Here is a 61,270-nt window from a genome sequence, read left to right on the forward strand (position 1 = left end):
AAAGGATGCTCCTGGTAAACAGCCCCTGAATTGACACTTTTTATAATGGAAAACTAATATTGGCTGTATCAAGATATCAAATATACATACACTACACAAATAGTATGCGTACGTATACAAACACAATTTAACTATTCATATCAGTATTCTTGGCTGATACGTAAGACTAGGTACTTTACTTGTATCGATCTTCAAAAATTGGTATAGGTGCATCTCTCAGTTTTACCCTACAGCTAGCTGTCAACTGAGAGAGGAAGTTCAGGTTTCCATGGCTGGCAGTCAAATCTACTGGCAAGTCACATGTTTGTATAAAATCAAAAAGAGAACTAAATTAATGACTATGGTACTCTTCATTTCAGAATTTTGAAGCCTTTGTACTTTGTCTAAAAAGTCAAATGATTTTTATCTTGTTAATGAACTGCCTAAATTTTCATAATTATCTCCTTTGACCATTGTTAAAGCATATACAAAAGCAGTGTGTTGCCAAGAGGAGGGGAGTGACAATCAATTATGGGTACTTATTTTGCTTGCTTTATCTTATCTGACCATGCTTTAAAAACCACTCAGAACAGAATGAAGTTGTATTATCAAATTATACAAATTATTATATAAATGCAATAAAATATATTTAACCACACTACATACATTTCACCTATTTCAAACATTATAACTCATTATCTTTAGCAGCTCTTACTTATGTATTTGCATTTTTACATTTATTGACACAGTACTTATCAGTGAAACAGTGACACAAAATAAAGATTAAAACATACATTTAATAAAAACAGGTTGATGCATACATTCACTGTGTCTCTCCTCCTTCACACATGGAACATATCAGTGACTGAAGCATGTAGTTGTTTAATTCAAAGAGCGCTGCTGGTGCTGACACCCTTTGTCTCCTTCCACTTTTTGACATTTGCGTTTCAAGCTGATCTGTGTTTAAATGTCTGTTCAGACCTCCGTGTGAGGAAACGGTGAAATGCGATGGACTGGAGTATATACCAGCCTATTAATAACATCGATGAAGAGTTTAAAGCCATTTGTGGTAAGGAAATATCCATTTTAGAAGTTAAAACATCATGGTTACTTGTGTAACCTCCGTTCCCTGACGGAGGGAACGAGACATTGTGTCGATGTAGTGACACTAGGGGTCACTCTTGGGAGCCCAAGACACCTCTGGTCTTTGATAAAAGGCCAATGAAAATTGGCAAGTGGTATTTGCATGCCACTCCCCCGGACATACGGGTATAAAAGGAGCTGGTATGCAACCACTCACTCAGGTTTTATGCTGAGGAGCCGATATAAGGTCCGGCCATTTCAGTAGGTAGTTCAGCGTTGTGGCAGGAGGGACACAAATTCTCGTTCCCTCCATCAGGGAACGGAGGTTACACAAGTAACCATGACGTTCCCTATCTGTCACTCACTCAACGTTGTGTCGATGTAGTGACATTAGGGGTCCCTATATGAAACTATATGATTATCCGACTGGGCCGCCAGGTCTAGTTGGGGGGTGTCCCTCCCAAGGGGAAGACACAGCGGAGACCACACCTCGCCCAAAGAGAGGGGGGGACATTTAAGTGGAAAAATACGTCACATGGTCTTTCCAACCATGTGGAAAGTCTTCAAGGTAGATCCTGCCCAATGGGGGAGGAGTTACTACAAACATGGAGACTGGGGCAGAGGGGCTCTGCCCAAGGAAGACGCAGTTTGCCAACAGCCGTCAAGGAGACTGAGTCCAACTCCAATCTGAGAAAAGAGATGCTCTGAACCGGGAGGAGATTGCTCTTTTCCCAGTTGACCCGAAGCCCTAGTCGGCTGAGGTGTGAGAGCACCAGGTCCCTGTGTGCACACAACATGTCTCGAGAGTGAGCTAGGATTAGCCAGTCATCGAGATAGTTGAGAATGCGAATGCCCACCTCCCTTAAAGGGGGAAGGGCAGCCTCTGCAATCTTCATAAAGACGCGAGGAGACAGCGACAGGCCGAAAGGGAGGACTTTGTACTGATACGCCTGACCATCGAACGCGAACTGCAGGAAGGGTCTGTGTCGAGGAAGGATCGAGATGTGGAAGTACGCATCCTTCAGGTCTACTGCCATGAACCAATCTTGACGCCGGACACTCGGAAGAATGCGTTTTTGCATCAGCATCTTGAACGGGAGTCTGTGTAAAGCCCGGTTCAGTACTCGCAGGTCCAAGACTGGCCGCAACCCACCACCTTTTTTCGGTACGATGAAGTAGGGGCTGTAAAACCCTTTCTTCATCTCGGCTGGAGGGACAGGTTCTATCACGCGCAGAGTGGCAGCATTTTCGCCCTTGACCAAGGTGAAGTGAATACCGCTGAACCTGGGCGGGCGCCTGTGAACTGAATCGTGTAGCCAAGTCGGATGGTCCGGATCAGCTATCACGATGGATTGGAAAGCGCAAGCCACACGTCCAAGTTCCGCGTGAGGGGGATCAAGGGGACAGCATCGTCGGACGTACCGGCAGGTGGGGCCTCGTGGCGGGGCGGAGCGCGAGGTGCCACACCACGTTGTGGCCATGCTGAGTCTAGGGACATTGAAGCACTTACCTGGCTCCTTGTGACCACCCCGGCACAGCCTGGGAAGGGGGAGGAAGAGGCCTGTCCTCGTAACCCGTGGAGACTGCCACACCGGGGGCGGCTGTGTGCCACAGCTGGGCACTCAGGGGTGGAAAGGCCACCACTGGAGTGCCAATCCTGCAAGAAAAAGCCCGTGGACGGTAGTCGTGGTGACGACCGTACACACCGGGTATGTGACCCATGGAGGAAGGAAGCCGCTCTTTTGCTGAACTGTTGGGTACCACAGCCACTTGGGCATGCGGCGAAATCAAACAAAAAGGCAACAAAAGATTTTCCACACGGCCCTCCACCGGGGGGATGGAGTGGTCTTCTTACCAGCTCCACGTTAGTGGGTTCCCTCGTCCCTGGTTCGCCCGTCTCAGTGGTGCTTTGAGGACCTCTGTGGGTTCTTCGGCGCCGGCTGTGAAACGGGTGGCGGCGGCTTCCTGCGGTGGGCTCCACGCCGGGGCCGGGCCGAAGGTGCTGGCTGCGGCGGAGCCGGTGCAGTTACCAGAGGGGGACGCCCTTGGCGACGAGCAGATGGGGTGCGGGATCTTGAGCCGTGCCGGGGTAGGATGTGCCGGATTGCCTCAGTCTGCTGCTTCACCGCCAAGAACTGCTGGGCAAAGTCCTCGACAGTGTCACCGAATAGGCCCGCCTGGGAAATGGGGGCAGCACTTGTCGGCCTCGCCCATCTCGACCAGGTTGAGCCAAAGGTGGTGCTCCTGGTGTGGCCATCATCTGCCCGAGAGACCGCACCGTGACCTTCATCGCTTGGAGAGCGAGGTCGGTTGCCGAGCGCAGTTCCTGCATCAAATCTGGGGCGGAACTACCCTTGCGCAGTTCTTTCAGCGCCTTGGCTTGGTGGACCTGCAGGAGAGCCATGGCGTGCAGGGCAGAGGCGGCTTGTCCAGCAGCACTATAGGCTTTAGCCGTCAGGGACAACGTGAGCCTACAGGGCTTGGACAGGAGCTTAGGGCGTCCACGCCAGGTGGCAGCGCTCTGCGGGCGTAGGTGCACCGCGAGCGCCTTATCCACCGGGGGAATCGCCGTATAGCCCCTGGCCGCCCCGCCATCAAGGGTAGTGAGAGCAGGGGAACTGCAGAATCAGGGCCGGGCAGTAAAAGGTTCCTCCCACGACTTCGTCAGCTCCTCATGCACTTCCGGGAAGAATGGCACTGGAGTGGGGCGTGGCTGCTTTGAGCGGCGCCGCGAGCCCAGAAACCAATCATCAAGCCGCGAGGGTTCAGGGCAGAGCGGAGTGTTCCATTCTAACCCGATGCTTGCGGCCGCCCGGGAAAGCATGTCCGTCATTTCGGCATCAGCCTGTGACTGGGCAATCGTCCCCGAAGGGGGAAGCCCAGCTGAGGCTTCTGCATCTAACTGGACAAGCCCGCTCTCCGATGCTGCACTCGAGAGCTCATCATCTTCGCGGGCTCTGAACAAGAAGCCAGACTTGCCATGAGACGAGCCGGCGAACTCATCCGGAAGCCCGACTGGGGCAGATGAGCGTGCTGGGGAAGGGGAGGTCCGCGGGGGGATACTCGGCGGAGACAATCCCTCATACCCGTAGGTAGAAGGACCAAGGCGGGGAGCCGCTGGGGTGGCTTTCTTTCTTCCGAAAGCAAGCCGCGACCGCAACGTTGCCATGGTCATGTTCTCGCAGTGATAACATGAACCATTCACAAACGCTGCCTCCATGTGGGTCGCGCCCAGACACGAAAGACAGTGATCATGACCATCCGAAGTTGAGAGATAACGACCACAACCAGGAATAACACACAATCTGAAAGGCATCTTTAAAAAGACGCGTCTTTAAAAAGACGTCCTGTGTGTGTGCTCTTTTAGAGAAATATATACTCTTTTAGAGGGGAAAAAGCTCTTTCAGAAAATATACTCTCTAGTTTTCTGCCGAAGCGCCCAGGGGTGTTCTCTGCAGTGCACCAGTGCAGAGGAGGGAGAAGCCGCTGAAATGCGCCGTCAGATCCAGCAGAGGTGAATGAACAGTAGTATTCAGCTCAATGAGCATGACTGTTCGGCTCCAAAGAGAAAATCTGAATGAGTGGTTGCATACCAGCTCCTTTTATACCCGTATGTCCAGGGGAGTGGCATGCAAATACCACTCGCCAATTTTCATTGGCCTTTTATCAAAGACCAGAGGTGTCTCGGGCTCCCAAGAGTGACCCTTAGTGTCACTACATCGATACAACGTCGATTGAGTGACAGATAGGGAACAGCCATTAAAAAACTAAAATTAGGAAGTCGCGTGGCGCCATGTGAGGTTTGGATGTGTGAATGACGAGCTCTGCGCTCTTTGCTAGTTTGAATAATTTTTGTGTCATAAACCAGTGAGACTCGATACACCCTGATTCTTAACTGTTCTAGGAAGACAATATGTCAAAGAATTCAAAATCCTTTGGCTCTGGAGACATTAAAAAACACTTACGTGCTCAAGCTAAAGGCCCCAAGCAGCAGGCCGAAAGCCCGGGACTCAATTTGGCCAGTGAGGTGAAAGAAATTCGGTGACAATTGATGAACATGTCAGCAGTGCTGACGGAGGTCATTGCGGACTTGGAAGAGCTTTCTGTAATACGTCCATCGATCACTGCCATGGAGACAAAATTCACTGAGATGGTTACAAGAATGGCAGATGTTGAGAAACGGATCGATTATCTGGAGTCATCGGAGAGGGAATTAGCTGCTAAACCGCTAGCAACCAAGGCGGACTTGGAACACATTTAGGAAAAGCTGGAAGACCTTGAGAATCGTAACCAGCGAAACAACATCTGAATTGTTGGAATTCCTGAGCAAGCAAAGGGGCAGGATATGGTGGAATTTCTGGACGGGCTCTTTCTGAGTCTGCTCGAAAATAACAGGCCATAAGCTGGAAATCGAGCGAGCTCACAGAGTTCCAGATTGGAAATCCACGGAGGGAGACAGGCACCGATCAATTCTGGCCAAACTTCGTGTTACACGAGGCGAGGAGTAAAGGAAGGCTTTCTTGGAACAACATTTTCTTGTTCCCAGACATTGCGAATTCAACAAGGCAGAAACGTGATCTATTCAAGGAATGCAAGAATCTCTTACATCAATGGAAGGTCGCTTTTACAATGATGTTCCCGGCCAAATTGAGAATAGATGCTAAGGATGGCCGCAAAATATTTACATGCCCACAGCAAGCATTGTCCTTCATAAAGTCAATGGAGTAAGTCATCATGATACTCATTTTGCAGCCGAGTGGACCTGACTCACTGAACATGCACTTGACCGTCCAAGGAAATTGGGCACCTTTTTTGTTTCTTTATGTGCTGGTTCCGCCTAGCGGCTGGAGTTTGTTTTGTGGAATAACACTCCTTCGGGACGGTGTTGTGAATGAATCTGCAAGTTCTTTGTGCTTATGCCTCCTATCGGTTGGAGTTTATTTCTACAGGACATTGGAATGATTAGGTCATTTGACTGCCTTAGGAAACTGAACGTTTTTGTTTTGTATTGTTTTTTTGTACTGGTTCCGCTAGCAGCTGGAGCTTGTTTTGTGAAGGAACACAGCTTCGGGACAGTTATGTGGATGAATCTACACGTTCTTTGTGTTTATCCCACCTATTGGCTGGAGTTTGTTTTATAGACTTTCTCTTATGTAATTCTGTCACACAAAATGTGTATAGAAACACCGGACTTGAGCAATCTGACAGCAAAGTTGTCGCGGGGGCTCTCGTAGGCGTATATGGACTGTTTGAGTTTAGAGGGATGGATGCCGGTTGGTGATGTCGTGCGCGGGGTTAATGCATACATTTTTCTTTTTTGGGGTGGGTTTGGGGGAAATTCGGGGTTTGATTGTTGCACTAATGTGGAATGTGGTCTTTATAATTTTATTTTTGACACACAATCTATTTTTTCTATTATGTCAAAATGTCAAATGTTAATATGAGTGGATTTTTTCTGTCCACATGGAATGTGAATGGGTTGGGGCACCCCATAAAAAGAAGGAAGGTTATTTATTTTCTTAAACGTAAGAAATATGATATAGTGCTTCTTCAAGAAACACATCTTTCCACCGCAGGAAGTGGAAAAATTTGGGAAGATATGGGGTGGACATGTTTTCTTTAGTGCTGGCTCAAGTAAGAGCAGGGGAGTCATTACACTGATGAGTAAACATATACAATTCAAATGTCTCAAACAGATTAAAGATAAATTAGGAAGAGTCATTATTGTTTTAGCAGAAATTCACGGGCAAAGGTTGATTTTGGCTAATATTTACGCACCTAACACTGATGATCAGGGCTTTTTTATAGATCTTCAAGGGATGTTACAAACCGCTGGCACCCCTAATAATATAATATTGGGAGGAGACTTTAATCTATTGATGGACACAGTCCTTGATCATAGTGAAGCAAAAGTGTGTAAGCCCTCTAGAGCAACACTGACAATTCACACGATGTGTAAAAATCTTGGTCTTACAGATATTTGGAGACTTTTGAACCCATCTGGTAGGGACTATACATTCTTTTCATCAGTCCATAAGATTTATTCTAGAACTGATTTTTTTTTTTATATCTAAGTCCCTCATTTCATCTGTTGTGGATTGCTCAATTGGAAACATCTTAGTCTCAGATCAGATCATGCCCTGGTGAGTTTAGAGGTGTTGCCACATACAGAGAAAAATAAATCATGTAGTTGGCACTTTAATGTATCCCTTTTACAAAATCCTGAATTCCAACAAATGTTAAAGGCTGAAATCAATGTTTATATGGAGATCAACTGGTCCTCAGTATCCTCTGTGGGCGTGGCTTGGGAGGCACTTAAAGCGGTCCTTAGGGGTCGGATCATACAGTATGCCTCATTCATAAAAAAATCCAAAGCACGAGAACTTGTGGAGTTGGAAGGGAATATTAAAAGTGCTGAGGCAGAGCTGAAGCGCCGAATGTCGTCTGATGGCCTCAGAGAATTGATCCGATTGAAATACAGATATAACTCTATTTTGTCACGGAAGGTGGAGTTTTGGCTATTCAAGGCAAGACAGTCATACTGTGAGTCGGGGGACAAAGCAGGAAAACGTCTGGCTAGATATATAAAGCAGAGAGAGTCTTTTTCTACCATTCCCTCAGTGAAATCTGCTAGTGGTGAAATATTTACCTCAGCCATTGATATTAATAATGCTTTTAAGGAGTTATATCTTGATCTCTATAGCTCCACATCTTCATCTACTGATGAAGATATTAGACATTTTGTGGAACCATTAGAACTCCCTAAACTGATGGCTGAGCAAAAAAATTCTCTTGATTCTGAGATAACCTTGAAGGAGCTTGGCGAGGTAATTAAGGCCTTGCCTACAGGCAAGGCTCCGGGGCCAGACGGCTTTGCCGCTGAATTTTTAAGATCTTATGCTACAGAACTGGCTCCACTTTTGTTAGAAGTTTATACGGAATCATTAAAGAATGGAAAGCTTCCGCCAACCATGACACAAGCCCGGATCAGTCTGATTCTTAAAAAGGACAAAGATCCAAGCGAGTGTAAGAGGTACCGTCCAATTTCCCTGATCCAACTAGACATAAAAATATTGTCAAAAATTCTGGCTAACTGATTAAGTAAAGTTATGACATCTCTTATACATAAAGATCAGGTGGGATTTATTCGGGCCATAGCTCTTCTGATAACATTAGGCGTTTCATCAATAACGTGGTCAGTGGCGAATGATCAGATTCCAGTCGCAGCCATCTCACTTGATGCCAAAAATGGCATTTGTTATGGTAGAATGGGATTATCTTTTTAAGATTTTGGAAATATATGGGTTTGGGAATACTTTTATTGGATTTTTTTTCTTTGTCAACTATTTGAATCAATAAAAAAAAAATTATAGAAAAAAAAAAGCAATGCACTAACACTGTTTTTATTAACATATTCTTTGAAAGAAAGAAAGATCTAGAAAGAATTGAAGTAAATAGTCCAGTTACAGTATATGTTGTGTATTTCCCTATAACTGGTTAATTACCTCTCTCAGACGCATTCTATAAATGTGACATTAATCAGCTATATCCACAACATAAACATAATATTACAACATACATCTGCAAAGAAAATGAAGAGAATGAACAGTTGAACTTGAACTAAGTTACACACTAGTCAGAGTAGCTAATTCCTTTTCTACATATTTGATGTTTGTTTTTGTAATAGAAATGATTTCCTTTATCTAAACGGTACAAGGCCTTGTGACTTTTTCTACTCTTGCCATCTCAACACACACAAAAAAATGCTAATTAGATTCACTGAGACTTTATTATAAGACTTTATTACAAACAAGACTTTATTGTTCTTTTTCTTAACATTTTTGATGAATAATTTATTTATTGCTGTTCATTATCTTGCTGTTCATTATCTTGCCATTTTTATACTTTATTTACTTCACTGACTGAATTAGAATTGAACTATTATGTTTGCAAAATAAATTTTTTTTTTAAATAACTAAAATTAAACAAGTCTCCTTGCTGAATTTAAAAAAATATATTTCTAGAAGATCTGGCTGAATTCCTTTTAATGGTCTTTAAAGAGTCCATTGATCAGGGTGTTTTGTCACCCTCAATGACACAAGGCCTAAAAACTTTCATTCCAAAACTAGACAAAGATCCATTATTATTAGATAATTGGCAGCCTATCACTTTAATTAACAATGACGGTAAAATTATTTCATCCATATTTGCAGAAAGGCTGAAAACAGGATTAGATTCTGTTATTGATGAGTTACAGTCAGGGTTTATAAAAGGAAAACACATTTGCAATAACATTCGGCTTATATTAGACCTTATAGATTATAGTGAAGTTATTAATGAAAATTATTTTATCTTGTTTGTCGATTTTTACAAGGCCTTCAACACTATTGAACATTACTTCATTTTTAAGACCCTTGAGTTTTTCGGATTTGGGGACTATTTTCAAAAAGTAATTAAAACCCTGTATAATAAAATTAACAGCTCTGTAAAACTGGCTTATGGAACTTCTCATAGATTCGATATTAAAAGAGGAATTCGATAGGGTTGTCCAATTAGTCCATTACTATTTTTGCTGGTGTCACAAGTAATGACCATTTACATTAAAAAAGATGTGTTTCATGGTATTCTGATACAGGATAAAGAAATTAAGTGTACACAGTTAGCTGATGACACAACCCTGCTTTTAAGAGACCATTCAGAATTTAAGAAAGCAATGAATTGTTTGAAATCTTTTTAATCTGTATCTGGTCTCACTTTGAATATTAACAAATGCGAACTAATGGCTTTAGGATCTTGTAATGTCACAGCTATGTATAATATTCCTGTGAAAGAAGTTGTTAAATACAGTTGTGCTCAAATGTTTGCATACCCTTGGAGAATTGGTAACATATGTACCATTTTTAAAGAAAACATGAGTGAGCAGGCAAAACACATTTCTTTTATTGTCAGAGTTTTTGCTCTAATGTTATATTTTGGCCACTAGAGGCCTCATTGTGTTTCATTTCAGTTTCCCGCCATTGTATCATGTGTTATTGTTTTCACATGTGCTTGTTCTGGGCTGTGTATTTAAGTTGATCACTTCCTTTTGTTTCTTTGCTTGGTTATTGATGTTCCTAGCCAGTTGCTGCCATAAGTCTGCTCTAGTTCTAAGTACTAAACTTTGAAAGCCTTTTGGATTGTTTTTTCCCTGTGTTTATTTTTGCTGTTTTTTGGTGTCTGTTTCCTGAGTTCTTTGGAGATTATTTTTTCCTCCTTTTGGATCCTTTTTTGGACTAAAGATTTTTCTGTTTGGTGGTTGTCAGTAAGAAATTGCTTTTTGTACCCTTTTTGCTATTTTTGTTAATAAACTCTTCTGAGTTCATTCAAGAACGCGTCTGACTCTTGGGTTCAACTCCCTTCTGTGGCTCAGTGGTGGAAATTAAGACTTTCGCGCCAGAGACCCAAGTTTGAATCCTGGCTCTGACATTTATTTCTTATGGGATTCATATTCAACTGTAGGTTATAACAGAATGGCACAATCATAAAACAAAACATGGCCCTAGATCTGTCTCAAGTCCCTGCTCAGTACCACCACCTCAAAGCAGTGTTCAGCAAAAGGAAGGCCACCTCCTTACCTCCTCATCGCCCCTATGATTGCACCATTGAGCTGCTCCCAGGAACCTGTCCGCCCAGAGGTCGTATATTCTCTTTGTCTCCCCCCGAACGAACTGCTATGGACAAATACATTAACGAATCCCTTGCGGCAGGTATCATCCAACCATCCACTTCCCCTGCTGGAGCTGGATTTGTTTTCGTTGGGAAGAAGGATGGCGGACTCTGGCCATGTATTGATTACAGGGGCCTTAATAAGATCACCATTCGAAACCGCTATCCCTTGCCGCTAATGGCCACTGCTTTTGAAATTCTGCAAGAAGCCTCCATCTTCACTAAGCTTGACTTGCGCAATGCCTACCATCTTGTGCGCATCAGACAAGGAGATGAATGGAAGACCGCCTTCAACACGCCCACTGGGCACTATGACTATTTAGTTATGCCCTTCGGTCTCACTAATGCTCCTGCAGTATTTCAAGCTCTCATCAATGATGTTCTCAGAGACATGCTCAACCAATTTGTGTTTGTCTACTTAGACGATATCCTCATCTTCTCGAGTTCCCTCCAAGAGCATGTAAAACACGTCAGTAAGGTTCTCAGACGTCTTCTTGATAACCATCTTTATGTTAAACCTGAGAAATGTGAGTTCCATGTGACCAAAGTTCAGTTCCTGGGGTTCATTGTCAAGCCCGGCCAGATACAAATGGACCCTCAAAAAGTTCAAGCAGTTGTGGATTGGCCCTCCCCCTCGTCGGTAAAGGAAGTACAGCGTTTCCTTGGCTTCGCCAATTTTTATCGCAAGTTCATCCGGAACTTCAGTACTGTGGCTGCTCCTTTATCTGCCCTCACCAAGGGGAACACAACCAGCTTTAATTGGGGACATGAAGCAGAGTTGGCCTTCAGCAAACTCAAAAGCCATTTTACCTCTGCACCTATACTCATTCTCCCTAACCCAGATAAACCCTTCATCGTGGAGGTCGATGCTTCGGATGTAGGGGTTGGAGCTGTGCTGTCCCAAAGGGGGGAGGACAACAAGTTGCATCCATGTGCATTCCTTTCCCACTGCCTTACACCGACTGAGATGAACTATCATGTAGGGGATCGAGAGTTACTGGCAGTTAAGCTAGCGCTTGAAGAGTGGAGGCATTGGCTTGAGGGGGCCAAACACCCATTCCAAGTATTCACGGACCACAAAAATCTGGAATACATTCAGCAGGCAAAGCGACTCAACCCCCGCCAGGCACGTTGGTCCTTATTCTTCAACCAATTCAAGTTCATCTTATCCTACCACCCCGGCTCTAAGAACCTAAAACCTGATGCTTTGTCCCGAGTATATGTAAACACTCCTCAGGAAGATTCTTTTGCATCGATTATCCCCAGTTCCAAGATAATAGCTCCTATCAGGTAGGATCTGGAAAATACTGTAAAACAAGCCCAAGCCCGAGAACCTGACCCAGGAGGTGGGCCAACCCACTGCCTGTATGTCCCTAAAGCTGTCCGCTCCCAGATCCTCCAGTGGGGACATTCCTCTCGTCTCACTTGTCATCCTGGTACCTCTCGCACTCTTGAGTTCCTCCAAAGACGATTTTGGTGGCCAACTATCAAGGAGGATGTGACAACATTTGTAAATGCATGTCCCACGTGCAACCAAAGTAAGGTCCCTCACCGTTCTCCTCAGGGGCTATTGCGTCCTCTCTCCATACCTCATAGACCTTGGTCTCATCTTTCCATGGATTTTATCACTGGACTTCTGCTATCACAAGGCAACACCACTATCATGGTCATAGTTGATAGATTCTCCAAGGCCGCCCAATTTATTCCTCTGCCCAAACTACCCACCGCTAAAGAAACTGCTGAATTGGTTATAAACCATGTCTTCCGAGTCTTTGGTATCCCACAAGACATCATCTCTGATCGAGGACCCCAATTTTCCTCCCGATTCTGGCGGGCATTTTGTCAATCTCTGGGGGCTACAATGAGTCTATCTTCTGGGTTCCACCTGGAGTCCAATGGGCAAACGGAGAGGCTTAACCAAGATCTTGAGACTACACTGAGGTGTATGGCAGCTAACAACCCATCCTCTTGGTCTTCCTTCATCATGTGGGCAGAATACGCTCACAATACCCTTCGCTCCTCTGCTACAGGCATGTCCCCTTTCGAGTGCCAGTTGGGATACACCCCTCCACTATTCCCTGAGCAAGAAGTGGAGGTTGCAGTTCCCTCTGCTCAACAGTTCGTTAAACGTTGCCGCCAGACATGGGATAAAAACCCCACTCAAGCTCATGAAGGTCTCTCAGCAGAATCAGCACCAGGCCAATTGCAGACGCAGACCTGCCCCCACTCTGCGCCCCGGCCAAAGAGTCTGGCTCTCCACTAAGAACATTCCCTTGCGGGTGGAATCCCGTAAACTTTCCCAGAGGTTCATTGGCCCCTTCAAGATTGCCTGGAAAGTAAACCCAGTTACTTATCATTTATACTTGCCTAAGTCTTTGAAGATAAATCCCACTTTTCATGTCTCACTGTTAAAACCTGTTTTGTCTTCTCCTTTTCTTGCAACAGGTAAACCTCCCCCTCCTCGTATCATTGGTGGCCAGCCAGCTTACACAGTCCACAGAATACTGGATGCCCGTCGAGTACGTGGGTCCCGGCAGTATCTTGTGGACTGGGAAGGCTATGGCCCTGAGGAGCGCTCCTGGGTTCCTGCCAAGGACATCTTGGACCCCAAACTAATTCAAGAATTTCATGCTCGCAAGTCCAGTCGTCCGGGAGGGAACGTCAGGAGCCGTTCCTAGAGGGAGGGGTCCTGTCAGATTTTTTGCTCTAATGTTATATTTTGGCCACTAGAGGCCCTCATTGTGTTTCATTTCAGTTTCCTGCCATTGTATCATGTGTTATTGTTTTCACATGTGCCTCATTCTGGGCTGTGTATTTAAGTTGATCATTTCCTTTTGTTTCTTTGCTTGGTTATTGATGTTCCTAGCCAGTTGCTGCCATAAGTCTGCTCTAGTTCTAAGTACTAAACTTTGAAAGCCTTTTGGATTGTTTTTTCCCTGTGTTTATTTTTGCTGTTTTTTGGTGTCTTTTTCCTGAGTTCTTTGGAGATTATTTTTTCCTCCTTTTGGATCCTTTTTTGGACTAAAGATTTTTCTGTTTGGTGGTTGTCAGTAAGAAATTGCTTTTTGTACCCTTTTTGCTATTTTTGTTAATAAACTCTTCTGAGTTCATTCAAGAACGCGTCTGACTCTTGGGTTCAACTCCCTTCTGTGGCTCAGTGGTGGAAATTAAGACTTTCGCGCCAGAGACCCAAGTTTGAATCCTGGCTCTGACATTTATTTCTTATGGGATTCATATTCAACTGTAGGTTATAACAGAATGGCACAATCATAAAACAAAACATGGCAACAATGAAAAAAATGAAATGACCCCTGTTCAAAAGTCTGCATACCCTTAGTTCTTAATACTGTGTATTGCCCCCTTTAGCATCAATGACAGCGTGCAGTCTTTTGTAATAGTTGTCTGTGAGGCCCCAAATTCTTGCAGATGGTATAGCTGCCAATTTGTATTGGCAAAATGCCTCCAGGTCATGCAAAGTCTTTGGTCGTCTTGCATGAACCACACGTTTGAAATATCCCCAGAGTGGCTCGATGATATTAAGGTCAGGAGACTGTGATGGCCACTCCAGAACCTTCACCTTTTTCTGCTGTAACCACTGGAGGGTCAATTTGGCCTTGTGCTTAGGGTCACTGTCGTGCTGGAAAGTCCAAGGGCGTCCCATGCGCAGCTTTCGTGCAGAAGAATGCAAATTGTCTGCCAGTATTTTCTGATAACATACTGCATTCATCTTGCCATCGATTTTCACAAGATTACCCATGCCTTTAGAGCTCACACACCCCCAAAACATCAGTGAGCCACCACCATGCTTCACAGTGGGGATGGTATTCTTTTCACTATAGGCCTTGTTGACCCCTCTCCCAACATAGCACTTATGGTCGTGACCATAAAGCTATTTTGGTCTCGTCACTCCAAATTACAGTGTGCCAGAAGCTGTGAGGCATGTCAAGGTGTTGTCGGGCATATTGTAACTGGGCTTTTTTGTGGCACTGGTGCAGTAAAGGCTTCTTTCTGGCAACTCGACCATGCAGCTCATTTTTGTTCAAGTATCGTCATATTGTTCTCCTTGAAACAACCACGCCGTCCTTTTCCAGAGCAGCCTGTATTTCTCCTGAGGATACCTGTGGGTTTTTCTTGTATCCCGAACAATTCTTCTGGCAGTTGTGGCTGAAATCTTTCTTGGTTTACCTTGGCTTGGTATCAAGAGATCCCCGAATTTTCCACTTCTTAATAAGTGATTGAACAGTACTGACTGGCATTTTCAAGGCTTTGGATATATTTTTATATCCTTTTCCATCTTTATAAAGTTCCATTACCTTGTTACACAAGTCTTTTGACAGTTCTTTTCTGCGCCCCATGGCTCAGTATCTAGCCTGCTCAGTGCATCCATGTGAGAGCTAACAAAATCATTGACTATTTATACACAGACACTAATTGCAATTTAAAAAGCCACAGGTGTGGGAAATTAACCTTTAATTGCCATTTAAACCTGTGTGTGTCACCTTGTGTGTCTGTAACAAGGCCAAACATTCAAGGGTATGTAAACTTTTGATCAGGGCCATTTGGGTGATTTCTGTTATCATTATGATTTAAAAAGGAGCCAGACAACTATGTGATAATGAATGACTTCATATAATTACTATCCTTAAATAAAAGTCATATTTTCTAAATCAATGCCAAAATTTCACAATTTCTGCCAACTTTTGAGCACAACTGTATCTTGGTATCAAGATATCTAAAAACAAGGAAATTAGAAGCTGAACTTTTCTCCTGTCATTCAATCCTTTGAAAAAAATTTAATTCTTGGCTGTTGCGAGACATTTCCCTAAATGGTCGTGTGTTGTTAGTTAAAGGTGAGGGCTTATCTAGATTGGTTTATACTGCACAAGTGCTGGATGTTCCACCTACACTCATTAAGCTGATAGACTCCAAGCTTTTTAAATTTATCTGGAAGAACACACCACATATTAAAAAAGAGATAATATGTAGGTTAAAAAGTGAAGGAGGATTGAATGTTTTAGATTTTAAGACTTAAAGTAAAATGGTTGCAAAATTATCTAAAAAATAAACAAAGTATATGGTATATTGTACCAAATCTTATATTTCAAAAAGTAGGTGGTATAGAGTTTTTATTGACATGTGATTTTGATATTAATAAGATTCCCATAAAACTTTTTTACTTTTTTGGACGCTAATGTACATCATAATTTCTCGCCCCATAAATGCACAATTTGGAATAATAGATATATAAGGGTTGAAACAAAACACATTTTATGATAACTGGTTAAAAGGGGAATTATTTGGGTTAAGCAATTGATTAAAAATGAGTAACTTATATAGTTATACTGAATTTATCAATATGTATAACTTTCCAGTTGAACCTAGCCAGTACTTAAGGGTATTGTATGCAATTCCCAGGGAAATGTTTAGACTTTTAGGGTATGACAATAATCGTGTATTAGAATCAGTTGAAGAGTTTAAGTTATGGGTGTAATAATTTTGTTTTACGTTCCTTTTTTCAAACAAAAGATATCCTTGCAGTTACAGCTAAATGGAAATTTCTGTTTAAAAAACTGTTTGATTGGAGTACAATATGGTTGACTCATCACAAATATTGTATTACAAAGTAAAGGAGATTTCATATAAGATTGTACATTGAGTATACCCAATCAAGACACTTGTGGTACAACGCTTTAAAGTTAGAGTGGAAGATAATTATATATTTTGTAAAAGTGCCCCAGAGACTATTAATCATTTATTTTGGGAGTGTCCAAGTCAAGTCTTTTGGAGAGAGTTAAAAAATTATTTCCAAAAAGAAGCTAATATTGTTGTTAATTTGGAAGAATGTGATGTGATGTTAAAATGTTTCTAATTGATAAAGATAAAAATCTAGTTATTATATGTAATTTAATCATTATTATGGCTCATTATTATATAAATAAAGTCAAATGGATTGAAAAAATACCTGTACTGAACAATTTAAAATTGACATTAAAACATATCTGGAAACTATCTCTAGAAGTAGATATTTGAAAGCAATACGTACTATACAACTGTTTACTATGCTTAAATTTTCATTTAATGTTTTTTTTTCTTTTCTTTTTTATTTATAACATTTTTTTCTTTTTCCTGTAAGGTCCTGACACGTTTTTGCTAGATGTACTCTTGTTTGTACTATTTGCATTTTTTTTTTTAGAACAAAATATATTGCTTTCTCAGATCGGCTAGGGCTGAATTAAAGCTCTGAAAATTGTTCTTCCACTGAATTTTGAAAATTATGTAGGCCTACACAGTAATGTTCAGAATATTTCTTCTTCTATCTCTGAAAAGATCCGTACTTTAAAATACTCTTTCAAACACTAATTTTAAGAGGTGTATCGGGAACTAGGCAACTATGGCGCATGTAAACACGTTTAACCAGAAACTAGTGGGCCACACTATTTTTAAGCGGAAGTACGTCATGAGGCTCAGCACAAATAGTCCATTGATTAGAACTTTTTCACACTCCGGGTTTTGGAACGCGGAAGTAAACGATTGCAGGGTAAACTCTTTTTTTTCTTTTGTTTATTTATTTTTTATTATTTACAAATTAAACAATTTATAATTTCAATATATAAAGTCTAAAGAAAAAAAGGGGGGAAATTAAAAGACAATACAAATAGTTAGGGGTTTGAATACAAACAACATTATGTTAAATTATAACAGGTGGGGGTAAAGTCTTGTACAATCAGGCCAGGAACACACTTAATAAGGAAGAAGCTGAAAAGCTGAAAAATTAACGACCTGCATCAGTGTGGAGAGGCATGAAACAGCTTACTAACTACAGGACTCCTGCCCCCAACACTGTAGGGCACCACTGTTGTCATCTGGCTGACGACTTGAATGTGTTCTTCTGTAGATTTGGAAGGCCCAGTCTCACACCCCACACTCACACTGACCTTCACTTCACACAACCACCAACACATCCTGCAAACCCCCTCCTCCCCCCTCCTACTAATCAATCCTCAACATGGGATTGCATCATATCCAGCAACATCTGGACAGACCAGACATATACAAGGATCCTTTTTGTGGACTTCAGTTCGGCTTTCAACACCATCATCCCAGCTATTCTCCAGACTAAATTACACCAACTCTACACCAACACTACAGACCAGTCTCTCTCATACCATTCATGGCAAAAACACTTGAAAGGGCAGTTTTCAATCAAATCTCTACCTATCTCTCACAGAACAAGCTGCTGGATGACAATCAGTCAGGCTTTAAAAGTGGACACTCCACCGAGACCGCCCTGCTGCCCGTCACCGAGTCGCTGAGACGGGCGAAAGCTGAATCCAGATCATCAGTCCTGATTCTGCTGGACCTTTCTGCAGCCTTTGACACAGTCAACCACCAGATCTTACTCTCTACCCTCTCCTCGCTGGGCATCACAGGAACTGTGCTTGACTGGTTTAATTCCTATCTCTCAGGTAGGTCCTTCAAGGTAGCCTGGAGAGGTGAGGTATCCAAGCCACATCAGCTACTTACTGGGTACCTCAGGGATCAGTGCTTGGGTCACTTCTCTTCTCTATATACACAACATCACTGGGACCCATCATTCAAGCACATGGTTTCTCTTACCACTGCTACGCTGATGACACGCAACTCTACTTGTCTTTCCAGCCCAACGACATCACAATGACTGCTCGAATTTCTGCCTGCCTGGCGGACATCTTGGCCTGGATGAAGGAGCACCACCTGCAACTAAACCCAGCCAAGACTGAACTCCTTGTCTTTCCAGCCAACCCTGATGTTGAACACAACATCATTGCACAGCTGGGTTCAACTACAGTAACGCCTTCCAAATCGGTCAGAAATCTAGGGGTAACCATCGACAACAGGCAAAATTTCACAGACCACATCTCAAAGACCGCAAGATCATGTAGATTTTCACTCTACAATATCAGGAAGATAAGACCCTTCCTCTCTGAACATGCCACACAACTGCTTGTCCAGTCACTTGTCATAACTAGACTGGACTACTGTAACGCTCTCATTGCAGGCCTCCCTGCATGTGCAACTAGACCCCTCCAAATGATCCACAATGCAGCAGCACGTCTGGTCTTTAATGAACCAAAGAGAGCACATGTTACACCACTCCTTGTCTTTCTCCACTGGCTGCCGGTTGATGCACGTATCAAATTCAAGGCTCTGATGCTGGCATACAGAACAGTCACTGGGTCTGCTCCAGCATGCCTAAAATCATTTATGCAGAGCTACGCGCCCACTAGAAGTCTGCGGTCGGCTAAGGAACGTCACCTTGTTGTACCAACACAAAGAGGCACCAAAACACTTTCCCGGACTTTCAGCTTCATCATACCACGTTGGTGGAACGACCTTCCCAACTCCATCCGTGAAGCTGACTCACTCTCTGTCTTCAAAAAACGACTAAAAACACACCTTTTCCATGAGCACTTAACCAGTCATTAAAAAAAAATTAAAAAAAATAAAAAAAAATCTGTTGCACTTTATTCTATTTTGAATACTATTATGATGCTAGTGATACTTTGTAATACAGCACTTTTCATACCACTGTCTCCTAAGATGATTTGCTTATGTTTTCCTCTCTTGTAAGTCACTTTGGATAAAAGCGTCTGCCAAATGAATAAATGTAAAATGTAAATGTAAATGTAACTCTCTGTTCCCATGTCTAACTTTCAGTGGATTACCAGCTTTCTGACAGACAAGCAGCAGCTAGTGAGACAAGGGAAATTCACTTCCAGCAATTGTACAAACAGCACAGGTGCCCCCCAGGGGTGTGTGCTCTCCCCACTACTCTTCTCCCTGTATACATACGACTGCACTGCCAAGGACCCCTCTGTCAAGCTCCTGAAGTTTGCTGATGACACCACTGTGATCGGCCACATCCAAGATGATGATGAGTCTGCATACAGAAGGGAGGTTGAACAGCAGACTGTCTGGTGCAGTCAAAACAACCTTAAGCCTAATACGCTCAAAATGGTGGAGATGATTGTGGAACACCCCAACACTGACCTCCCTCACCATTCTAAACAGCACTGTGGCAGCAGTGGAGTCATTCAGGTTCCTGGGCACTACCATCTCACAGGACCTGAAGTGGGAGACCCACATTGACTCCATTGTGAAAAAGGCCCAGTAGAGGTTGTACTTCCTTCGCCGGTTGAAATCGGATATCTGAAGACTACAGAAGACAGTTCGGACTGCTGAGAGGATTATTGGTTGCCCCCTGCCCCCCATTCAAGAACTGTGCACATCCAGAGTGAGGAAAAAGACTGTAAAATCACTCTGGACCCCACTCACCCTGCCCACTACCTTTTTGAACTGTTGCCTTCTGGCCGACGCTACAGAGCTCTGAGCACCAAAACTGTCAGACACAGGAACAGTTTTTTCCCTCAGGCTATCCATCTCATGAACAGCTAAAACTGCCCCATTGAGCAATAATTATGTGCAATTCACAGTTTAGTCTTTTTATATTTATCCAACACATCCTACCTCTTCTGCCATTACATTCCCTTGCACTGTATATAACAGATTTGTATTTGCACTATATATATATATATATATATATATATATATATATATATATATATATATATATAAAATATATATATTTGTATATGTATATTAATGTAAATGTATGTGTGTGTGTGTATTTTATGTTTTATTGTCTTGTGTATTCTATATATACTTTATTTTCTATCCAATTTTAATTCTTATTCTATTTCTCTCACTCTCCCTCTCTCTCTTTTTTATAATTATTTGTCCTTATTATTATCTCTGTCTTGTTGCTGTATTGTATTGTTGTGAACTGAAAGCTCCTATCACCAAGACAAATTCTTTTATTCATGGTAATAAAGCTGATTCTGATTCCATGTATTTTTTTCAATGTATATATTCCAAATTAATATTCCAATATATGACACAAGGGGGAGTATTATTGCTTCTGCACATAGATCTAATATTGCTATTATTACATTTTCTAATATCTACACCTTCTAGAGGAATAAAAGCTATAAAATCTTATTTTTTACAGATTGGAAAATCTGATAAATTCCTGAACAGCAATCTTACTCCTCCAGGGCTGGATCTTAATACTTTTTCAAACTCTTTGTGACTAATGGAATTATCAAAACGGATCAAAAACTCTGAATAATTTAAAAAAGAAACATCCTCCTTAATTAACTGTATAACCCATATTATGACTTTTTCGAACCAATCTTTTAGGAAAATTGTTTTTGTATTATGTTTTATATCTTTATTATTCCAAAATGTATATTTGTGAGGTGAAAAATTATGTTTGTAGGTTAGGGTCCACATAAGAAGCACCTGACTATGAAAGTTTGACAGTTTCATTGGTAGTTTCCCAACATCAAAATTGCACTTCAGTAAAAACTCTAGACCAACAACCTATTGAAATATTAACTTTGGGAACATTTTCCACAGAGTCTTGTTTGTTTTAGATAATTCCGTATCCATTTTATCTTAAAAATCCTATTTGATGTCCGGTAGTCCAAAGCAAAAGTTTCCTTTTTCTTGGATATTACATATTATCTCTTTTTTTTTAGATAATGAGGTTTATTCCTCCATATAAAGTTTAAGAGCTTGGAGTCAACCTTTTTAATAATTGACGAGGAAACATCAAGGGCTAGAGAAGCATTCACTAATCTTGACAATCTTTCAGATTTAGAAATAAGAACACAGCCATACAATGAAAGGTCCCTCATTAACCACAAATGTATTTTTTATTTTTTTTCACAATATTCCTAAAAAAAATTGGGTCTTTATAGATTTTGGTACCAAGGTAGGTGACTTGATTCCTCACAAGAACAACATATTTAGAGCTTAACGTGCAATTTTTAAGCGGTAACAATTAACATTTTTTAACGTTAATACATAAATCAGACACTTTGGAAAAACTTCTAAACACTCAATTGCTTTATGAACCTCATTGCTATATCGTAAAAAAAGTAGTATTGTCCGCAAGTTGACTACATTTAGAAATTCACTTGAATTTGAATTCCTTTAAACCAATTTTGTTGTATATGTAATGTCATTTTTGGGTAACTAATAGAAAGAGACAGGGTGATATTGGGCATCCCTGTCTGATTCCTCTACTGATATTAAATTGTTGTGATGTCCCATGAGCTAATTTCACTGAAATGTTGATGTTATGATATGGGGTTTTAATTACTTGTTGAAAATATTCACCAAATCCAAAAAAATTAAGGGTTTTAAAAATTGCAGGGTAAACTCATGGAGCTATAAAATAGGTTAAACAACTGAACTTTGAAAGCGGTGAATGCGAGATCACAGCAAATATTATTTTCACTTACCCATTTGCTCCAAAAGCAAAAGCAAAAAAAAAAAAAACAACAAAAAAAAAACACTATTACATTTAAATGACTTTCCAGAAGAAGAAAAAATAGAGAGCGGTGGATTAAGACATTCAGATGGGAGAAGATGCCAAATTTATACTGTCACTCACTCAGCAGCTGTAACAGAAACCCTCTCACATCTGTGGTAATTCAGTTTTTAAAACTAATTCCAGGGTAATATAACACAAAGCATAATATTATAAACTTTACGCTCAATAAAAAAATAAAATAAATAAAATAAAATCATATAAAAAAGTTATTTTTCTTCTGGTTTACGGCGGTTGGCAAACCAGCTTTTGGTGCATTTCCACCACCTACTGGGTTGAAGTGTGGAGCATTGACGTAAATAAAAAACAAACCCCACCCTATAAACTAAATCCTACCATACAAATTTGTTTTCTTAAGATAAATTAAAAGAGCATTATACACTTTTGAAGAATTATTTAGCAGATTCTGAATAGACTCACATTGACTTTAATTCTTCCATTAGCTGAAATCTTTCTCTGTCATATGCAACACAATTTAACAGCACATGTTCAACTGTTTCAGAAAGACCACATTTATTGCAGCAGTCAGATTCAAGTTTACCAATGTTATACAATGACTGATTGAGAGCAGAGTGTCCAATTTGGAGTTTATTAATATTGTGTCATCCATTCAATTTCCATATATAATCCTCTCATATACAACTTGACTTTGAATACTGTACAGATGTCATCCCTTAACTTGCTTATTCCATTTCTTTTGCCACATCCCTTTTACCACCTCTTTAATTCATAATTTAACTTCTGACTTAATCAATGGGACATTAACCTCTATTCTAGAATGTTTCAGAGCCTGCTTAACCATACCATCCACCTCACCACAAAGATAGTTTCTTTCTTGTGGGTACAAGCTCATGTGAGTGTGGTGGGTAATGAGGTGGATGGTATTTGTGAATGACATATCCTAAACAGCCTGGGATGAATTTCAAATAGAATATCTTGCCTAGATGAGGACTTCCCACTTATTAAACTTGTTAGCACTGAATATGAATCAGAGCATACTACTATATTTTGAGGGCAGATTTCTTCAACCCACTAAAGAGCCAAATTAATAGCTATTAGTTCTGTTGCAAAACTGATAAATGATCAGATGTCCTTTTTGCAATTCTGTACTTAAAATATGGAATGTACACTGCTGCTGCTGTACATCCAGTTTCAGGATCTTTCGAATCGTCCGTGTTTATTTGAATAATTGCTTTTGTTTTTTTTTTTGTTTTTTTTGAAAAACAAACTACTTGAGTTTTTGTTATAGAGAGACAGAATCTGCAGATTTGAGCTCAATTCTCTACTTCACCTTCAACCTCCTGCATTCTTCTCTCAACATATTGAACATTTCTTCCTCTCTTCCACAAAGCTCCGTCATCTGCATAAATAGATTTTCCTATTCCTGGGCCAGCTTTATTTAATATATCGTTTATCATAATGTTAAACAGGACAGGACTACATACACTCCCTTGAGGAGTTCCATTGTCAATGGAATAGACATTTAAAAAGGAAGATCCCATTCTTACTTGTATGGTCCGATCATGTAAAAAATGTTTATCCAATTATATAACTTCCCTTTTATTCCCATTTAGTCCAGTTTGATTAAAAGCCCTTCCTTCCACATCATGTCATATGCTTTTTCAACACTGAAAAATACACCCACTAAAACTTCTTTATTAACTTGTGCTTTCAAGTCAGACTCTAGATTGATTATCGCAACCATTGTGTTTCGACCTCTTCTGAAACCACTCCGATGAAGGCAAAGAAGACCTCTTGCTTCAAGAACATAAGTCAACTGAGACATAACCATTCTCTCCATTAACTAGAGGTACATAAATTAGAGGTCATAGCTATTAGCCAATAGTTGGTTGCCACAGAATAATCTTTCCCTGGTTTAGCAATGGGAACAACAACTCTATGCTTCCAAGAGAGTGGAAGTTTTCCTAATTCCCACACTTTATTAAAAAGACTTAATATAGAGTATAATGATGTATCTGAGAGATGTTTTATCATTTCATTGCTCACTTCATCCTTCCCAGGGGAGGTATTTCTAACTCTAGTTAAAGCCTGTTTTAATTCATATAATGAAAAGTCCTCATCAAATGTACATCCAGAAGGGCCTCTTTGATTTAAGACCTGTGGATTTTCTCTCATTCTCTGATCTTTGTAATTTCTCATCTCATTTGATACATTGTCATTACTGTGAACCTTAACAAAGGCCACACCTAAAACATCTGCCTTTTCACAACGTCGAGTGAGTGACAGATAGGGAACTTAATGTTTTGGACCTTTACAGCATCCTTTCTAACCTGACATCCACCATATCCTGCACTATGTTCACCTCCACAATTGCAACATTTAGCCCACACTTCCCGTATTCATGATCCCCACCGCACCTAGCGCAACGTTGTTTTCCCTTGCATTCAGCTGCCACATGACCAAACTTCTGACATTTATAACATCTCAGAGGAGGTGGAACATAAGGGTGGACTACATAACTCAAAAATCCTAGAAAGACTCTGTCTGGAATTTTTTCGTCTCCAAATATCACCATTACAGAAAGGCTATCCGACTTTTCTTTGTTTCTGATACTTTAATCATCTAACATCAATTATTACGGCTCATGACATTTCTCTTTTGATCATGTCCACTGTAACGTCCGTAGGGACCCCATTAATTACTCCTCTTACAAATTTCTATTTTCCATCACCGAGCTTGTTACTTTCTGACCTAGCAACGATTTTAAACCTTGGGCCTAACTTTAGTATCCTTACAAAAACAGCAACAAATTTTCATCATGCAGCATTTTAGCACCTTAATTTTTCAAAGCTTTGGTTACTTTTAAAGGGTTCATTGTATTCACAGATTCTGTTGCAAATTTAATCATTACATTGTATTCTACCTTTCGCCTCCTAGCCTTATAATTCTCCCTCTCACTATCAGTACCGGAAACCTGGCCCCAATTTTTCTTTCTTTTACGTTTATCCACTAATGTTCAGACCTTCTGATTCCCTGCTACACATCCCATCCTCTATATCCGGATCGCTTTCAGATTCTGCGCCACTTCCTTCCATCTGTGCACCAATCACAACCCAATGTTCGCCAACCGCCCACGCTGCCTATAAAAAAAGTTTGCTAGATTTACGCCGCTAAATAAGGCAGAAACGCATCATCACAGTCTGTGAAAAAGGTATATTAGACGTCAAATGATTGGAGGAAATTTGTCTATACGTCATCAGCTTGATGACGCCTTCTGATTAGATGGTTATTTTAGGCGATTAAGAACGAAAACATTTGAAAGAAGATGCAGGGGAAAGACGGACAAAACAGGTAAATCTCTTAGTTCAGGGGTGTCCAAACTTTTTCGGTCAGGGGACAAATGCAGAAATAAATAAGATGCCAGGGCCGCATCGCTGTAATAATTTAAAAAATTGCTAGAAGCTACTAGATTGACACTATGCATAATCTTTATATTTTAAGCTTAATATTATGCAAGTTTTAATCATAATTTGTGCTCTATAGTATGCTTGTGTAGGCCCTACATGTATATAAATAAATAAAATAAATAAAGGATAAGGTATTTCACTCACAAACAACACTTATAATGGACCGGTGATGCATCTTATACAAAATATTATACTCACTTATTCACATTTTTATCTTTTTTGACATTCATTCAGTGGCATTGCAAAGCACATATAGAGCTGCTATAAGTGTTGGGTGTGACCCATCACAATAATAAGAATCAGATTACATTTTCCTTTTATGAAGTGATGCAACAAATTACTCTTTATTTTTCAAGGAATTACTCTTTATAGCTATCCAATTATAGCTTCTGTTCTGTTGTTACTTGCGTTACAAATACGATTTTAATTTGATCAAAATTATGGCGCATCATTTTATTTTGTAGACGTGCATGTGCAAGGTGAGCGTACGCATTGGCACAGATGTGCAAGTGTTTTAAGCGCTCTCTTCTACAGTGCATTCTCACTCAAATGGCGCTGGGAAGCCCGTGAATAATTTTTCTTGTTTCATCGAAATATCAGAACAAACCAATTAATTATACTTCCCAGTGCTACAGAAGACGTTCTGGAAGAGTTTGGTGGGTTAGCGCATCTCTGTGTCCGCTCAATAAACTCTGTTCAGCCGCTCGCGCAGTACATAAGTAAAGCATCTAACCTGATGCCAGTCATTTAATAAATACATCACTCTTTCTGTGTGGTACTTCATAATTGGAAATAAGGAGTATTCCAAACTGCTGCTGAACACTGCCAGCGGATGAAGCTGGTGACGACAGGCAGCACAGAACCCACTAAGGAGATGATGCGCTGTGAATAGTGGCTGTATATGATAGCGATATCCAGTGTCCAGAATTTGAATTTTATATAATTCTCCATAGCGGGCCTAATTCTGTTCTGTTTCTAAAATCTCTTGCGGGCCGCATCAAAGCAGTCGGGGGGCCGCAGATGGCCTGCGGGCAGGACTTTGGACACCCCTGTTTTAGTTGGTAATTTTATAATTGATAGCGCCAGACAGAAAAAGTAGTCACCTTCAAGATAAGTCATTAGGGTGATTATATAACTTCTGACACATTGCCGTTGCGACTGTAGAAAAACGTGTTTTTTTTTTCTTTCTTTTTATTAATAGTAAATGTCTGATAAATACTGGAAAGAAATTAATTAGTTTTATGTGACATCACTTTGTCACTACATGTATGGAAATAGTTAGAAAAAACGTTTGCTGGCCAAAGCCATGGGGCATCTTGAGATATATATATATATATATATATATATATATATACACACACACACACACACACACACACACACACACACACACAGTATTAGTATATATATATACTAATAAATTATTTATTATATATATTATTAAATTATAAATTATTATCAAGAATATGATTTTTGTCCTAATATCAAAGGTCTTACTAGAAAAAAGAAATTATGATCTAACATGAATTTCCTTGATAAAAAAAATATGATTGTGTCTGGTAACATGTGCATGTAAAATGGCTAGAAATAGCATTTTATCTTATCGTAAAGCTGACAATTTACACAAGGTTTATTTCTATTTCTTCTGCTCCAGACTTACTTCAAACTTACTTCTCTGTCTGCTCGTATGAATGTAACACATCATAAGAAAGTGTTTCACCGCTGTTCAGATGCACTTTGGATCACATCATTTATATGTATAAATGTTTTCCATCTGAAAGGACTAAATATTAAATGAAACAAATGACAATAAAATTCAAAGTAATCTCTTCAGTAATCAAAATACTTTTTGAATGTAACTGTATTCTAATTACCAATGATTTAAATTGTAACTGTAGTGGAATACAGTTACTTATATTTTGTATTTTAAATACGTAATCCCGTTACATGTATTCCGTTACTCCTCAACCCTGTTGGCGATTGACAAAACAATTAAAATTCTAGCCTTGTTTGGGAAATATCATCATAAAGCAAAATGTGTCAAATATGCCAAACAGACTTTTTTTTTTTTCTTTTTTTTACATTGAATTCTTTTAGGACTCATTAGTTTCTCTAAAGAATAATAAAAAAGCTAATAAGACATCTCTACTTAAAAACAAAATGGTTTGTAAAGAAATGGTTGATGTATTTATGTTGGAATATGTAAGATGAATAAGGCCTTGTAAACATGACTGCTTGATTGTACTTGCTTTATTACTCTATTCCCCTGTTAAATATCATAATAATAATAAAAGGCTATATGAACGACTTCTCAACTGGCCAATCGCAGACCCCTTGTAAGTAGCTCTTAGTAGCCAGTCCGAACGCAGGAGGCGGGACCAACCAGAATAGAACTTTTTCACAGACTGTGATGACGCAATTCCGCCTTATTTATCAGTGTAAATCTCGCAAGTTTTTTTATATTATACATTTTTAAAATATTGAATGTAAATTTATATCATTGTGCTTTGTGTTATATTACCCTGGAATGAGTAAAAAAAAAATAAAAAAATAAAATCACGCACTAATTCGCAGAAGTGACGCAATGCCACTTTTCTTGCACCAATCATAGCTCGCGGCGCATGATTTCGAACACCAACGTCCTCGACGAGAAATACGCCAGTGAAGTCATAAATATAAAATACATTATTTTACGCATTATCTGTCCTAAATTAGCGGTTTATTCATCTTATGATAGTGGTAAATATTTAGGTAAGAAATACGCCATCTTTTTTGTTCCGCTCAGAGATAAAATGGGGATCAGCGTTAACGCTTCATTAGCTGATAGTCTTTACATTGGACGTGTTGTGCTTTGTCTTTTAAACTGGATGTTTAACTCTTCCTGTACAGCTCAGACATGGTTCGGGAGCGGGTGGTGCAGAAGAAGTCTTTCCAGCAGAGTCTGGACGACATCAAGGACAAAATGAAGGAGAAAAGAAACAAGCGTCTCGCCAGCGCTTTAGCTGTGAGCCGCGGCCTGTCAAAGCTGAAGAACAAAAACACGGGTGCGATTTCATGCACGGTTTGACTTTGTGTTGCACACATTCCAGCCTTTTGACAAAATATGCACGCAAACTAATCTAGCTCATTTTAATGCATTGCTCTGTTGTTATTTTGTACAATTCATTAAACTGGGATTTGTGTGATCATAAAGTTTACACATGTTTAGAGCCACTTCAAAATGTATTTTGTACGTTTCTAAATGGCTGGTGTGTTTGAATGGCAAAGTGAGTACCATGACTAGATTTATGGAGACTAGGTTTTTCAATTCTAAACGTGCTCTTTACAGCTACAGTGCAGCCGTTTGTGTTGAAGAGTGTCCAGGTGAACAACAAAGCTCTTGCACTAGCCGTGCAGACAGAGAGGGAGAAGGTAGGGCAGGCACAGGGGGTCATTCTGCAGTTAAAGAAAGAGAGACAGGCGCTGATCTTTCACCTGTTGATGCTGAAGAGGACACTGAGAGATCGGGGAGCTGTTGAAAATGCTCAGGTGAGAGATTGCATGAAGTCACACTCATACCGAGTTTTATTTGGAGTACTTGGTATGAAGCTGGAATATTAAGTTTCCATGGACATGAAATGTTAACTTTTTTTGTTGAGAGAATTTTTGTTGTAAACTGTCCTTTAGAAGTATTAGTGGCTCTGCCGATTTAATTTCTTTTTGCTTCCTTATAGATTTCTCCTTCTGTGGAGAGAAGTCCACCAAGTCCCCCTCACCTCATCAATATAAAGTAAGCAAGAAACCATCTGTAGCTCTGAGTTTTTTTTTTTTTAAAAAGCACGTTAATGAGTTGTTTGGCCAATATTTTTATTTGCATTGTGAATTACACATGCATTTTTGACATTTTCTCTTCTGTCCCACCCCTCCACCACCTATTCTGTATGCATTGTTCATAATTAAACAAATATCAAAACAAAAGATCACGCCAACATATCATGCATCTAATAAAGAAAATTATAGAGAGAGAGAAAAAAAGAAGAGGGGTACACATAAAACATAAGGCTAAATTAGGGCAAAAATAATAATTGTAAATTATTTCCTTTGATATTGTAATTGAGATTAATTTACATTAAAATATGTATTTTGGGTGAATCATCTGCATGCCATATTTACAAAAACCACCTGCCTAATATTGTGTAGGTTTTCCTCGTGATGCCAAAACAGCGTCAACCCACATTCATGTGATTATCTAATCAGCCAATTGTGTAGCAGAAGTGTAGTGCATACAATAATGCAGATATGGGTCAGGAACTTCAGTAAATGTTCACATCATACAGAATGGGGAAAAGATTTGGACTGTGGCATAATTGTTGGTGCCAGATGGGCTGTTTGAGTATTTCTGTAACTGCTGATCTCCTGGGATTTTCACACACAACAGTCTCTAAAATCTACTCAGAATGGTGCCAAAAACAAAAAACGTCCAGTGAGCGGCAGTTCTGTGAACAGAAATGCCTTGTTGATGAGAGAGGTAAACAGAGAATGGCCATACTGGTTCAAACTGACAAAGTCTACGGTAACTCAGATAACCGCTCTGTACAACTGTGGTGAGAAGAATAGCATCTCAGAATGCCATTCTGAGATTCGGCTTGGTGCTGTTTTGGCGGCACGAGGGGGGACCTACACAATATTAGGCAGGTGGTTTTAATGTTGTGGCTGATCGGTGTATGTCAGCTACACATCGAAAATACGTTTAAAACTGTGTTCTTAAATTACTTTGTTGCTGTTTTGGCTCCACATTGGTCCTCTTAGAAGCAAAAAAAACAAAAACAAAGCTGTTATTCAAGTTTTGAATAAATGACACTAATGCGAGCAACAGACTTGTTTGTGATTGGTTACAATGCTCAACTGCTGCAAAAACAGCTATATTCTGGGTTCAATACAAGTTAAGCTCAATTGACATTTTTAGTGGCATAATGTTGATTACCACAAAAAAATTTAGACTCATCCCTCATTAAAAAAAATCGTATATAACTTTCCACAGAAAACGTTTCTAAGTGATTTTTTTTCTCTCACTAAAATCATGTTTATATCTTGTGGCTATACTTTTGAAACAATGAGTATTTTAATGTTTATGGATTGACCCCATTCACTTTCAATGTAAGTGCTTCACTGGAACCCAGATTTTTGCTTTTTTTTTAAAGAAAAGAGTGAAAAAATACATGTTTGTGGTAATCAACATTATGCCACAAATGCTGTCGATTGAGCTTAACTTGTATTAAACCCAGAATATTCCTTTAATTAGATAAGAAACTACTTAGAAAATTTGGATGCAACATGAGTGGAACTACATGGGCCGCTATAATTGACACTTTTCACGATTTCATTAATTGTGGCAACTAATTATAATCTTGATTATTTATTCTATTAATTGTGCAGCCCTAGGTTAAATTCACAAATTTCAATTAAAGCTAGTTAGAAATATTTTTGACTACCAGGGCTAATTGAATAACTAGCAGAGGATCTCAACCTCACACATTTTCAGGTAGATGTTTCAAACTAAAATATGAGATTAGAGAGCCTTATTTTTACCACTTTATTGATGATCATGGTGTCACTCTCATTGAAATGCAGGCCAGTAAATGTTGTTGAGACTCACCCAGCAGAGCCTCTCGAGCCAACCTTTTCTGCAAGCACTGGTGAGCATCCTCGCATAGCTATCACCTTAAATGCATATGAAACCAGTCTTAAAATGCTACATTTTGGGCTGTGAGGATGAAAACTGCAAACAGCCTATATGTCTGGTTTTACTCTCTTCTGTTTGCAGTGTCTGTTTCTGGTTGTCGTGGTGACAGACAGGTTTCATTGCCTCCTACAGTAGGAACAAGGCGAAAGAGGCGCTCTGAGAACGTGCGGAGACAGAGCTCACGTTTTGAATCTGTAGGGAGATGTGTTACGGATGTAATGAAACCCTCTCTTTGTGAGGAGAAAAGAGAAGAGACTGTCGACAACAGACAAGGAGAGGGGCTTAGCACTGGGTTGGAGGACATTTTTAATGAAGAGGAAGTTGTTGGACAGAAAACATGTGTGCCTGACAGTCTTAACACAGAGTTAATGATTTCTGAGCTTCCAGCCGTCCAGCACTCAACGCCTGAGCCCCCTCAGCGGTCCACCAGACAACCCAAGAAAAAAGCGACTCAAACTGCCCCTGGGCCCAAACCAGAGAGGGGGCGCAAACCAGACCGAGCCCCATTAAAGAAGCCATGGGAAAACCCCAAACCACGAGCTCGTTCCAAAAGCCGAGACCGCTCACAGAGTCGAGCACGAGTTGCCGATCGGCTTAACTCCTCGCTGGGTGGCAATGACACCTTTGATTTTGACTGTGAAGAGGCAGTCCACCTAACACCTTTCAGAGCAGGAAATAAAGCTGTGGAGAAACCATCACCTGATGCTCTGATTAAAGAGGAGGTTCCACCCAATCCTGACACCGTGGAGACCAGCAACGGTTCCTCAGAAGATGAGCAGGATGCAGATGACAGCCTTTATGTACCTAAGAGAAAATCCAGAAGAGGTCGTAGTCCACCACCAAGACGTGCTCGCTCCAAAAGGCGGTCTATTCAAGAGGCCAGAAAGAACAGAGGGAGAGCAAATACTTCCCTAAAGCAGCACCATGTTGAAATAGAGAACACAGGTAAGCATGGAAAGCTTTTAATTTACATTGGTGACTTCTGTGTGACATTTATGATGTTTTTAACTATTTCAATGTTTTACAGAAGAAAATAGGACTGAAATTGAAGATACTGGCCTACATCTTCCAGATGCTCTTGATTCAGGCCCTCTGCTTCCAGAGTCACCAGTCTGTGCTGCTTCTGAGTATTTCAGCCAGTCAGAGCCGACCCAAGAGATCTGCCAAGGTAACCTTGAGTGTGGAAACACCATTAAACTATTAGCTGTTTAGTTTGTAGTCTTAAAACCCAGAAGAAAATAATAATTTTTGAGTCATGGTTTCCCTTGGGAATGTCGGATGGGTTTTTAATGGTTTTCAATTTATGAGTGAAGATGAAAATGAAAACTCTCTCATCATTTACTCAGCCTCATGCCATCCCAGATGTGTGAGTTTCTTTCTTCTGCAGAACACAAACGAATATTTTTAGAAGAATATCTCAGTTCTGTAGGTCCATACAATGCAATTGAATGGTTATCAAGCTCCAAAAAATGGATAAAGTCAGCCTAAACAAAATCCATCAGACTCCAGTGGTTTAAGCAATGACTTCTGTAGTGATCCAGTTGGTTTTGGGTGAGAACAGACCAAAATATAACTCCTTTTTCACAATAATGATTCCATGCTTGATTGCACTTCCTATAGCGCCATCTAGTGCGTCAAGCACTAGGAAGTGAAAAAGAAGTTATACTGGATCACTTCAGAAGAGAGTGATTAAACCACTAGAGTTTTATGGATTACTTTTGTGCTGACTTTATCTCTATTTTGGAGCTTCAAAGTCACCATTCACTTTGTATGGACCTACAGAGCTGAGATATTCTTCTGAAAATCTTTGTTTGTGTTCAGCAGAAGAAATTCTTAAACATCTTGAATGGCATGTGGGTGAGTAAATTATGAAAGAATTTTCATTTTTGGGTAAACTGTCTGTTTAATATTATTTTAAGAGACCTTCCCATTTTGTTCTACAACATAAATTGCACATAGTCAACTCGGATTTTATTTTGAAATTGTTGTGTGCTTTAAAAATGTAAATTGCTAGCAAATTGGTACATAAGGACTACAAAGATTACATGCAAAGCATGAAAATTCATATTCAAAGAATTAATAGGAAAACCATTGTAGTCCTTTTACACGCACATAGAAAACCGCAATCCTAAAATAAACATTTGAAATTTGTGAGGAAACCTGTGGTGAATCAGCCTTTCATGTTGGCCTACAAGTTAACATTGTGAATGAACAACTTTCAGATAAGGTCATTTTTAAGTTAAGCATTTTTTTAACAGTGGAAATATTTTCCCACAGCTCCACCCTCTACATTGGCAGTAGAGTCTCCCACCCCTGTTACCCCTGGTGGAGAGGCAGAACTTATGATGATTGACTGCCCCATATTTGAATTTTCAAAGTGTCCTAGCAACTTATCTGATCAAGAGAATGAAATGCCTTTGGTGATGGATAGGGGCAGGAGAAAAGGTAAAATCCTTTACTTTTATTCCCTACTCTTCATATTTCTTTAGCTTTCGAATCTGTTTCTCTGCACATAATCTCACTAATTTTCTGTGTCTTCTAACAAGTTTGAGCTGTCTCACCAATCTGCTGCTGTGTCTTTCACAACAAACTCACCATTGTCACCATTTCTGGAAGTGGTAAACGTAAAATGGTCATGTATTTGTCACACACACGCACTGCTTGTGTTTCTGCAGGTGGGCTGGTTGTTCACTCCTTTCTGGGCTTAGGCTTGGGTTTGAGTGATGTGACAAATCTCTCCCCTGCAGCCTATCAGAAGCCTTTGTATACTCAAGTTACCCCTCAAGCCTCCACTCGCAAGCGGCGATGCACGAGCACTGTCAACTACAAGGAGCCATCAATCAGTTCGTAAGTACTTCCAATAACAATAATATTTGAAGAAATATTTTGACCACAATTATCTTTAATTTCTTTTTTAATGTGCTATAAATGCTTTAAATCTTTTTTATTTTTTTTATCATATATTATTTATTGTATCTCTTAAAGCTAATTTTGCACTTTGCAGTTTATTAATGTGCTTTGTTTTCATTATTTTTTTATTATTTAGAAAACTTAGACGTGGTGACAAATTCACGGACACCCGTTTCCTACGTTCCCCTATCTTCAAGCAGAAACCGACGTCCCGTCGGAGTTCAATTCAAAAGATGGAAAAATATAACGAGTCATTTGTGGGCTGTCATTGAATAGCTCAGACTGTGTAAAATAGTTTCTGCCCAGCTTCATTGAATTCCAGTAATGTCTCTCTAAACCACTGCATCAATATAATAATTTAGTTTTTTTAATGTCTGTTACATAATTGAAGTTTTTGTTTCATCTCATGATTTTAATTGTGAATATTGATTAAAGTTTGTCATTTTAATTGTCACAAGAATTTTAGTTTTTAAAAATATTAACAATCTTCTCTGAAAATAGGAGTCCAGATATAAAAAATTAATTGAAAAGCATTCTACTTGTCCATCAATGTGATAACATTTTAACCCAAAAAAAACAAACAAAAAAAACACGTAAGATTCCATCTCTTTTGAGAAGGTTAGAAATGTGAGGTTTCACTAAAATGTGTCCAGTTCTCAAGGTTGCTTTCTAATAGTCGAACTTTGGAATTTTAAATGTTAAATATGAAGATTCGTTCAGAGGTCATTGCAGCCATGCAAAAGGGGCGCATTTCTGCCCTCATTAGGATGCTTGGCTCCTTGCACCTCAACTGTGAGATGTCAGTAATTAAAACAATACTGTACTTAATGTTCAATTGCTTTGAGCTTATGAAACTTGTTTGGGATCAAAAAGAATAAAACTTTGTGAATGTAAACACAATGATACCAACTTTAGGCAGGCAGGCATGCAAGACCCAGTTAGTGGATGCTTTAAATACATGTCGCTTTTCTAAAATGAATTACTTCTTTTTTTTAATTATATATACACACTACACAATCACTGTCATCAAGTCTTAAACCTACAATCATGTAAATGTGTAGTTAACATGAACCTGTGATCTGCTGTACTCTCACATAAAAACTTTGTGTGCAAAATCACCTTCAAAAACATCTACCAGCCTGTTGTTGGGCAATATAATGCACATTAACAACTGACAAAGCTACAATTCAAACACATTTATTGAAGATATTTTATGCTTTCTTTTGTGCTGTAGCAGCTTTCTGGAGCTTCTTCATCTCGTGCTTGATGATCTTGTTCCTCTGCAGAGAGTAAAAACAATCATATAGGTTAGTTTGTGTTCGCACCACCTCTTCTGAAGCATTATACAAGTTTTTTCTACTATCCAACAAAAACATACCATTTTCTTGGCCTTCATCACCTTGTAGCGATCAAAGTCAGACATTGTGGACCTCTGTTAAGACAATATGATATTTAGCATGGTAGGAAAACATTAAGCAGCAGATAAATATTCTTGCATGTTAAATTCTCTGTAGGTTAAGACATCACATAATAGTCCATTTTACTTTAGCAAAAGCATAAATAAAAACATTTAAATCACCATCAGCCAACAAACAACTGTTGTGTTACATTGTAGGACTCAATAGGGTCTTGAACTAAGTAACTGATTGGAGTGACATCAAATACCTTCTTTCTGGCCTCAATTTTCTTGGCCCAGCTGCTTTCTGCCCACTTCTGGTTGACCTCTGCCTTTTCCCAGGCGCGTCTCACGTACTTCTGACGGGCGCTTAAGTCAACCGAAAATGTGATGTACGAAATTGACAAAGAATGTAATCAGCAAATATATACAATTAAATCAACTTTGCCAGGAAACTTGAAAGGAAAAAAGAACAACAATCGAAAAAAAGAAACATGGATATGATTCAGCTCAGTGAATAAAAATATTAAATGAAAAAAAAAAAAAAAACTAGCACATGAGCTTACCTGTGAGGTACTTTGATAACATAGTCGGTGAGCTGCAAACACTTGAATGGCATAGCCTGTCTCTTCACTCCAGTGCATGGGCCATCTACCAGTGCCTAAATAATGACAAAAACAGTCCAGTTACACTTCTACAAAAACTGCCAACCTGCCATATGTGATTTAGCACAAAGAACCAGGTTACATGCACGTTAGACCTTCTTATTAAATGAAATACTGTACCAGCACATTATACAGTTTCAATCACAAACTCACCCTGTTTTGGTCAATAACATCTACAATTGCCACCAGCTTGCCCTCATGTGGGCCGAATGCAACGAAGGCAACGCGGCCGATTTCGACAAAGCGCTTAAACACCTGAGAAACAAACATTGAAAGGAAAATACAAATGAGACTTATGCATTGTCAGTTTGAAAGCCTTTCAAAAACATTTGGACCGTAAGACACGAACTGGCATTCCCTTTCTCGGAAAAGAAATAACTGGAGACGCACATTTAACACACTTTATCTATTTTGGTTGGTTGCCATATTTCAAACTCGTTAGCCCTCATTTCCATTGTACAACTGTCCCTGGTATACACACATGAATGAGCCTCAACGTAGCACATTAACCACACGCTAAGACGCATTAATAATATAGGCGCCGTTAATTTAGCATGTTTAGGCAGTAATGAAATATAAAACACGAATCTAGTCTACTTGATCGTAAAGTGTCAGTAATTCCGGCCTAACTCACTCTACCACGTTGTTTCGAGACATGCTTAAAGCTTATTTCCAAACCAATAGCGCCAAATGGATTATTTATAACAGAGAAACACTATCTATGGGGCATTAAGACGTTGAGATATGTATTTAATATGTTCTTTATGGGAAACGCTACAGAAAATACTTTATTTACTCAATTTCAGCCTCCGCGTAAGTGAGTTCACTCACCATGATGGCAGACCGTGGTAGAAAAAGGACTAAAGCACTTCCGCTCGCGAATGATGAGGCTTCCGTTTCCACACTGCGCACGCGCGGAGCGATTTCAGTCGTCAAAAACAGTAAAGTATCTGTTGGAATTTATCTGGATTCGACAGATCAATACATGTAGTGTTTATTTTACAGTTTCAGTTCAAATCATACAAGACCAAGCATGTGCTGTGACAATACCACAGATGGTAATTTTAGGCAAGAAAACAAATGGGGGGAAAACAACAAAGGGGAAATTTCCAGAGCTTTCACAAAATTAAATATTTTATGTAACTACTGGTAGGCACATTATAAAAAAACATCATAAACTTTTTTGTTGTTGTTGGTTATCGCAAGAATGGCACAGAAGCTTTACACCCCGCCGTTATTTTAGAGCTACTTGGTTTTAACTGAATGGGTTAAACCAGCAGAGACTGACCACTTGTGTTAAAATACGGTCAACGGATTTAGAAAGGAAGTCCCGCCTTACAAGTAAAAGAACCTATCACCTTTTAGATATAGACATCGCCTGTCAATCAACTCAAGTACGCGCATGAGCCTTATCTATACAAGGCAGGCGTAATCTAAGGTAAAGAAGCACAATTTATGATATCAGTGTTGTCAGATTGGACTGCTGATTTAAAATATGTTATTTTGTAGTAATATTGACCAACCGTTTTTGAGATTTCTGTCTTTCCCCATTCAAGTAGATAGGAGCTACACTTGTATGCCGCTTGTTTATAAAAATAGCTGCCCAGCCTGCCCGGTAGCGTTCCAAAGATGGCCGCCGAGTAGACTGACTTGCTAAAAAGACTTTGGTTAAACACAGTTCAGTGTGTGACCGTTAGTTGGCAGTAAGAAGAACACAGCAGATGTTGCAGATGTTTGCAATTACACATAAATACAACCTTAACAATAATCTTGTACTGAAATATATGGAGTCATATGCAAGTGGCTCGTTGGTCTAGGGGTATGATTCTCGCTTAGGGTGCGAGAGGTCCCGGGTTCAAATCCCGGACGAGCCCTTACATTTTTGGTTACTTGAAATGATAATTACTTTATTGCTGTAGTATAGACAACAATAGCAAAGAGCAAGCAAGAGAAATGTCACCTTAGCCTTAGAGATAAAAATATATCCACAGTATTATTGGAATACTATGTAAATCAATTAAAAAAAATTACATGGAAACAATAGTTTTCGTCAAAAATCAGTTATTACATACAGTATTATTATAACTTTTTTATTATTAGGCTAACTTCATATAGTGCTTTCAATATTTAACAAGAAACGTCTTTCCTTTTTTCATGCATTTAATTTTATTTTTACGAAGAATAAACAACATTATGAAGAAGAATCAGAAATTTTCATTGGACAGAGTACTTTTTTATTGCAGACATTAGGCTATATAGTGAATTGACATGACTAATAATTAACAACGTCCTCTATCGGCGATAAATAAGAATTAATATAAACTGGGTGAAAGGTGGGTGTTTGACAGAGATCTTCTTTGAAACACACACAAAAGGGATGTGGTTATTTGCACTGTTTGTGTGTCAGTCCACTTTCTCACAAAAATAATATTCTAGTGATGACAGTCCAGAGGATCTATGAGAATGAATCAAGGAGGTAAGCTTGTGCATATATTTATTTCTGTCTGTCTGTTTGTGTGTGTGTGTGTGTGTGTGTGTGTGTTTAAAACATAATATTTCTTTAAATATGCTTTGCTTTGATGGCACCAGTATTATTTATTTATTTATTTATTTGCATTAAATGGCAATATGTTTCCTAAATTATGTATTATGTATCAGTCCTTGTGAAATACTCTAGGGACATGTCCTACTTCTGCAGTTAGAGAGAAATATTCTGATAACAAGGGCCAAAAAGATGATGAGAAAGAAAAGAAAAAATCACTTAGAAGGAAATAGTTGAGTTGGATGTCATTAAATCTTCTTGTCTTATGTGGAAGTGCATTTGTGCATGATTCTGTTCATTCTACATTATAGATCAGGGTGGATCTCCAGTTGGCTGCCCTCCTGGTGCCCAACCTCTCTCTCTCTCAACTTGAAAAAGCAGAAAACAGAATCCTAAAGTATAAGTATGTGCAGGGGCGGATCTACCGGGGTGGCAAATTATGGCAAATGCCACCCTAAGAAAAGGCATTGCCACCCCATCTGCCACTCCAGTATAAGTATACAAATGTATAAAATATAAATGTAAGATGTTGACATTGTGTGGGGTTTATTCATGTTGAACTGCCTCAACTCTCACCATACGCACAAATTACTACACAGACTGATAGTGTGATAGATTACAGTGGCAGCCAATCAAGTGAAAGTATATCAGTGGTCAATTGCGTGATAGGTTAAAGAAGCGGCCAATGGTGTGATGGTTTACAGCGGCAGCCAATCGCGTACTTGCTGCTGCAGCGCATTTCGCAGTGTTTGGGCATGCACGGGCTTAGGTTTTTTTGAGCTTATCTCTTCAACCACAACAACAATATGACAGTATGGACAAATACATGAAGAAAAAGAGGTAAGAGATTCATTTCTCAGGTTTTTTTTCCAAGTCTTCACTGAATGATTATTCGATATATTGCCGTCAGTTGAGACATGTCCTCAGTACTTTCTGAAATAGCTTTCGTCAGGTATGTGTATAATCCAAATGAAACATCTCCAGTTCTTGAGTAGAAGTTTCTATTTCATCTGATCTGTGTATGTTTTGATTGGCGATCCGGCGCTGGAATGTGTTATTTTGAATTTTATGATAAACGTTCATTGTGGCTGTTATCAGTGTCGTTTAGTGTCAGCAGTTTTTTCTGCAGCTTACGCTCTTTTCCGGGAAATAGAAAAGCAAAAAATGTCCCCCATTGTGATGGCCTTCTCGGCCATATTGTTTGCGTGTATGTTGAGCTTGTGTTTTGCCTTTATCTCCATCTCTCTTAATCACTCTCAGGTGAGTTGATTGTTAACGGGGAGCACCGGCATGCAGTGCGTTTCCTACCTATATAAACTGAGTGTTTCATGGCAGATGACTTTATGGTGGCTTATTCGGGAGCCGGCGAGCCCTGAGACCCTTCTCTCTCACTCTCTCTCTCTCTCATGTCTCCTCTCCTCCCCCTGCTTTCCATCCTGTTCCTCCCCTTTCCGTCCCCTCCCATACCAACCGGCTCCTCGACTCCGGGGATTGCACTACCCGCCGGTTTCCCCTGCCCTTCTCCGTTTTCACAGTGTAATAGTCCACTGACTCCTCGATTGGCAAAGCTGTACACACTTCTTGGGCTTTGCCAGCAAGATTACACTGCAGCAACAGAGCCCACATATCTTTTGGCCAGTTTAGCTTCACAGCGACGTGTTCGAAAGCAATAAAATAAGAGTTTACCTCCGCTTCTCGAAAAGGCGAAACCAATTTAATGTATCTCCCGACATGAAAGTCAGATTTTGATGCATCGGAAACACTAGAGGAAGACGCCGTAGAACGCGGTGCAGCAACCAGACGATTACGTAGGCTTAACGCTTCAAGCTTAAGCCTACGCAATGTAATGTCGCGATTTGCTTCAACTTCAACAGCGCTCACATGAAGCAGCTGGGTTTCATGCTCCTGCTTCTTTAAGGCTAGTTCAAGCTTTTCAATTGAAGTGTGATTTGCGGATCTACAGAAGATGGCTTTTTACGGCCACTTACCAAATTTGACTTCACAGACACGGCATCCAAGCTAGTTTCAGTTTCTTCCCCGTGCTATGATGTTTGATCTGGCAAGAAACCTTCCTTTACAACATTTTTATATAACTCTCGTTTTATCACACGTTTCTGTGCCCCTCTGGAAACAGTCATATTAAAAAAGTCAGCTATCAAAAGCAGATCTTTTTTCTACACGGATTGAATACCTCCAACGTAGGAGACGGCGTAAACATTATTAAATCGAAATCCATATTTTTTTACAAACAAATATTGGATCTCCTCACCTACCAAAGTTTAAAGCAGCTAAACAAATTTACCTATTTAACGACACAGTTGAGCTCTGAAAAGACGAGAAAATAGATGATCGAGTCTGCATTATTTTACTAATTGATACACATGCTGTCGATTATCAAGTCTAACAAAATAGACAGACGAATCTCCAATTATTAAACGAACAGACAAACGAGCTCCCAATTGTTACACTAAACGAGCCCCCAGTTGTTACACTAAATGACCAGACGAGCCCCCAATTTTTACGTCCTTCCCCGTCTAGGTTTGGGAAGGGGGTAACAAGGAAATAATAAGAACGGAAAAATGTATAAAAATAACTTAACAGGCAGCTAAAGAGGTATCCTCTCCTGTCCCACCGCTGTCACAAAGATTACCCAAATCAATCAAAAATCATATTTACTTACAAGTTCACACACACAAAAAAAGGGAAGCTTCAAACATCTTCAGGAGGGGACCAGGACAAAACAACAAACAAATATCTTCTGTCTAATTTTAAGGAGTACTTTCTAAGCTTTACAAACAAAATTAAAATTAACAACAAAACTATTTCCTTACTCCTTCTCTAAACCAAAAACAGGAGAAAACATGGTCAATAACAAAAATGGCATCCTCCTACAAGTAACAACAGGTAACAACTAAAATAAGTTGAGGAAACAGTATAATACAACAACAATAGTAATAGTAATAGTAATAGTAATAGTACAATTGCTAGTTGTCTGGGGCAGGAGAAAACCATCTCGGCAGCCTGGAGACAAAAGGCCTCCCAGAAGTGAGTTAACTCTACAGCTTTATCCTCAAGCTCTCCATCCAGCAACCAATCAGAGCAAGGCAGCAATCAAAGGTAACCACTGTTAGCTGCTGTCCATTAACCTTTGCAATGAGGAGAGCGAGAGAGAAGGAAAGAGAAAGAGAGAGAGAGAGCAAAACACCACAAAACACTGCCACAGTACAGACAACACATACACAGAAATTAGTAAAATTACCACTGCCCATGTATTATTCAAATAAAAATAATAATACTGGGACGTAACACTTGCTGACATCATAGACAAATTAAATGTTGCTTACTAATCTGTGCTGTGATTGGGCAGTGGAGAGACCGCATTTAACGCATGATGATTTCATATGGATGGCTGCAACACCCCATGATAGAGTGTTTAGGGATGATCAGTCCCTCTCTTCCCATGTCTTTTATCTATGGATCACGTTCAAGCATTGATGGCCAGTATGGAAAAGCCATCTAAGAAATCAGACTGTACTCACCTACAGAAATAATGAGTTTTAATTAAATGATCTTGCTGTTTTTTCTTATAAATGCTTTTTATTCAACCTTCTTATTTCTCCCTGGGTCATTTAGGATGCAGGACTTTACGTATTTGTTGACCAATCAGAGGACTTTAGCCAGGATGTGCTCAATGTCAGAGACATCATCAGTGCTATTCCAGATGAAAAAAAAGGATGAACAAGATGGGAGATGAGAGGGAGAGCAGAAGGGATATTAACAACAGAAAGGAGTGAACTGAGAAATATGCAAAGAGAACAAGGGAATGCTTGGAAGACTGAGAACATGAGTTAGAAACACGAGTTAGAGTGATAAAAGGATCAGATGAAGGTGTGACATAAGAGATAGATACCAGAGGTAAAATGGAAGGTTTAAAAATACATGGAAACAAGGAAGGGGAAAAAAAAAGTCAAAACCTGTTTTTATACCTTTCGATAATTATGTTTTACACATAAAACATGATATATCTATACTTTATGAACTCTGTTTTTCATACTACAGCTGAATTAATAAATAGTAGTAATATTAAGGTATTTATAGTAATAAATAAATACAACAACTGTCATTCAATAAAGTAACCAAGTACACTTCATTTAGCTTGTAATATTTATATAAACCTAAATATGTTCTAATATCAAGAAATCGAGAAAACCAGTGTGCACATCAAATATGGGTGTGTTTATTAAGGTTTCATACATCACTTAAGCAATTAATTTAATGCATCAACACATTGATCCTGTCTTAAAACATTAACTTACATTTAAAAATCAAGTTTATTTTGTTTATCTTGTTTAAAGTGATGAGGCAATGACCAGTCATACGTCTCAGTGTTTATCCAGGCGGACTCTTCTGTTAAACAAATAAAATAATTAAGCAAACAAAGTAATTTATCCTTCATGACAAATTTTATACTCACTGAGCACTTTAATAGAAACAATATGGTCCTAATAAAGTGTCTGACGTGGTCTTCTGCTATTGTAGACCATCTGCCTCAAGGTTCGACATGTTGTGCATTCTGAGATTCTGCTCACTACAATTGTACAGAGTGGTTATCTGAGTTACCATAGCATTTCTGTCAGTTCGAACCAGTATGGCCGTTCTATGTTGACCTCTCTCATCAACAAGGCATTTCTGTCCACAGAACTGCCACTGACCAGATGTTTTTTGGTTTTTGGCACCATTCTGAGTAAACTCTAGAGACTGTTGTGCATGAAAATCCCAGGAGATCAGCAGTTACAGAAATAATCAAACCAGTCCATCTGGCACCAACAATCATGCCATGGTCTAAATCACTGAGAACACTTTTTTTTCCCCATTCTGATGGTTGATGTGAACATTAACTGAAGCCCCTGACCCGTATCTGCATGATTTTATGCATTGCACTGCTGCCACATGATTGGCTGATTAGATAATCACATGAATAAGTAGGTGTACAAGTGTTCCCTATAAAGTGCTCAGTGAGTGTATAATTAAGCTCACTTTAATTGACTAAAAATGCTTTGGAAAGTGAGTGGTGCTTGTGTGTTCAAATCTCGCTTTCACAATGCTATGTTGTTGTGGGCAGATGCCAGGGGGGTTTTATGCAGTTGCTAGTGTGTTCTGGGTGGTTGCAAAGTGATTGCTTACTGGCCCAGGTTAAAAAAGGCCATCCATATAGTCCTAGATGTGGATTGGGTTCTCCCTCCCTGTAAGTCTACGGGATCTTCTTGGCTTAGAAAAGTAATAGCTTTTACAGCTGCATTCCTGTCGTAGACCTCTCTTTAATAAGATGCATGATTTGAGGTTTCATTTATCCATAGCACAAATTATGCTATGTGCAGATATGGGAGCGATACTCTTGCCTTATAGCAGGCACCACAAATAAGCTAGTTAATTTAAGATAGTTAAAATTAAAGGTGCTGTAAGCGATTTTAGCCGTTCTAACTTCCACGAGACTGAGCCGTTGATTTAGCCATGCCCACTCTTTCCAAAACACCGCATCGATACCCAGGGTTGGGGAGTAACGGAATACATGTAACGGGATTACGTATTTAAAATACAAAATATAAGTAACTGTATTCCACTACAGTTACAATTTAATAATTGGTCATGAGAATACAGTTACATTCAAAAAGTATTTTGATTACTGAAGAGATTACTTTGCATTTTATTGTCATTTGTTTCATTTATTATTTAGTCCTTTCAGATGGAAAACATTTATACATATAAATGATGTGATCCAAAGTGCATTTGAACAGCGGTGAAACACTTTCTTATGGTGTGTTACATTCATACGAGCAGACAGAGAAAATTAAGTTTGAAGTAAATTTGGAGCAGAAGAAATAGAAATAAATTGTCAGCTTTACACTAAGCTAATATGCTATTTCTAGCCATTTTACATGCACATGTTACCAGGCACGATCATATTTTTTTATCAAGAAAATTCACGTTGGATCATAATTTCTTTTTTTCCTAGTAAGACCTTTGATATTAGGGCAAAAATTGTATTCTTGATAATCATTTTTGTATTGTTTTCCTGTAAAAAATCTAAAAATCCTTAAAACAAGATCAGTTTGATTTATCTTGTTTTAGAAACAACACTGCATAAGATATTTAGGTTTTTCAGAGAATGTATTTTTAACATGTGTATTTTGTCTTACTATGCTGGCAGAGTTTTGATAGTCAAAACAAGTGAAAAAATCTACCGGTGCTGAAGAAGTAATCCAAAGTATTTAGAATACATTAATGACCTTGACTAATCTAACGGAATATGTTACAAATTACATTTTACAGCATGTATTCTGTAATCTGTAGTGGAATACATTTCAAAAGTAACCCTCCCAACCCTGTCAATACCATTAAAAACTGACACAAAGCATGTTCCCACTTTTGTCAAACACAACGGTAGCGAAATAGTGCCCTCAACTGACAAATTATTAATTAGAATATGGCATTAAGCCTCAGTAATTCGCTGCAATGACAACACTATGAGCAAAATGATTGACAGGCAGAAAGCATCAGAGACCTATACTTGGCAGAGACCGCGGTACATGGACACATTTCTGTTTGCTGTTTATAAAGTCTAGAGTTGTCACAGAGACAAGTGAGATATCTCAGGACACTTATTTCAGTGATATCTTTCAGGGAGTAGGAACATTTTTTGCATTCCTTTCCATGAAAAAACATTTTTTTGTTTACAGCACCTTTAACCACCACATTTTGGTTAACCAGAGACTCCATATACTGATGTTTTCACCCATTTACTAGTTCTTACCTGTCTTGAGCCACTGAAAAACCAAACACCTCCACTTCACACAGACTCAGAGTTCCTTCTCTTGGGAGAACTACTGTCACATAACGTCCTTCCAGCAGTCTGCCACAGCTAAAGGACTTAGTTTCACCTGCTGTGATATTTGACACTGTAGCACATCTACAAGGAGAAAGAGAGAAATTAAGTGACCAAAAAGTAATGAGACTGTGAAAACATGAAAAGTTACTTGTTTTGTTTTTCTCTTCTCACATCCAGTTGTCCTTTCCATTGTTTTCCAGCGAGTTCCCAACACGGATTTCGGCACCAGCCAAGTCCTCCCAACAGCAGTCGCCTCGACTTGTTAAAGCCACTGAGGCGATTGCATTTTTACGATGAAGGTCAACCCTCCACCAAGGGAAATCCTCTTGTGCAGTTTGGCTGCAAGAGCCCTTCTCAAGAATTGCATTTTGGTTTCCATCAATAGCGTTTTGAGCTAAACCAAAGCCAGACCATTCCTTATGCAGACTGGACTGTGTGGCTCTTCCTCTGAGGGCCAGATTACGAAGATTTGTTTTATCTGAGATAGATAGGTTTGATTTAGTAGAGCAATTAATATAAGTTTAAATTTTTGAATTTATTCTCTTCTTGGCTACTCACCATGGAGATGAATGGACTGAGGTGTTACAAATTCATCTGCCAAGAAAATCACAACAGAATTTAGATAATTAATGAGCACCAATGTACACACATGGAGTGTTCTCACACTTTCTCCATCTTACCTGCAAAGACCTCCACCTCACACAGTGTCAGTATTTGTTTGGGCCCAGGCAGAAAAACGTTGACAAATTTCCCTTCTATGGGTTTAAATTTAAATGTTTTTGTGCCATCTAATGAAATTGAACGGACAAATGCTGCCCTGTAAATAAACAGAAAGACACAAATTGAAAGGAAACAAAAGATACAAAGTGCCCTTCCATTCAGTGTTAAAAAGTGTGATCTATAATCAGGTTTGTCCCTGACAAATTACATATTAAACCTCAAGAGGAGATGTCCAAAGAGAATTAATTTTGCTTACAGTTTGTTGCTATTTCCATTGTTTTTCAAGCTGTTTCCAATGCGAATCTGAGCTCCATTTATTCTTTCTGCACAGCAGTCTCCTCGATTTGTGATTTGTACTGAGGTTACATTGCGAATGCCAGGCAACTCAACTCTCCACCATGGATTATTTTCAATTTTAGTGTGACTGCATGATAAAAGCATGTAATTTGATTCTCTACGGCCATCTACAGCATTCCGGGCATGTCCCAAAGAATCATAGGTGGAGGACTGCACAACATTGGCTTTAAAAGCAATATTTTCTGTCAAGATATAAGTACATATGTAAATAAACAATTAAGAGAAACAAAGTGCTGAAGCTAATATACTTTGATCACGTCACATAAAATAATCATTGTCCTATGCTGTTTTCATTTGATGATTTAGAGATTTAATAGATTTTAAAACATGTCTCAATTTTAACAATAATTTAAAAGGATAAACAGGTCTGTCATAAAGTAATTAAGAAGTCACTTAAAATAATAGGATCTTATATCAGTCTTAAATTATAAGAATGATAAGTAAATTATAATATTACACCAAGCATAGGCAATTTGCAATCAGCTGTTTATAGCAAGAAAGATCATTTTGGTTAATATTTAAAATCCATACATAAAAATGTGAGGGCTCTGATAGCATTAAATAAAACTCACCTGTTAAAGCAGAGAAACACAGCCCAGGCAGAAATGTGAGCAGCAAAATCACAGTCATGGTTATCTCAGCGTTAAGAATACAGCACATATGTGTGTGTTTCAATAACCTCCTCACTTTTATTTACTTTGAGAGAAAGGTCACAATTCTGTAGTTAAAGAGAACCCCAATTTTGGTGATTTACCAGAAACAAACCTCCCACAGTGTTTGCACATTGCTGTAGATATTGCCACATTCATGTGTGTTTCAATGTTGTGTTATTACTTATAAAAAAAGTGTACTCTCAGTTACACTTTTTTACCTAGTGACAATTGGCACATCAAGTTTGTCTTATATAACGCTGGTCAGATTGAGATGATAGGTTATATGGCCAGCGACTAACTGACTTTGGTCAATCAGTCGATCACAGTATTTATTAAGAGTTGCTAAATATTTGCATTTGTGTGGGTGAAGCATGAGCAACTGTTGATCCAGGGTTCTTTCAACCTTACTTTGCATTGGCATGTTTACTTCTAATGGTTTTAACTTAATATAAAATATTACATTTTAAATATTATAATTTAAATTAAATTCCCTCGATAACATGTAAACACATTTATACTCTTAGAGCATTTAAATAATATTGCCTGCAAAGATTTAAAGTTATATAATGTGCAAAGGGTTGGTTTCAGGCAGGGAATGATTTGCATGGTGGTTTATCAACATCAAGAAACAAAAGTGGAAATACTGAGAATTTCACAATTATTTATCTACATTTGACAGCATTTTCCTCACACATTTCAAAATAGTAAAAAATAAAAAAAGATTGCTCAAAGAAATAAATTGATAAGACTGAACCAGTTCAATCTACAGTATACAGCTTATCAACAACCAGTTCATAATATACCAACACAATGTGACCACGTGAATTGTTTTCCAAGGCACATACAGTACTGCCACTATGAACATGAATTTATAAACTTCATGTTCATTTATAGAGGAACGCACCAAATAACAGCTTTTTCACATAAGTCAGTATAGCTAAAATAGTTTTCATGAGAAATTCACCTAAGTTAGTTTATTAGCAAAACTTACAGGGCATGAATAAGCATACTTATAAAATATGTACTCACAAACAAAGTCTATACTTTAAAGATCGAGAAAATGCATAATGAATGAGTGCATTACAATTACAGTATACTTTAAACACTTTTATCATATTTACATTTAAGTCATCTTTTTTCCATGGTATCAAAGATATTTGAGCTTCATTTGGTCTCCATTCACTTCAGAAATCAGAAAAACGAAATTAGTCAATTAATGCACAGACGAACATAGCCACATAGTAATTTATAGATAGCATAATAACTGGTAATATATATATATATATATATATATATATATATATATATATATATTTCTATATCTTACCAGCAAATACCTGAACCTCACATAGCGTGAGTAGGCCTACTTTCTTGTTCCCCGGCAGAAACATGTTGACATTTAATAGGGTTAAATATTAATGTTTCCATGCCACCAGATCGGATAGGTCCAACAGTAGCAACTCTGATGATTCAAGCAAATTAAAAAGAATTATAAAAACTACAAATCAAATGAAATATTTGTTAAAATATTTGGAAAACATGTCCTTAATTTGACAGTTATTGTTTATCTTATTTAGAAAGCATTTTTTTCACACATTTCTAATCCAGTAGTACAAAATAGAAGATAATTCTAAATTGCTAAAACAGACACACATGATGAGAATAAGCCAGTTCAATAAATACAGCTTATTAACAATATTTGTCATTTTATTACAAAACCATCTTTTATTTACCATGGACCAGTTTCTTTGGAACATAAGGCCACCATAAATACAGTTTGGATTAATAAACGTATGTTAAAGGAATATTTCGTGTTCATTACAAATTAAACTCAATCGGCAACATTTGTGGCATAATATTAACTACCACAAAAAATCATTTTGACTTGCCACTCCTTTTCTTAAAAAAAAAAGCAAAAATCTGGGTTACAGTGCGGCACTTACAATGGAAGTGAATGGGGCCAATCCATAAACATTAAAATACTCAATGTTTCAGAAGTATAGCCACAAGACGTAAGTAATATAATTAACATGCATGTCAGTTGATATTTGGTGATGGAGAGCCTATGATAACTTTACATTCAGGTGATGATTAAGATGAGTGACTGGGGATATTTGGGGGGGGGTGTGACTTACAGCTCATTGTTGTTGCCATTGTTTTCCAAGCTGTTACCAAGATGAATTTGAACTCCAATTATGCACTCCTCACAGCAGTCTCCACGGTTAGTGATGGTAACCATTGTTACTTTGTGAACTTCAATCAAATCCACTCTTCACCAGGGATCCTTCTCAGCTTCAGTGTGAGTGCATGAGCCGTTGAAATATTCTGACTCTTTGTTGCCATCTAGAAGCATTCTCTAAGTATTTTTTTATTTCCAAGTAGAAAAATGTTGGAATGCAAATGATCCTGTACCACTAACTGGGTTGGGACCAACAGTTGCCATCCTAGATACAAAATCTTTTTTAAATCATGTGGGATTCATATGCTACCATCAGCAGATAAACACATTTTAATAAATTTAATAAAGCATAACAATGTAAATAGCAAATATAAATTGTAGTGCTTCTAAATCCTGTTTGCCCATAATAACAGAATTTTAATTTTGGGGTGAACTAACCCTTAAAGAATTATGCTTCCTGCAAAACTGATAATGTTCTTACAGCTCATTATTGTTGCCTTTGTTTTCCAGGTTGTTACCAATTGGAATCGGAGCGCTGATTATTCACTCCTCACAACAGTCTTCACGATTGGTGATGGCTACTTTGGTTATATTGTAGGCTGCTGCCAAGTCAACCCTCGACCAGGGATCAGTTTGAGTTGCAGTGTGAGTGCATGAGCCCCCAGAAATTTTGGATCACTGTTGCCATCCACTGTATGCTGGTTATATTCCATTTGGACATAGTGTTTGGAGGACTGCACAGCACTGGCACCAGAAGCAACTGCTAGGATACTATAAGGAAAAGATAAGACAAGGAACAGTATTTTCAAAAACAGATAAAAGCTAATCTTTTTGGTATGTTATTATGTGAATTTTAAATTTAAAGTACATTCAGTCTTTCAGCAGTCACTTACCACTGACAGGAGGGGCCTGTGATGTGGGTTCTACATCTGCCAGTGAATTGACAATGTTTTTTAAATTTATTATTTGTCACATATTTAAAGACAATGAAAGTGCATGGTGGATACTCACCAGTAACATAATTAGATTGAGTTATTGGTTCCACATCTGCCAATGAAGTTATGTTATGTTAATGTTAACAACAGTTATGTAGACAATTCATGCATAGATTTCACATTTACAAACGTTAATTTTTTTAATTTCCTCTTTTCAAAATATACTTGATAACTCATTTATGTTGTGTTAGTTAACATTAGTTAACTACATTATTTAACATGAACTATAAATGAGCAATACATTTTCAGCTCTTATTAATCTTTGTTAATATAAATGTCATCATATACTAACATGTAAAAATTAAAATTAAAACTTAAAAACTTAAGGTGGATACTCACCATCGGTGACAGCACCAGTGTCCTGAGTTATAAGTTCTTCATCTGCTAACAAAGGCACAACAGTTATGTTGAATATGTGAATATACAAGTGAAGTCTTAAAACAGTGAGCTGGCTCGCTATCATGGAATATTAACTACATAAATAGTAGAAATGAAACCTCATGGGAGTCATGGATTTAATGGAATGGATTTAAATATGCTAAAATGTTCAATGTTGGATAATCACCATTAAAGAGATGGTTCACCCAAAAAAGAAACTTCTCTCCTCATTTACTCACCATCATGCCATCCCAGATGTGTATGACTTTCTTTCTTCTGCTGAATACAAACAAAGATTTTTAGAAGAATATCTCTGCTCTGTAGGCCCATACAATGCAAGTGAATTGTGGCCAGAACTTTGAAGGTCCAAAAAGCATATAAAGGCAGCATAAAATTAATCCATAAGACTCCAGTGGTTAAATCTATGTCTTCTGAAGTGATCCAATTGATTTTGTGTCAAAATAGTCTGAAATATAATTCCTTTTTCACTGTACATCTTGTCATTGCAGTCTTTAGACATGATTATAATCTCAAGCTCGATTACACTTCCTAGTGCTTGACGCATGTGCAGAGTGCTAAATTGAGCTCGAAAGTGTAATCAAGCTTGAAATCATAATTGAGACTGCTGATGTCAAGATTTATAGTGAAAAAGGAGTTGGTCTGTTCTGACCCAAACTGATTATATTACTTCAGAAGACATGGATTAAACCATTGGAGTTTTATGGATTACTTTTATGCTGCCTTTATGTGCTTTTTTTGGAGATTCAAAGTTCTGGTCTCCATTCACTTGCATTGTGTGAACCTACAGAGCTGAAATTTTCTAAAAATCTTCATTTGTGTTCTGCAGAAGAAAGAAAGTCATACACATCTGGGATGGCATGAGAGTGAGTAAATGAGAGAATTTTCATTTTTCGGTGAACTATCCCTTTGATACAGATGATAGTAAATGAATTACTTACATTTCGTTGTCATTGCCGTTGTTTTCCAGGCTGTTACCAAAATGAATCTGAGCACCTTCTATCCTCTCGCTACAGCAATCTTCACGATTAGTGATAGTAACCATGGCCACATTGTAGACTGTAGTCAGGTCCAATCTCCACCAGGGATTATTCTCGGTTACGGTGTGAGGGCATGAGCCCTCCATGAAATCTGGATCAATATTTCCATCTACAGTATTCTGGGCACATCCCATATTGTAATTGTACATGGAGGACTGTACAGTATTGCGTCTGGAGGCAAGATTCTCTGTTCAAGATAATATGAAAGTGTTAAAAAAATATTTTGAAGAGTGAGGTATACTAACTTGTGCAGACCATGTTATTTTTAAAGTCTTTAAAATGTATTTAAAGTCCCTTTAAAATATTTAAAAAATATATTTATATTTTAGGAACCATCTAGTCATTTCTTAATGTTTGTGCACATTATTATCTATACACATCTATATACATTATCTCTGCTCCCAGAATGCTTAATGGGGAAAAAGTGCCAAATTTATTTAATATGAGGAATTCAGCTTTCGTTATTTTTTAAATAAGCGCAAAGGAAACAATCTTGTACTATGACTACTTGCAGGGTACTAATGTTGATAATATATTAGTGTTACTAGACTAAAGTCAGCTTCATTTAAAGCACCACCATGAAATAAGAGTGCCCCTCTCTACTATTCACAGAAACATTTGGCCTCAAATGGATAATCTGAACAATCAGGATGTATTGACATTCTGTTTTTATGTCCTTTTCCCTTATTTAACTATGTGATTAGTCAAAGTGAAACAGACCCATATTTGTAATTTCCGTAAGGGAGGAACCTGAACCAGTTTTGCAACCAATGATACTGTGAATACAGGTCATTGTGCAATTATTACCTGATATAAAGAGATATCTGGCAGTATTTTTAAAGTAAGAAATTACAATTTATGATGGTTCTGAAATGTACGAAACAGAGCTTACCTGACAAGTCATCAATAAGCAATCCAGGCAGAAGTGTGACTAACAATATAAGAGCCAAGGTGATCTCTATGTTCAAAAGAAGATATATATATATATATATATATATATATATATATATATATATATATATATATATATATAATTTTGAATCTAATCCTAAACCACAGAGAATGAGATGACTTTTATCAACTATTACTTCGTTATTTAAAGCTGCACCTAGTTGCAGGTACTCAGGTTGAAAACAAGTAAAATGAGACATTTTCAGATAATTTTGTCATTGCCATTGTTTTAAAATATGATGCCAGATGGCATAGTCCCTCACATAATATGATTTCTCATACAGAAATCTGGTATGGCAATATGTAAAAAAATTAAATAAAAATAAAAATGCTGATTTCAAATATGTAACATATAATTTCCCAAATACTAGAGAATTTAAATATGTTCATACAGTATGTGCTCCAATAGATAAACTTAAAGTATATATGTTCATATATGGCCATATATCAGATTTCTGTATGGGTTAAGCTAAAGATCTCTACTACACTTTACAGAGAAAAATTAACAAATATAATATTCTTATAATGATAAAATACAAAAACTTAGGTATCTCACTTTACCTGTATTCACCGCATCAGTAATAAAGCCAAAGCTTGTAAAGCTGAGTTATGTTAATATTAACACATAATCTTACAAACTGTTCAGCGATGTATTGAATCATTAAATACATTTTAAGATATCCCAGGTGTGTTCTGCAAAATACTTACTAATACAACTAGACTGTCATCAGGTGACATTAGTTCTTACCTGAATGTTCTCAGCTGAAGTTTGTTGAAATCAAATCACTGTGGCTTGACTAAATAGAGAACATCATCCCTTTGTTTGGTAAATTATAATTAAATCAGATTAAATTAGAATAGTTTGCAGATGAAGGTCTGTGAGTGCAGGTGTGGTGGGATACTATGTCAAACTGCACGACTTGAAACTAAACTCACACAGAACCAGGGCTGGAGCCACATGCATTTCTATTGCCATGTATTCTATATTATTTACAGTAGATAAGGGAACAGAGGGAGCAGTGGACATCTATCTTATCTGTAGCCTTAATATGAAATGCAAAAAAATATTTTGGTAAATAATTGTCAAAACGGTTGAAACCCATTGAAAATCATACACTGTATGATGTCCTTGTCAATGAATGTTGTTTCTACAGTTTAAGGGGAAGTGTAAATTATATTATATTATTTTATATTATATTATATTAAGGGATATTACAGTGTTTATGTGGTTGACAGGTGAACTATTTTCACCTCCCATGCACACACGTAGGTCCAGTTCCTAAATGTAGTATCGCTTGGGCCCTTTGGTTCCTAAAGCTTTCAAATGATGTCCTGTGTTGTATGGTCCAATGATGACATTAGGATGAATGAACCCTTGCTGACCAAGAGCACATACATTGCATTACATTACTTTACTTAACCCCCAAACAAAATCTGGGGTATCTAGGACAAACTCTATAGCGCCACAACAATTCAAAACTCACTTTTCTTTTGCGCGTTTGTCCTAGAGACACAATTATTTTTGTCTGATTACCCTCCTCTTGACGATTCAATGGACCCCTTACATTAAAACTCTGCCCATTTCATGGCCGCCATCTTGGAATATGACGTTTACAGCTTAAGCTTTTCACGTCCTTCAAACTTTGTCCGATTTGCCCAAACAATGGTTCAAAATAGTCTCTTATTGGAGCAGCACAGAAATTACAGTACAGAGCTTAGATTTTCGCCTTTGTTTGATGGTTACGGCAAAGCAAAGTTAACAAGGTCATTGTGAAACAGGAACTGAGGCTGTATCTCAGCAATGCTTTGTCCTATCCAAACAAAACTTGCCATGCTTCATCAGGATCATGATCTGAGGGAACATGCAAAGCTTGGTGACAGCACCACTTATGGGTCAAGAAATGTCAAAAATGGCTATTTTTGCCCATAACTTTTGACCCAACTTCATACAGAATCCAACCATAGAATGTGTTTTATGATATCGTCCATATTGCCTCTTCTCCATTTTGAATTTTATTTTGAATGCTTTATCGGATTTACAAGAAAATTGGTATGTGTCTTCAACATCATGTCCTGAGGGTACCTAAGCAGTTTGGAGAAAGTATCACATATTGATCAAAATTCGTAGTCAGTTTAAACAAAACTTTTAACGTAAAATTGCTTCCTTTTTTTCTTCAAAAATCTGGATGAACAACAGCAGTATCTCAGCAATGATTTTGTGTACTGCCTGTCAAGTTGGTTTGTCTCTCTGACGTCATTAAATTTTGTTGATAGTGTGGCACAGTGGTTAAAGCTCTGAACAATGGTTCCAAAAAGTGCGAGTTTGAGTACAACAAAGGATAGTTTAAAATTTTTACTTCTGTTGACCTTTTAAGTCTTCATAGTGTGCTTACTTCATTGCATAATTCCTGTTTATAAACAACATTCTCTTTCTCTGATTATTACTCTCCTCATTGTGATTTTAATGCACCACTTGCATTATAACTCCACGTATTACAGTGGTCGGCATGTTGGATTGTGATGTTTATAGTTTTTTCACTGCTTCTCCGACAAAAAATGTTTCAGATGATCTTCAGTCTGAGCTACACAAAAATGACTGAACAGAATTTTGACTTTTTTTCAAAATTTGAAATTTGTATTTTGAACTTTGTTGAGAGTTACGCCAATACGAAGCTGACAGTGGCAACCACTGTACCTAGCTGTCAGGGCCCACCCATTAATGGTCTCGCAACTTTTAGTATATATATATATATATATATATATATATATATATATATATATATATATAAGACATTGCTTTGCGGGGGCCCGTAGTGGCTCAGGGGCCCCAAGTGGCAGTTTATACTGCTTATAGCAAGAGACGGCCCTGCAGGTTGTATTGATTCTCTGCTTGGTATGTTTCTTTGACAGCTGGTAACCTTATACCAGCATGGTGCAGCGGATTGTGCTGAACTGTGGAACTGAAAGATATAGGTTCGGTTCTGTCCTGGGGTGACTTGTGAAACTGTGTGAGTTTTCTTTGTACATCATATCTAATCGGTTCTTTGTGTAATGCTTACTGTGGTGCAACTGGTGCCATTTTGGTGCTTGGCCCCATATTGCTGCCTGCAGTAGTATATATGGATTTATTTCTTTGTCTTCCTCTTGGTCTTCATCTTCCTCTTCTCCATCTCTGTGTTCTTTCATGCACTACTTTTGGTATTTCAATGTGATTTTTTTGTATTTAAAAAAATACAAAAATAAATAAAACTGAGTATATTATTTTGATTATTTGTGTTTGCAGATTTGAGATTTTTGGATTTGAGGCTGGTGTGTTCTCAATGAGAGTTTTGCAAGACGAATAAAACAGAAATGTGTTTTACATAATTAATTTCATATTAATTCAATTCTATTTCTATAGTGCTTTTTACAATACATGTTGATCCAAAGCAGCTTAACAGAAAATAACATGGAAAATAACATTTGATGCACTCCTTGGTGTGTATCCATTAGAAACTGTAATTGTTTTGAGAGCAGAGATCTCAGAAACAGTGTGCTTAGTTTTAAGAAATGGGTCTAGAAACAGAATGCTTTATGAGTTTAGTGTGTAAGCATTTGAGAAGAACTGTAATGCGCTTTTTAAAAATGAGAAGCAGTTTATAATGTACAAATGTAATAAAATGTAAAAAACCTTTTTGAGCATATTTTATTGCATGCTTTTCTTTTTGAAGAAAACAGTGAAGGACAATAGATTGAACTATAATCTTTCGTACTGGCAATCAGAAAATATGTAATTTAGTCTTGTACTATAAAGTTCAGTGCCTCTTGTGGGTAGTAACGCGCTACATTTACTCCACTACATTTACTTGAGTAACTTTTTGGGGAAAAAATACTTTTAGAGTAGGTTTAAAAGTGGGTACTTCTTACTCTCACTCAAGTAAATTTCTAATTATTTATTTTTTTACTTTTACTTCTTTACAGTGGGTGGCGTCATTACATTACTGGGTTTCATTTTAATTAATGTGTAATTTATTGAGAGATTATTGAATGGGTCTTTTACAACAGCAGACGTTTACACAGAGGCACATTGCTGTCACAGTCACTCAATCACTGCTGCAGCATCAAACTCTTCAAAGTGAAACACTGTCTTTGGTCCGCAAAGTGAAAAAAATAATAGTTTCGTCATGCAGTGCCTTCATTTAACACCAAGACAAGCGGATATTTCAAGATTAAAATTAATTTAAGGCAGCACTCTGAGATAAGTTTTGGCTCTAATGATAATGCGGGCTTTTCTGTGTGAATGCGATGGTCATTTTCAGGGTGATAATGTAACTGGGCTCTTATGACATCAGTTTTTAAGTGTAAATTTTTAAATCAGTGCAGCAATATATCAGTGCGCTTTGTCCCGGGTCCCACATGTCATGAGCAGCATTAACGCATTTACTCCGAGCCCTCGCGGGGGTACTGGAAACTATCGCAGCTACTTCAGGCGAATTAACTGTAGCTGTTCGCGTGATTGACAACTGGAGCGTGAACAGACAGCGTTTCTGCGCGTGCACAGCGAGTGGCTGTGTCCGAAATCGTTCACTATTTCCTATATAGTGAATTTCAGTTAGTGCACTACATCTCAGCAGTGAGTGAACGAAATGAGTGACTGAATTCCGACGCTGACGTATACACAAAGTGTCGTAGCTCTGGGGCTTTCACAGAAACATCACATATTAACTTTTAAAATACTTACATGTTATTCTTATTAAATAATATATAAATACAATAAATCTTCATTCTGTTTGTCATTTTTAATATATGTCGTGTTAATATAAAGAGTAAACACATTTGATCAAATAAAGAGTACATTTTAAAATGTATCTATAAATTTTGCCTCTCTATATGCTATTATGTTATTTTTTATAAAGTAATGATTTGTCAAAAAATAATTTAATACATTCAGCATGAAAGAAAACATTGCAGGAGTGAAGGAAGCAGTAAACTCCCAGCTCGTACGTCTTCCCTTGGTGGATTGTGGGCAATTAACCGTCGTAGAGTGTACATCAAACGTACACTCGAAATTAGAGTGCATTGTGGGTAATAATGAGTGAACAAAAGAAAGGAATGAGTGGCTCACTCAGAATTCTAGCCTATCCACAATCCTAGAAAATGGCGGACACTCGAAATAGTGCACTATATAGTTGACAGGGGGCGGTTTCAGACACAGCGAGTGTTCCGCGACTGGGGTTGGTGCCCTACTCAGGCTGCGTAGTCTGCATTTAGACCACTGAGTGGTGGTACTGCTGAACAGAACTAATGATCTAAATTCTTTCGACAAAGAAAACTGTAACTACACTGAAATAAGAATCCAAGCAGGACTTTAAAAGCTATGAAATAGCAAAAGAAGGCATTAATAAAGCATGATCTTGCTTTGGTTTATATTTCAGCATTATATATAATGTCCTTGTGGGACATTTTCACGTTTTCACCATAATAATTACCAGAAATGTTTCCAAACCTCTCCTCTTATTGACAAATTCATCCAGATCTGACAAGAGCCCTTAAAGGGATAGTTCACCCAAAAAATAAAATTCTCATTATTTACTCCCTCATGCCACCCCAGATGTGTATGACTTTCTTTCATCTGCTGAACTCAAATGAAGATTTTTAGAAGAATTTCTCAGTTGGGTAGGTCCATACAATGCAAGTGAATGGGTGGCAACATTTTAAAGCTAAACAAAATCACATTAGTCAGCATAAAAGTAATCCATAAGACTCCAGTGGTTAAATCAGTATCTTCAGAAGCGATATGATATGAGAATGTGTGGATGAAAAACAGAGAAACAGATCACTTTCACATTCTGTGAAATTGTGTTTTTGGTGATTCACACCAAGAGAAGAATGTCTAGCAAAAAATGACTAATATTGATCTGTTTCTCACACACACCTATGATATCAGTTCTGAAGACATGGATTTAATGACTGGAGTCTTATGGATTACTTTTATGCTGCCTTTATGTGCTTTTGGAGCATCAAAATTTTGACCTACAGAGCTAAAATATTCTTCTAAAAATCTTAATTTGTGTTCTGTAGAAGAAAGGAAGTCATACGCATCTGGGATGGTATGAGGGTGAGTAAATGATGAGAGAATTTTAAAATTTGGGGTGAACTATCCCTTTTAATTGATAGCTCAGCCATAATTTAATTATTCTGTCATTATTTCCCTACCCTCATGTTGTTCCAAACCAGTGTGACGCTTTGTATTATGTGGAGCACAATATATGTTAGACAGAATGTTAGGGACTGACAGTCTCGTCACCATTCACTTTCAAAATATGGAGGAAAAAACATTCACTGAAAATACATTATGACTCAGGCAAACGTTCTGTCTAATATCTACTTTGTGTTGCATCGAAGAAAGAAAGTCATATGGGTTTGGAACAACATGATGGTGAATGATGACAAAATTTCCATTAATAATAATCATAATTCTGTAATACATGTTAAATGTGTATTATGTAATGGAATATAGGGGGGTTAACATCTATTATGTCATTTTTGAAAGTAACGAGTTTCTCACTATTTAAGTACTCTTTTAATTGGATACTTTCTTATTCTTACTCAAGTAAATATTTATGTTAGTACTTTTACTTCTACTTGACTATTTTTATTTTTTTTTTAAGTAATTGTACTTTTACTTGAGTACAGTTTTTGGCTACTCTACCCAACTCTGCTTGCAAATACCTGTACTTCACACAGTGTGAGTACCTTATCAGTTCCAGGTAGAAAAATGTTGACAAACTGCCATAAAATTGGATTAAAGCTGTAGTTCATTGCACCGGACAGAATGTTCCCAACTGTTGCAACTCTGTTGATACAAAATATTGGGAGAGAAATCCATTTAATCCATTCAGCATCTCACTCCTTGATAAATTGCTACCATTTAATACGTTTGATTTACATTTCCAGCGTAGAACATTAAAGACTGTACAGTTATATAAATAAAAAATAACTTATTTTATTTAATAAAATAAAATAACTTATAGCTGATTGCTGTTGCCATTGTTCCTAAAGCAGCTACCAATATGCATCTGAGCACCTTCTATCCGCTCACTACAACAGTCTCCACGATTGGTGATGACAACCTTGGATACGCTGTAGACATCACCGAGGTCCACTTTCCACCAAGTTTCAGTGTGAGTGCATGAGCCAAAACTGTAGTCTGTTGCTTTGTTACCATCTATATCTTTCAATGGACTTCCTAAGTCATTATATTGGGAGGACTGCACAGCTATGGCTCCAAGAGCAAGATTGTCCAATGCTTTATGGTGTGAAGCAACAGTGAATGAGAAAAAAGTTCTCATTCAAAAAAAATGACTGACTATGTTTCATGTGAAAACAGAGGTAATAGCTACTGTATATGGAGGTTAGACTTAACAAAATGTTAAATCTGAAATGTGGAATTTCTGTGCCACTAGTATCACCAAACAGAAAAAAAAAAAGTATATATATATATATATATATATATATATATATATATATATATATATATGTATATATATATATATATATATGTGTGTGTGTGTATATATATATATATATATATATATATATATATATATAAAAATAAAAATCACTGTTTTCAAACAGATTCGAAAAAGAATAAAAATCACCTGTCTCCAATTGGTTGAATATGGTTTGATATTCATATTCATATGATATTCATATTGACATATGCACTTACCAGGGACACAAGAGAGTGGCAGACTTTGTAATTCTAACAACAAAATCACAAAAGTTATGGATGCTATATTCACATATCAGAATTTATACAAATAGACCACACAATCTCACACTTTCTCGATGCTTAATGCTCTATGCTTTTCTCTTTTCACTTATATATTTGTAAAATATCTTTTACACAACTCAAATGTGTGGATGTGCTCAGGGGCAAAGCATTATAGGCATCTATTTTATCCGTTAGCTTTCCTATTATTATGGGGTTTCTGCATTGGAGTCTATGGCAACCTAGAAAAATGTGGTAAAAAGTGGGTCTCAATATTCCTGGTGTAAATTTATGGATCAGATTCGAAAACCCTGAAGCACCACAGACAGTTCAGAAATGTAGGTACATTTTAGCTAACAACTTTTTAACCAAATTATCTCTAATAAAAATGAAAAGATACAGTTGATTCCTTGGGTAATGGCAGGTGCAAAATAACTGGTGGTTTCAATTTCTGCACAACTTGATTTTCTGCC

At 38.3% G+C, this 61,270-nt stretch overlaps 4 protein-coding genes and 1 non-coding gene across 7 annotated transcripts; 2 read left to right on the plus strand and 3 right to left on the minus strand.

Annotated features, from left to right (window-relative positions):
- Positions 1-28,236: 28,236 nt before the first annotated feature.
- LOC127425386 (shugoshin 1-like) lies at positions 28,237-35,309 on the plus strand. 2 transcript variants are annotated; one of them, XM_051671314.1, is made up of 10 exons: positions 28,237-28,383; positions 28,522-28,676; positions 28,961-29,160; positions 29,346-29,401; positions 31,243-31,307; positions 31,436-32,299; positions 32,382-32,522; positions 33,632-33,799; positions 34,030-34,201; positions 34,401-35,309. In XM_051671314.1, exons 2-10 carry the CDS (start codon positions 28,529-28,531, stop codon positions 34,534-34,536), a joined length of 1,950 nt encoding a protein of 649 aa, XP_051527274.1. In that variant the 5' UTR covers positions 28,237-28,383; positions 28,522-28,528; the 3' UTR covers positions 34,537-35,309. The 2 variants fall into 2 exon arrangements, with proteins under 2 accessions (XP_051527274.1, XP_051527276.1); XM_051671316.1 differs by having other exon boundaries at positions 31,487-32,299.
- Positions 35,310-35,445: 136 nt separating this feature from the next.
- Positions 35,446-37,215, minus strand: LOC127425387 (60S ribosomal protein L14-like). The gene is made up of 6 exons (XM_051671317.1): positions 37,157-37,215; positions 36,479-36,580; positions 36,227-36,321; positions 35,930-36,029; positions 35,643-35,696; positions 35,446-35,544 (listed from the first exon to the last, which is right to left on the minus strand). The coding sequence occupies exons 1-6, from the start codon at positions 37,157-37,159 to the stop codon at positions 35,476-35,478; spliced, it is 423 nt and encodes a 140-aa protein (XP_051527277.1). The 5' UTR covers positions 37,160-37,215; the 3' UTR covers positions 35,446-35,475.
- A 912-nt stretch (positions 37,216-38,127) lies between these two features.
- On the plus strand, positions 38,128-38,199 carry trnap-agg (transfer RNA proline (anticodon AGG)). The gene has a single exon. It is a non-coding gene; the product is annotated as a tRNA-Pro (tRNA).
- A 4,883-nt stretch (positions 38,200-43,082) lies between these two features.
- On the minus strand, positions 43,083-47,570 carry LOC127425011 (uncharacterized). Of its 2 annotated transcripts, none has more exons than XM_051670587.1 (7): positions 47,403-47,570; positions 46,730-47,012; positions 46,434-46,570; positions 46,312-46,347; positions 45,925-46,231; positions 45,679-45,834; positions 43,083-43,271 (listed from the first exon to the last, which is right to left on the minus strand). In XM_051670587.1, the coding sequence occupies exons 1-7, from the start codon at positions 47,488-47,490 to the stop codon at positions 43,250-43,252; spliced, it is 1,029 nt and encodes a 342-aa protein (XP_051526547.1). In that variant the 5' UTR covers positions 47,491-47,570; the 3' UTR covers positions 43,083-43,249. The 2 variants fall into 2 exon arrangements, with proteins under 2 accessions (XP_051526547.1, XP_051526546.1); XM_051670586.1 differs by having other exon boundaries at positions 43,083-43,274; positions 47,403-47,569.
- LOC127424972 (uncharacterized) lies at positions 47,403-60,466 on the minus strand. Its single transcript, XM_051670549.1, has 8 exons — positions 60,066-60,466; positions 51,995-52,280; positions 50,997-51,041; positions 50,674-50,709; positions 50,556-50,591; positions 49,619-50,433; positions 48,811-48,945; positions 47,403-48,665 (listed from the first exon to the last, which is right to left on the minus strand). The coding sequence occupies exons 1-3, from the start codon at positions 60,373-60,375 to the stop codon at positions 51,035-51,037; spliced, it is 603 nt and encodes a 200-aa protein (XP_051526509.1). The 5' UTR covers positions 60,376-60,466; the 3' UTR covers positions 47,403-48,665; positions 48,811-48,945; positions 49,619-50,433; positions 50,556-50,591; positions 50,674-50,709; positions 50,997-51,034.
- Between the last annotated feature and the right edge of the window lie 804 nt (positions 60,467-61,270).

Source organism: Myxocyprinus asiaticus, chromosome 34, assembly GCF_019703515.2.
Source record: "Myxocyprinus asiaticus isolate MX2 ecotype Aquarium Trade chromosome 34, UBuf_Myxa_2, whole genome shotgun sequence".
In the NCBI taxonomy this organism is placed as follows: Eukaryota; Metazoa; Chordata; class Actinopteri; order Cypriniformes; family Catostomidae; genus Myxocyprinus; species Myxocyprinus asiaticus.

Bases quoted from the DNA above. Each gene is read 5' to 3' on its own strand.
- LOC127425387 (XM_051671317.1), bottom strand. The intron at 35,697-35,929 runs GTATTTGATGTC...TTGTCTTAACAG, and splicing joins AAATTGAGGCCAGAAAGAAG to AGGTCCACAATGTCTGACTT. The intron at 35,545-35,642 runs GTATGTTTTTGT...TACTCTCTGCAG, and splicing joins TGATGAAGGCCAAGAAAATG to AGGAACAAGATCATCAAGCA.
- LOC127425011 (XM_051670586.1), bottom strand. From the start codon at position 47,490: ATGTGCTGTATTCTTAACGCTGAGATAACCATGACTGTGATTTTGCTG. The intron at 47,013-47,402 runs GTGAGTTTTATT...ATATCTTGACAG, and splicing joins GTGTTTCTCTGCTTTAACAG to AAAATATTGCTTTTAAAGCC. The intron at 46,232-46,311 runs GTGAGTAGCCAA...TATCTATCTCAG, and splicing joins TCAGTCCATTCATCTCCATG to ATAAAACAAATCTTCGTAAT.
- LOC127424972 (XM_051670549.1), bottom strand. From the start codon at position 60,375: ATGAGAACTTTTTTCTCATTCACTGTTGCTTCACACCATAAAGCATTG. The intron at 52,281-60,065 runs GCAATCAGCTAT...TATCTTGAACAG, and splicing joins CTTTAGGAACAATGGCAACA to AGAATCTTGCCTCCAGACGC.
- LOC127425386 (XM_051671314.1), top strand. From the start codon at position 28,529: ATGGTTCGGGAGCGGGTGGTGCAGAAGAAGTCTTTCCAGCAGAGTCTG. The intron at 31,308-31,435 runs GTGAGCATCCTC...TTCTGTTTGCAG, and splicing joins AACCTTTTCTGCAAGCACTG to TGTCTGTTTCTGGTTGTCGT. The intron at 33,800-34,029 runs GTAAAATCCTTT...GTGTTTCTGCAG, and splicing joins GGATAGGGGCAGGAGAAAAG to GTGGGCTGGTTGTTCACTCC.